Here is a 69,316-nt window from a genome sequence, read left to right as displayed (position 1 = left end):
CCACCTTCTCTGCTACACTTTTCTGCTCTGCCCGGGCCCTGGCTGAGCTCCGCCTGCTGCCCTGCTCCTGAGAGGGGCCGTCGCGCTCTCCAGGGCAGGCTCTAGGAGGAGGGGTGGTCAGGTCCGAGTAGCCCTTTGCACTTTGTCCCAGACTTGGAGAAATGGGTGGCGGGCTCGGGGCTGGGCAGGTGGGCTCCGTGCTGCCTCTGTGTCCCTGCTCCTTCCTTGCTCCTCAGATGGCCGTCGCCCGCCGCTGCCTCTTCCTGCTGCTCCTGTCCGCGGGCGTGGCTCTGCTGCTGCAGCCACCACTGGGTGCCCGGGGGGCCCCGCTGGAGCCAGTATACCCGGGGGACAACGCCACGCCGGAGCAGATGGCCCAGTACGCAGCTGAGCTCCGCAGATACATCAACATGTTGACCAGGCCCAGGTGTGTGCGAGAGAGGGCGAGAGACCCCAGCCCTAGACCCTTTCACGCTCTTGGGAAAACAGAGCGTCTCTACTGATCTGGCCTGGGCCCCTGTGCCGCGGGCAGGGTGGTGCCCAGGGGTAGGCACGAGGCAGGTGAGCTGCACCTCAGCACAGCGCTGGCCTCTCCCCTCCCAGGTATGGGAAAAGAGACAAAGAAGGCGCACTGGACTTCTCGGAGTGTGGCTCCCCCCACGCAGCTGCTCCCAGGTGGGCTTGGTTCTCTGTCCTGTGTGTCCAGCTGCCTGGGGCGGAAACGGGGGTGTGTGTCGGGGTGGGGAGAACAGGGGCCTAGGGCTGGCCTGAAGTGTCCCGAGGGCACGAGGACTACCCACTCATGCTGACATGCTCTGCCCTCTCCTCACAGGCAGCTCAGCCCGAGGGACTCGTAAAGCCACCTCCTGCCCCTCTGACTCCAGGGCAGTGCCGGCCCAGCTTGCCCTCCCGGACCCTTGGCTCTGGCCGCAGCTTGCTCCCTGCTCCCATGCAGGCTAAATAAAGCACATCAAAGTCATAGCCTCACTCTGTGTCTCTGGGGACCCCAGGTCGGGGCAGGAGCAGGCCAAATGCACAGGAAGAAAGGGGGAGGCAAGGGGGAGGAGAAGGGAAACAAGGGTGTATGAATGATCCAGAACGTCTGTTGGGTCATCAGAGCCATCCAGCTCACCCTCTCCACTTCACAGAGGGGCAAATTGTGGGCCAAGGGGAGGCAGGACTCCCCCAAGTTCATTCAGCAAGTCAGTGAAGCTTGAATCATCCCATTTCAGCATCCCTAGACCCTCCTGATCATTGGCTTGATGACAGCCCTGCCCCCAAATGCACCCCCATCAATGCTTTCCTATAGCCTAGGCAGTAGGTGAAGTGCTCATTTATACTAAAGTGTCCTTGGCACAGGGGCGGGCGCGACAGCCCAGCCCAGAGGAATGACGGGTTAAGACAGTCACCGGCTACAGCTGTGGCATTGGAGCTGCCCTCCTCTGGGCAGTCAGAGGTGTGTCACTGTGCGTGTTTGGTCCAAGGGCGCCCCCTCCTCACGGCACGGTGCCCAGCAGAAGCACGGCCGGAGGAGGGGGACAGTGGTGGGGAGGGGTCTGGAGATGGTGTCACGTGAGGTTGTTGGGAAAGGGAGCCTGTGTGTGCCAGGGACATTTAACCCTCTCTGTGACGGGGGAGAAACTGTTATCCTCACTCTACAGAGGAGGAAACCGAGGCTCAGAGAGGTCCAGCAGCTTGTCCAAGGTCCAGCAGCAGATGGCAATCCAATACAGGGGTACAGCATTGGCTTTAGAGTCAGATGAACCTGGGTTAGAATCCAGGATGGGCCATGTTCCCTGTGTGCTTCTGGGCCAGGACATAACCTGAATGATAGGGGTGTAGTGAGCGGGACGTGAAATAATGCATGTACAACATTTAGCATGGCCCTTAACCCAGAAAAGTGCTAGCAGACGGGAGCTTCTGCAGGGCAGACTTGCAGCCAACCAGCTGCTTCCATGAAGCATGGTGGACAGACGAGCAGAGGGATGACCAGTCTTCAAATATATGCAGCTCCAGCTTGCGGAACAGGGTGACGGTTAACTCCACGCGGCTCCAGGAGGGGCTCCGGAAGGCGGGCTTTCCTTGACTAGAAGTTTCATCTTTGAAGAACCAGAAAACTGGAAAGGACTTGCCCTGAGAGGTAGTGAACTCCTAGACATAAGAGCTATTCAAGCAGTCGCAGGAGGGGAGGCCGCAGGAGGAATTCGGCCTTCCAGGGAGGAGGCTGCATTGGCTGAGCGCTCCGGCCACCTCCGGGAGTCCAGTCTGTGGATCGCACACTCCAGCTCTGGGAGGGTGAGGACCCGGATCCTGCCCGGGGAGGCCTGCACTGACAAGGGGTTCCAGTGGCCCTTGCCAACCCTCGCCCTTCTCAGGCATCCTGAATAGGTGGGGATGGGCTGGTGTGTCTGCGACTGGGAGGGAGTGACCTTGTCTCTCTCATTTCCTGGCCTGGGAGCTCCTGTGGATAGGGGACAGTCATGGCAGGGGTAGGGGGAGAAGTGAGAGAATTCAAACCTTCTTGGTTCCTGGAACGGCTCCTTCTGCCTCCCCTACATGTCCTGCCTGACGAGATGGGGCTTGTGGGTTCGGTCGATGAGGGGGTCCACTCTTCTGGGCTCAGCACCTCACACTGACCCCATGGCAACGACACCACAATTGTGGTTCCCCTCAAGTCTTGGCTGTGTCTGGTGTGTGCAAACGACTTGAAAGTGGAACTAGGCCCTAAAAGGCAAAGGGCTGGAGAGGATGCTGCCACTGGGCAAGCACATGGCTCAGGCTGATTCTTACATCCAAGGGGGTGTCTGGGAGGGGGGCTGGTTTCAGCAGGAGAATAGAGCTTGAGTTTGGATGATGGAGCCTTAAGTCCCAGAATCTTCCCTGGCAGCTAAGGGGATGGGTTCTAGGTTGGGAGAGGTGTAGTTACTTCCCAGGAGCAGGAATCGGGACTCTGCTCAGGACATACCTGAGTGTGACAGTTGGATCAGGATGGGGCCCCTGCCCCTGCCCCCAGGGGAGACAGCTTCTCGGGGACAGGCCTGGCTGAGCTCCTGCCCTCTCCCTGCTCTGCTCACAGCCAGAGGGGCTGAGAGGGTCCCCGGGGGTGGGGCGAAGGCAGGACCTTAACACTCTGCACACTGGGGGGCTGCTTGTTCCTGTGCCAACCCTGACCTCCCAGGCTGGCACCAAAGCTGCCTGCTCGGAGCAGAAACTTGGGGGGGGGGTCTGGCTGAAGCTCCTCCTCCGAGGTTGCTGGGACCCACTTCTCTCACCTCTGCTCTCCCGCTTGTTTAGGGCCCCCCCGCCCCCTCCCCCGTAGTGGTGTAAGTGTCTGAGGTGGGGGAAGGCGGATGGGTCGCAGGGAGGAAGCAGGGAAGACCCCACAGCTGAGGTCTTTTTCCTTCTACTGTAGCAGCTCCAGGAACCCCTCTCTCCCCTCCAAGGCCAGGTCCCTTCTTGCCCAGGGCCCACAGAAGTCAAGGAAGCAACAGAGATTCCGTTTCTCTTTATTGTTCTCACCGGGGCCGGGCTGGGCAGGAGTTGGGCCCCTCTCAGAATATAAAGAGGGTCGGTGGGCAGGGAGACTTGAGTTGGCCTTCTGGAAGTCAAAGCCCAGCCTGGAGAAAGAAGTCCCCGGGGCCCTGGATTCCCCCCAGCCCTCAGGGCTTCCTTTCGCTCCCGCCCAACCTACCCCCAGTTCCGAGGACCCTGACTGGTGCCAGCCGAGCCCAGGCTCTCCTACCTGGGGCCCCGGGAGGAGGCTGCTGGTCGGGGTTTCGCGGCGTCCCGGGGTGGCGGGTTCGTGGTGTTCTATCGGGGGAGTTTCGTGGCGTTCGCTGGTGGAGTATTCTTGGGGTTGTTCGCGTCATTAGAGTTCTTGGCGTTCTTGGACTTCATGCTGGGGAACGCGTCTTTGCAGAGGCCATGCGGCTGCTCTGCGAGCCCGGTTCCGGGCTGCGATGCGCAGGGAGTGGGGTGGGGTAGGGTTGGGTAGCGGGGGCAGGTGGCGTCTGTTTCCTCCCCTCCCGCTCCCTTCCTCCCTGCCCACCTGCTGTTGAAGAGCTTCTCTATGTACTCGTTCAACTGGCCGAAGTTGGGCAGCCAACGGGCAGCCCTGGGCCTGAGACGCTGCAGCACTTGCACCTCCTCCCCCAACGGCCCCGTCAGGCCTCAGCAGCAGCAGCGCAGGCACAGCAGGGCGAGTGCGCACGCGCAGCGCAGAGCCGACGTCTGGAGCGGGCGGGGCAGAGAGAGGCGGGGCGGTCACGTGACTCCCAGCCCTCCGACGCGTGGCGGGGTGGGCAAGCTGGGGCGCCCGGGCGCTCACACCCAGGGACCCTCAGACTCTGGGACGTAGACAGGTACACTACTGCCATAAGGGACTTCCAGGTGCCCAGGCCGAATGGTGCACACCTGGCCATGCACAGTGATGGGCACAAAGCGCCAGGTAAACGGGGACCCTGGCGGTGGACTGGGAGGCACACCCTGAGATGAACACACCAGGACGCCGTAGAGCCATTGGTCAGCTCCTGAATCTCACTGACTTCCGTGACTCCTTCCTCACCCCACTCTGGCCTCTCCTGCCTCTTGGCTGTTCCTCAACAATGCCAGACATGCCGTTCACTCTGCCTGGAAGCCTTCTTCCAGACATCCGTACGACCAACTTCCTCGCCTCGCCTTCAGGAGTCAGCTCAAAATTCGCCTTCTAAATGGACCCTACTCTGACGCCCCTATTTAACACTGCAACTCATCCCTTCATCTGTTCTACTCCCCCCGCCCCCTCACCGCACCTTCTAACTTACTGTATTTTATGCTTATTTTTTCTTGTTTTCATCCCCAGCAGTAACCCCTCCACCGCTCCACCGATGTAAGCACCATGACAGCTGGGCTCTTTGCCTGTTTTGTTCACTGATGTATCACAAGCACCTAGAACGGTGCCTGACATTTAGTAGTTGCTCAATACTGCGTGTTAAATGAAAGACTAACACAGTTGCATACAGGAATGCTAGCCCAAGGATCCCCACGCACACCCAGCCGCGCACAGAGAATTTCGTGCTGGCAACCTACAGGCACACCCAGTGACTCACATACTTTGATGCCCATACACATGCTACACACCACCGGGGCCCCTGAGACGCTCAACCCTCTCGACCAAGAACGCCTCTCCTCCCCACCACCCAAAGCAGGGACAGGAAACGCTGGTAGCTGTCCTGGCCATCAGACTGGCAGAGGGGGCTGCCCTGGCCTCATTCATGACCTTAATGGCCTGAGGAGGGGCGCTTGGTGCCAGCCTCCGTCACAAGCTCCTGGAGAGCACAGCTGACAGGGCCCACCAGACATTACCATGGTGCTGGGCAGGTGCAGAGGGCATGGCAAAAGGGTCTCTGGTCAGGACCTCCCAGCCCCTTTATATTCCTCGGCATCCATGTCCCCTTTCCCTCTAAGTCTCCACCTCCTCCTTCTCCTGCCCCTGTGTCATAACCTGGGAGCTGGGAACAGGGAGAGGGTGGGGGCGGAAACACATGGGCCGCCAGCTGTCCTGACCAGAGCACAGTCCCTGCCAGAGGCCCAGAGGCGTGGGTGGCAGAGGCAGAGGCACTGAGGAGTCGGGTAACTTTTTTTTTTTGCGGTACGCGGGCCTCTCACTGTTGTGGCCTCTCCCGTTGCGGAGCACAGGCTCCGGACGGGCAGGCTCAGCGGCCATGGCTCACGGGCCCAGCCGCCCCGCAGCATGTGGGGTCTTCCCGGACTGGGACTCGAACCCGTGTCCCCTGCATCGGCAGGCGGACTCTTAACCACTGCGCCACCAGGGAAGCCCTCGGGTAACTTTTTGCTCCAAGCCTACAGATCCTAGGGAGGAACTGTCTCTGGGGTTGAGAAGGAGCTGTGCTTTTTCCCAGAGGCTATTTTCAGGGTTGGGAGGGGAGCTATGTTGAGAGACCAGGCGTTCCTTCCCACCCAGCTGGCTCCAGAGGGCCTCTTTTCCCTGAAGGGCTGCTGTGAGGCCTCAGAGCCCCTGCTCCTGGCTTCTAGGCCTCTGGCGTGGGGAGGGTGGGGGGGGTGAAGGTGAGGTTTCTGCCTTCAGGACCGCAGACCTCACTGCTTGTCCTGGGTATTTTCCCGGCCTGCCCTGCCACTCTGGAGCCCCTGATGGATGACCTGCAGAGCCTTCTGGAGGGTGGTGGGTGTTGGCTGCCTTCTTGAGGGATGAACTCAGGCCTTGGGCTGCCTCAGGTCACAGAGTTTTGGCTGTGTGGCCTGTCAGGGCCCCTGTAACTGCTCAACATTACTGCTTTTCTGGGGTAAGGTTGTGAAATGTAGGCTGATGCCCATCCCACTCCCCGAAGGGGCACAGTAGGAAGATCAGGGGCTTCTGGGTAGGAATCCTGACGTCACTACTTCCTGGCTATGTGACCTTGATTAAGGGACTTTATCTCCCCTGAGTCTCTGCAGCCTTGTCTGTGCAATGGAGCTGGTTACACCTAGAGCACAGAGCTGTTGTGAGGATTGAGTCGGATGATGTAGCTGAAGCCCTTGGACAGCTCCCGGCACAAATAAGTGATTAGCGTGTGTGAGCCCCTCAACTCCCAGATGCGCTCTTTCCCCACCCCCCACCCGCATTCACACTTCTCCCTCAGGGGAAGGGGTGAGAAACTCAATGTCAATGTCACAGAAGTTTATAGGATGGCTCAGTAGCCAAGTGAGACCAGGACTACATTTCCATGGAGCCGAGAATCTCCAGAAAAAGCAATGAGATTCCTATGATAAAATTCCATAGGACAAGGCGGGAGGAGAGATCTAGGGGCCAGTGTACCTCAAATCCCAACAAATAGGCTATTATTTATCCTACTTAGGCACAAGCCCAGCGCTGATGCCCCCATCCCCGAAAGAGCTCGAATATGTGTCCTCCTGCAGCTTTGGCTGTGAGAACCCAGGCTGCCCTTACAAACCCCTGGGCTCCTCCTCCGGCACCAAGGGCCCTCAATCCCTCACTCTTCCGGGCTCAGTTCATTCCAGGAACCATCAAGTTCTGAGGGATGGTGCTTGGCTCCCCTCCTTCCCGGCCCAGAATAAGAGAAAAAGCTCGATAGGGTGAGCAGGTTGCAGGAGGAGGGATAAAGGACTCAATATTATTATCAATAAGAGTAGCTCTATGAATATAGAGTTACATATTGATAACTGATCATCACTGCAGTTGCTCAGTGCTGGGTACCAGGAGAAGCATTCTGTTGCAGCATCTGTAATATTGATGACCGATGCAGGCACCGTTAACTCCTTTTCATCTGAGGAAGCAGGCTCAGAGAAGTTCTGAGACCTACCCTCTTGGATCTGGAGAAACAGGCCCATCTTCTTGGAAAGCTACCCCCAGCCAGTTACATGCCTCTCTGTCCTTCAGGCCTCGGGCCATCTGCAGTCCTGAGTCCCCCTCCATCACCTCCCACTCCCTTGGTCCATCAACTGCTCCTAACTCAAGCAAGACTTCTGGCCATGCTCTGCGCACCACCCCCGCCCCCAGTCTCCTTCCATCTGCTTGGCTCTGTTTCTCCCAGGGGCCTTTTCGAGTGAACTCTTCTCTGCCACTCAGGTCAAGACACAGGCATCAGCATCAGACTGACCTGGGCTCCAAGCTTACCATGCTGCCTGCTGGCTGTGCATCCCTGGTTAAGTCACTTTACTTCTCTGAGCACGGTGTCCTCAGCTATGGCGGGTACATTACAGCTAGGTCACAGGGTTATTGGGAGACAAAGCTGAGAGAAGGCTCCTTAGGCTTTCAGACCCAAATCTGCCTTGAATTCTGTGAGTTGCCCCTGGACCCTTCAGAGAAATTCCCTCTTTTGCTTAAGCTGTCTTGAGTTGGACTTTTACTTGCTACCAAACCAAAGCAAACTGAAAAACCTTTGATTAATAAGCCTCCCATTACTTCCTGGATAAAGCCCAATCTTCTTAGCATGATATCTAAAGTCCTTCACAATTTGACCTCAGCCTACTTAAAAAAAATAACTTTAAAAACAACTTTATAGAAAAATTTAAACACAAAACTCCGCCCATTTTAAGTGTACAATTGGATGAGTTTTGACAAATACGTAATCAACCCCACAGTTGAGATACAGAGCATTTTCATCACCCCAGCAAGTTCCCTCCTGCTGCTTTCCAGCTCATCTGGCCAGAACTGGGCATCCCCTCAGGCTGAGAATGTGGCCCAGGATGGAAGGTTCTGAAGGAAACAGTTGTCTGTGGTGACTTAGGAGAAAGTGTAGCTATCGTGTTAAGAAATTAAGTAGGTTATATATTGAGCCCTCATTAGTAGACTAAATATTAAAATGACAAGAATGCAAATAATATCATCTTAAATTGAGGCTGGGAAAAGAAATGCTGGTCTGGAAATTACTGGTATTTTGCCTTACAGGAAAAATAACAGTCAGCTTACTAATTCTAATTCTCACTCTGGTCTGGCCCAGGGGAGGCCTCCCTCAATAAGAGTGCATAGAACAGATGGTGCAGCCCCTGTGGGAAACAGTCTAGCCGTTCCTCAAAACGCTAAACATAGAATTACCATATGAACCAGCAATTCCATTCCTAGATGTGGACTCAAAAGAAATGAAAAACTATGTCCACACATAACAGTATTATCCATTATAACCAAAGAGTGGAAACAAACCAAGTATGTATCAACTGATAGATGGATAAACAAAATGTGGTACAGCCATGAAATGGAATGTTATTCAGCTATGACGGAATTATGTAGTAAAGAACTTAACCTTGCAAAGTCAATTGCTGGTTATCTAGGGCTGGGGTGGGGGGAATGGGAGGTGACTGCTAAAGGGCATGAAGTTTCTTTTGGGGGGGTGATAAAAATACTCTAAAATTGATCGTGGTTGGCAATTGCACAGCTCTGTGAATGTACCAGAAACTACTGAATTGTACAGAGTAAATGGGTGAATTTTATGGTATATGAATTATATCTCAATAAAACGTTTACCCCCCCAAAAAGAGTGTGAGTGGAATTGAAACTCCTAGAAAGGGGACTTTGCTGTGTTCACTGGTGTGTCCCAGTGCCTGAAACCCCTCCAGGAGGACAGGTGCTCAATAAATATTGTGTAATAAATATGCCAAGTGACCCCTGGAACTGAAGCAGGGCCCTGAGGACTCCCAGTCTGGAATTTTCCAGACCACTCCCCTTTGCAAAAACAAGAGCTGTTCTTAGAGCATCTGTACCTCCACTCTGCTTTGGGACTCAGCCAAAAGGCTTAGCCGGATTGAGTTGAGGCCTGTGGCCTAAGAGTGAGGGCAAGACAAAGAGGGTGGGAGGGACATCAAGAAGATTGACCTACTGCGTCCCAGGCATGGGATCAACCCCTCCAGCCTCCCATGGGTTAGCCCAAATACCCACATCATCAAAGAGATTACTTGGGGCGAAAGATTTGAGTCTGAGGCTCTCAGATCCATGGGCTGTGAGGAGAGAGCCAGGCCTGTTTCCTTTGGAAAGAGTCTCAGGCTTGGAGGAAAGGGTATTGGATGCTCCAACCAAGCTCAGACAGGAAGAAACAGGCTCAAGAATTGACTCCCACCATTTCTCTCTGAGACTCTCTGATCCCTCCCCAGATGCGTTGGCCCCATCTGGGAGGTGGCCTGGCCTGCTCTCCCTCATCCCCCTGGGAATGTGCAAGGAAGTGAAATTCACATCCTGATTCTTCATATTCTGTTACTCAGGCAAGATAGTTAACATGTGTTCACTCAACTAACGCCAGGCATCTGTTCTCCTCCAGGCATTGGGCAGTGTCCATGGGACAGGGAGTGAGTCAGGCACTGTTCCCTCTGCTGGAGTTCAGTCTAGCACAAGAGCCAGACGTGGGCATCACCTGCCAGAAGACCCCATAAACACCATCACAGCCGCTTGAGCAGAACAAGAGCCCCAGGAGTCCAGGGCAGGGCAGCGATGGGACCAGAGAGGCCTCACAGAAGAGGAATTGCCAGAATTGGGCCCCAGGGGGGATTTTGCTGGGCAGAGGAGCAGAAAACAGCTCATTCCAGACAGAAGGAACAGCACAAGCAAAGGCAAGGTGTGTGTGTGGCAGGGGGGGATGTGAGGGTGCAAGACTATCCAGGAGGCCACTGGAGTCAAACAGGTAGAGGGTTGGACAGGTACAATGAGGCAGGAACAGCAGGAAATGTGGCTGAAAAAAGTGGATTGAAATGCAAATGGCCAGAACGGGAAAGATAAAGAAACTGTGATACATCTCACAAAGGAAGAGTACCACTCAGCAAGAAAAGAGAACAAATGGCTGAGATGTCTAACAATACGGAGAAATGTGAAAAAGGTGATGCTGAGTGAAAGAAGTCAGACACAAAAAGAACACACTGTTTGATGCCATGTATATGAATGGCAAAACTAAAATAAAATAGGCAAAACTAATCAATGGAGATCAGATCAGAGAGCAGCATCAAACTACCACTGGCATTTTTCACAGAACTAGAACAAAAAATTTCACAATTTGTATGGAAACACAGGGTACCCCAAATGGCCAGAGCAATCTTGAGAAAGAGAAATGGAGCTGGAGGAGTCGGGCTCCTGGACTTCAGACTATACTGCAAAGCTACAGTGGTCAAGACAGTATGGTACTGGCACAGAAACAGAGGTATAGATCAATGGAACAGGAGGGAGAGCCCAGAGATAAATCCACGCACATATGGTCACCTTATCTTTGATAAAGGAGGCAAGAATGTACAATGGAGAAAAGACGGCCTCTTCAATGGGTGGTGCTGGGAAAACTGGACAGCTACATGTAGAAGAATGAAATTGCAACACTCCCTAACACCATACACAAAGGTGAACTCAGAATGGATTAAAGACCTAAATGTAAGGCCAGACACTGTCAAACTCTTGGAGGAAAACATAGGCAGAACACTCTATGGCATAAATCACAGCAAGATCCTTTTTGACCCACCTCCTGGAGAAATGGAAATAAAAACAAAAATAAACAAATGGGACCTAATGAAACGTAGAAGCTTTTGCACAGCAAAGGAAACCATGGACAAGATGAAAAGACAAACCTCAGAGTGGGAGAAAATATTTGCAGATGAAGCAAATGACAAGAGGTTTATCTCCAGAATTTACAGGCAGCTCATGCAGCTCAATGTCAAGGAAACAAACAACCCAATCCAGCAATGGGCAGAGGACCTAGATAGACATTTCTCCAAGGAGGATATGCAGATTGTCAATGAGCACATGGGGGAATGCTCAGCATCATTAATCGTTAGAGAGGTGCGAATCAAAACTACAATGTGATGTCATCTTGCACCGGTCGGAATGGCCATCGTCGAGGAAGCTGCAGACGGTGAGTGCTGGAGAGGGTGTGGAGAAAAGGGAATCTTCATACACTGTTGGTGGGAATTTAAAAAAAAAAAAAATTGTTTTTTTGAAGTTGATTTTTTTCATGTTTAATGTGGAAATGAAGATATCATGAAGTTTACATATCACAGTATTAGGCATTATTTAATATCAATTTTGATAGCTATAGTTACATCGTCTAAAAATTACATGACGATTGGTGGCACATTATATGCTTTTCAAAACTGCAGTAAAACAGAAATAGCGTGAATGCAAATACATATTGCCAAGGACCTAGGGATCACACTCAAATGACTGGATGGCAAACTTTACATGTTAGCAAGATAAAAAGAAATTGCTAAATCTTTTTTTCCCCCTGTATTGAAATAATGAGTCTTAGATGATAAAGTAACAAGATCCAAGATACCTTAAATCAAAATATTTACAAAAAGTTCAATAATGTTTTAGAGCAAACAAAAAACAAAAAGGTGAAATTAAAGAGATCATTCGTATTCTAAATTTAATTTTTTCTGTTGGTTCTTAGTTACAAGCATTTCAAAGACTCTTTAAATAATACTTTTAAACTCCTAGTTAAAATAAAATGAGGTGAGGTAATATTTAATTAAAGCAACAAGTTATACCAGTTATGTAAAAATATCTTCCTGTTAATTTCAGAGATATTTTGTACCATTCAACAAGGAAGAAACTTGAACAATTATCTCAAGATAATGCTGCGTCATCAGTGGAGCAGTGGCGATATGCAATCGTGAGAGACTCCTGAGGCCCATGCAGGGAGAGGGGGACGAGATGGAGGTGTTTTGACTGAAGTTTTTTTTTTTTTTTTTTCTTTTTGCGGTATGCGGGCCTCTCACTGTTGTGGCCTCTCCCGTTGCGGAGCACAGGCTCCGGACGCGCAGGCCCAGCGGCCATGGCTCACGGGCCCAGCCGCTCCGCGGCATATGGGATCCTCCCAGACCGGGGCACGAACCCGTATCCCCTGCATCGGCAGGCGGACTCTCAACCACTGTGCCACCAGGGAGGCCCTGAAGTTTTTTTTTTTACAACTTTATTGGAGTATAATTGCTTCACAATGGTGTATTAGTTTCTGCTTTATAACAAAGTGAATCAGTTATACATATACATCTGTTCCCATATCCCTTCCCTCTTGCGTCTCCCTGCCTCCCACCCTCCCTATCCCACCCCTCCAGGCGGTCACAAAGCACCGAGCTGATCTCCCTGTGCTATGAGGCTGCTTCCCACTAGCTATCTACCTTACGTTTGGTAGTGTATATATGTCCATACCTCTCTCTCGCTTTGTCACAGCTTGACTGAAGTTTTGCTGGCAGGGAACTCCCTCCTGTCCTGTGATCCCCAGACCCAGGAGGAGAAGGAGGACAGCTCCCTTATCGTGGTATCACAAACTAACAAATGCCTAGTGTGTCCCTTTCCCAGCTCCCCCCTCCAAAGCGGGGTGCCTCTAAGAGGCATGTTAACCTCACATCAGACCCAGGAGAAGCGGGAAGGAATTTGGCGTTGACTTAATAAAAGTGTCTGATGAATAAATGACAAGGACCTACTCTATAGGGAACTATGTTCAATATCTTGTAATAACCTATAATGGAAAAGAATATATATATAACTGAATCACTTTGCTGTACACCAGAAACTAACAGAACATTGTAAATCAACTGTACCTCGATTAAAGAAAAGAAAGAAAAAAATGTCTGCTGAAACATTATATACATATATATACTTAAAATTCATAAAAAGAAACATCTTTCATCATGCGGATGTTGATCAGCTGTTTTTGCATGTCCCTTTGTAAGGAGAGGATCGTCTCTCCCCTGAGTGAGGGGACGGAGCTGACTCCTCTTGAGGGCATCAGCTCTGCCCCTGCTCTCAGATGCTGTGCCAGGGACAGCGAGGACCAGAGACCCTGGAGCCCCCAGCTGGGTGTGGCCAGGGGCCAGTCATGGACCCCTCTGGGCCTCCGCGGCCTCAGACACCAAATGGAAGCCCCCTTCACAGGGTGGGCACTAGAGAGCACAGATGGGGCCATCAGTTCTTGGCGGCGTCTTCTCTTCCCTTGGGTCTGGGGGCACGTCCATCTGTTCTCCTCTGGGTTCCCTCAGCTCTTCCTGCTGCCCTGAGTCCATAGCTGCCTTCTGAGGCAAGAGGCCTTGGGGGTCGTCTCTGCATCCAGCTGCCCGGCAGTCCTCACCTGTCCACGTCCCAGCCCCAGTCTAATGACCAAGGGCCTCAGGCCACATCTCCTGCTGACGATCCCTTACATGCACCTGTTGCCAGCCTTGGCTGTACGTTGGAATCCCCTGGGGAGATTTTCAAACTTCTTTTGCATGGCCCCGCACCCAGAGCCTGCACCCGTGTTAACCAGTACCCTCTTGATAGCAAGCGCTGCGCTAGGCGCTGGAGTTACAGCGGTTAATAAGATACATTCACCATCTTCAAAGAAATTCACGGGTGTGGAAATAGGTATTTATTTAGTGGAATAATGAACATTTCAAGAAAGATCTATCAAGAGGTTACCTCTTGGAAATCCCTGTTGGCAAGAAGGTTTTTATCTCCTTCATGAGCAGAGCGGAAAGTGGTCTCCTGAGATACACAGATTGATGGAGTTGGAAGGGAATTTAGTTAACTAGTCCCTGTGCCCCAACCTCCCATTTTACAGATGAGGAAACCAAGGCCAAGAGGCTGAGTTTTCTGTGTGGGAGGAGGAAAGCGGTCTCCGAAAGCCAGAAGGCTCTTGCATTGTGGCATCCCCGGCAGGTGCTCTTGAGAGCTGCTAAGCTGTTCTCAATCCAGTATCTGATGCCAAGTGAATAAAAGATTTAGGGCGCATTAGTATAAGTATTTTAATCAAGTCTAGATAAATTCAAGATTAAGCTGTGATGGATAACAGCTAAGGATTAGCAAGAAAGTTTACAAATTGTTTCTAGGTGTTTATTTCTTTTAAGGCTGATGATTCTATGCATAATCTTAATCTAAGTCACATTTAAATGTTATTTAAGTTCAGCTGTTTTTGTGAGTTATCATATTTTTGTAAGTTGAAGAATAATTGATGGAAAACTAAGCAAATCTTTTTACTAACCAAACCTACTAAGCCTGGCTCTGCCACTAGCTTGTTGGGTGATCCTGGGCAAGTCATTGAACTTCTCTGGCCTTCAGTTTCTTCATTTATAAAATGAAGCTAATAATAGTAGCTATGAAGTGAGGTGCAGCATGTCTAGCAGAGCCTGAGGCCAGATAACCTGGGGTCAAATCCCAACTCTACCACTTAGCGTAATGCCTTTAGGTCAATTGCTTAACCTCTCTGCACTCAGTTTCTTCATCTGTAAAATGAGGTGGTAGTATTCCGAACCACCTCAACATGTAATTATGAGGATCAAAGAAATTAATACATGTGAAGAGACTGGAACTATGCCTGGCAGTGTGCTTACAAGTGGTGGCTCTGGTGGGGATGATGTTTAGAGCTCAGAGCATCAACCCACAATTGGAGGATAAAAATTTAAACTATGAGCAAGCTCTCTGAAAATCGAAGAATGCAAATCTAACCAGTGGGGTGAACTGTGACTAAGCAGATGCTCTAGACTCAGGGGAAAGAAAAGATCTCCTGCATTTCTCCTAACCCCAGCCTCATTTCACTCCTTCATCTTTGACCCTCCCCCATTCCTGCCCTGTCCAGGGTCTATAGGGGCACTCCAAGGCACTGTTGGCTTGTGGGAGTCTCCAGCAACAGACACTGGGTTTTTGGGTTGGCTAGCAGGACTTCCTCCCACTCCCAGGGTCTGCACTGCCTTTTGTGAGCTCGTCCCCACTCCAGTGATGAGCTACTTATTCCTGGGCCCCTTACATGGTGCCCACAGCAAAGCCCTTGGCACCTTGGTTGGGCACTGGAGGAAAAGGATAAGAGAGGTGGGTGGCACAGATAAGACTGGGCAAGATGCCACTAATGGGTGTGTGGGCAGCAGGAAGAGGACATGCTTTCTGTACCAGATACCTGGGGCTTCAGAAGCCCTGGGGTGGACCACCGCCTTCCCCAGGAGGACCTGAGGCCAGTTATGGGTACATCAGACAGCCAGAGACAGAGACTAACCACCCACCGCCCAGCTGGCACCTAGTGAGAGCCTACTCAGACCTACTCCCAGGAAGGAACCACATTTATGGGGCACTTTCTGTGTGCCCAGCACTGTGACAGCCACTCTATGTCCTCTCCCAAGGTGGAGGCTGTTATCCCTATTGTGCAGATGAGGAAATTGAGGCTCAGAGATGTTATGTAACTGGCCTAGGACACATACACCACGTGGCGGAGCCAGGATGTCAGCACAGAACTGTCTAGTTCCAGAACATCCCACCCCATGGGGTTGTGGCAGAGTAAAGCAAGGAGTCAGAGCAAAGTGCGAGTGTTGGGTCAGGGGCAGAGAGTGGGGAGGAGGGCCAGGAGGCTGCTTTCGGGAGAGGTTCTGCACCTCCAGACCAGCAGTCTAACGTGGGTGCAGGGCAGGTTGGTGTGTGTCTGGTGGTGGTGGTGGTGATGGTGGAGGACTTTTCAGGCTGTCTTGAGGTTGCGACGGGAGCAAGTGGCCAGGACACTTGGCCCTCCAGGGAGGGTTCGGTTTGGTCCTGGAGAGGAGGCAAAGCTACCTGTCTAGATGCCCTGTTGAGGCTGGGATTGAAGAGAGGGTAGGGGCACAGCTTTTTCTTTAGAAATTTGGTTTCCAAAGTGGGGAATGCACCTAGGGGGGCATCAGATGATCCGTTAGGGTGTGGTAAGAAAATATTGGAACTTCTATTCATAGTTTAAAAAATAATCATGAAAATTTTTTGGTGCGTGAATGATTTTTAATATACATATTAGTTCAATCATATAAATATAATATATAAACATAAATATACATACAGTGACGGTTCCAAACTTTATTTATTTATTTTTTTACTGAGAGCTACAGCCAATAGAAAAGGCTTCCAGAACAAGACTGGCGAGTTGCAGGGGTCGGGGAAAGAGATCGGAGTGGGTGGGTGTAGAAACAGAGACTGGGGATAGCTGTTGGCGGCCCCTGCTGGTCATCACCGGAAGTGCAACATCACTCAATACAGCACCCTTCAGAACACCCACTCCTAGTTTTCTTTCTTTCTGTGCCTTGAATCCCAAAGCCTTGGAATGAATATCCACCAGAGGAAAACCTTGATTTTAGGGGAAACAGAGACACTGCCTGCACCATTGTGACCTCTGGGGCGGGGGCAGGGAGGAAGACAGAGCTAAATACAGACCCCAGAGGGAGAGGACTCATTCCCCTCACTCCCCCCCCCCGCCCCCCGCCAAACTCCCCCACTTCCCCTTACTCCCCCCACTCCCCAATCCCGCCGCCAGAGGGAAGCCCCTAACTGCCATGGGATGCATGGTGGACCCCTCAAACCTGCTTCCCGCCCCAGCAACTCTATTTCCCACTAGTAGCACCCTCATTCCTTTGGGGCCCTGCTTAGAACACTTACTGCATCTCTTATGACATTCAGTTATACTGCCAGACAGTGATTTTTATGTCTGACACCACCCCTCCCCGACCTCCACCTTCAGGAATCACTGATGCTGGCACTGAAGCTGGTATCTGACTCACTATCACTGAAGCTGGCACCCTATCTGGAACAGAATAAGAGCATCCTACTCTGTATCAGGAAATGCTTCTCCCTTCTCTGTAACCTCATGGGGCTGTTGTGAGAATCGAACAATATATCAATTGTACGATCCTGAACAGATGTGAGGAGCTGGCATTCTATAAGGCCCTTATAAGAGAGATGCTTGTTGACTGACTAAGGGGGGGAGGCAGCTTGTAAGGGTAACGAATTGGGCTCCACCTTCCTAGAGGGCCAAAATCTGGGATCCCACCTTGTCCTGGTGATCTTGAGTGAAACCGAAAGTTTGCTGTGTGTTGCTATGGGGTAATAGTCACGTGACTGAGAAGAAGTAATTAATATTTTGGAGAGATTCAAGATCCTTCCACTTCCCAACCAAACGCAAATAGCCAAGTGATTCACTGCCCAGAGGTGGACAGGTGAGAGTGGACAGTAGCCTTCATAATGGGAAAGAAGGGACTTCTTCCTGAATTGAATTAGGAGGATCTTCTGGCTTGAAGGCAGAAGAGAGGGCTGGAAGCATCGTGCTCCAGCAAGCTCTTTGGTTGGAGACAGAAGCCTGCAATTCCAGTCCCTGCCATCTGGGGTCGCTAACCAACGTTCTTCTCCTTCCTCAGTAACAAGGGCAGAGAGCACCGAAAAACATCAGGGTTTTCAGTCGAGTTTGGCCTGGTTCTGTGCCTCTTCCCTTTACTGATACTCAACAAACCTATGCTCTCCGGAGCTCAGGGGTGAGCTGAGTCTCCTGGACCCGGGGATCAGTCCCATTCTTCCAGGATGGATTTCCAAGTCAAACCCACTTTTGAGATTTCCAAGCAAGTTTCCAGGATGCAGTTCATTTCTGATCTTAAGAGCCCTGCATGTTCTAGAGGGCAGCTGGAGGGGTTGGGGAATACCGCGGCCAGAGTAGTACTGCGGCTGGCCCCGAATGCTCTGCGCACTTAGCGAAGGGTGGTCTTGGGGCTGAGCCTCCTGTATTCCAAGGCCAGAACTAAGTGCAGGTCTAGGGTGGAGCCAGAAGCCGGGCGAAGGCGGGCAACTGGATTTAAGTCTTTCTTTATTTCTTGAGATGGCACTCTGAGGAAGGGTTACCTCGTTCTGTACTCCGTAGACAGAGGTGTGGACCAGCTCTCCGGTCCAGGCTTGAAATAGGGTCTCGACGTTTCCCCCCTTTGATTGCAAATTCGCCGAGAGGATCTGGGATCCAGGTAGCCACCACTGAATCCTTAAAAGTTGCCCCTGAGCCCGAGGCCCTACGGGGGTGCGTCTCTTGCTCTTTGGGGGTTTCCCTAAACTCCTCCTGCTCCCTTATCCAGTTGGGAAGCAGGATAATGAGGAAAGGTGAGGCACGCTTGGAACTGCAACGCGGGTCTAAGCAGAGAGAAGGGGGCGGGTAATCTTTCACCATCGCCCTTTTAAGGGATCGCTGGGCGCCGAGGGACTAGTGGATACAGGTCCCAGTCCTTGCTTCCCCGAGTAGGAGGCAAGTTGGGGAGGAGGGTGGGTCCTGGGCTGTGCAGTGTCTCCCAGACCACCACCTCCCGGCCTACCTACTAGCTGCTCGGAAAGGCTACTTTCCTCGGGGTGGTCCCAAGGCATCCATATCCCCCTCCCCTCCTCTCTCGGTCTCCGCCCCTTCGCGCAGAGGAGGCCTCGCCGCTTTAAGACCGGGGGTTGCGATTGACAAGCAATAAACGCGGAGCGCCGGGCTGCGCTGGAGCAACCCCGAGCTAGGGGCCTCTAGGGGCGCAGGTAGGCGCCCCCCAGCCCCCGAGCCAGCACCCACCCGAGGGCCCTCTTCGTCCTGGCACGGCACTTGGGGCCCTTTCTGTGCGTCCCACCTCCCCTGGCCTCTTCCCTCAGGCCAGTCCCCTCCCTCTCACCCTCCCGCCCCCACCTCCCTTTCTCGGGTGCTCCCAGAGAGAGACCAAACCCCGCTGCCCATTGACGCTGGCCCCCGCCCCCGCGGCGAGGGCTCCTAAGTGACGTCAGGCACAGAGCTGGTGAGCTGTGAGGGGCCCGGGCGTCCGGGCGGCTTCTCTGGGGGCTGTGCGGATTCTGGGGACTTCGGAGCCAGGCATTACGTAAGAACCGCGCTGTTAGCTCTTCCGGGGGTGGGGGCGCAAGACAGAGGTTGCGTTGGTCCCCTTGGCTCCCCCGCTACCTTGGGAGGCCAACACCTTAATCTTTCCTGGGAGGGGGTCCTGGGAAGGGGGTGTAATGCTTCTTCGCTTCCTAGGTTGTAGAGGGGGCGGGTCTGGGTCGGGGGCCAAGGCTAGGATCCGGAGATCTGGGAAGGGATCGGTGCCAGGAGCGAGGAGCCAGGGTCAGAAAGTTAGGTCAACTAAGGGGTGGGTGGGGGGGAGAGTGTGGACGGGGTGGGGGTGGGGGCGCAGTCATTCAGTGACCTCATCCCCTAGTCTCCGGCGGGCGTGCAAGCAAAGAGCCTACTCTGATGGCTCGCAACACACCCCCCTCCTCCCGGGTCCTAGCGCCCAGCGTTTTCGGGCTGGGCTCTTGGAGCGGGGGGGTGGGTGGGTGCGCTCTGATAGTCGGTGCTTGCAGACCCGCCCGGCCACAAGACCCAGTCTGTCTACCCCTCCCCACGACCTTTTGGTCTTCAAAGTGCCTTTGTCAGACCTTTCTCCTCTCCATCTCTTTGTACGGGTAGTGACGGAGCTTGGAGGAAACCTCCCCCTTTCTCGGTGGGCCCACATCATCTACCGACCCTGGGTAGTGTGGATAGCCTGGACGTAGGGGTGAGAGGGCGCCTGGGCCCAAGGTTTTGGAAGCTGAGGTGCGGGTTCCCAGATGCCTGGGCTCCGGACCTTGGCTCAGAGCCAGGCTGGCTTGCCTGGCACTGCTGTTCTCCTGTGGGCACAGCCGGGCCCCGCCCTCTCGGAGGCTTGGGTGGGGGTAGGGCAGAGCTAGCCGATGCCGTGGGAACCGACTCCCCAGAGGCAAAACCCAGGCAGGCTAGGCAAGACTTCTGGGGACAGGATCCTCCCTGCCTCTGCCCACCTTCCACCCTCTGGGGAAGGAGGATGTCTGGAGTTCTCTTTGCCAGCAACCGTCAGGGAGACTAGCGCCAGCCAGGAGAGGGCTGCAGGTTCCAGGTCCCTGGGACCTGGGAGGGGGCAGGAAGGGAGCCCTCCTCGATACTGTCTAGGAATAGACAGCAGGGTTTGGCGCCCGGAGCACTAGCTGGTACAGTGGATCCTGGGCATTGCTCCCAGCCTGGGTGCTAGCCTGACAGGGGGTGCCTTCCTCTCCCTGAAAGCTCCTTTCTTCCTTGTTCTCAGGGGCAGAGCCAGGAGGAAGGGGAGCCATCCTTCCACTTTTGTAATTTCTGCTACTTGAGCTCAGATGACCAGCTCAGGCCTGGGAAGGTGATAGGAGGAGAGAAGATTTTATTAAAATCAGGTAGTGGTCCCTCTAGGAACCTTTTGGTGGGGGAGGTGAAGTTGTGGCTCCCCCACCCCCAGGGCCCAGTAGCATTCAGTCCTAAAGTGGGCACTGCCAGCTGCTTCCCTGCACTCCCCCACCCCTGCTGTGAGCCACCGCCTCCTGTTGTCAAGGCAACCAGGAATTAGGGTTTTCTCCAGCAGCACAGGCCCAGGAAGGCAAAGTGAGGAAGAACGGTGGGTTACCCACCTGCACCCTCCCCTGGAGAATGGGGGATCCAACCCCAGCTTGGGGAGGACCTGGGTTGGGAACTGGGTCTGTAAACTCCATGGCTGGTTCTGCCCAGAACCCCTGCTCTCCTTGTCCCAGCTCCGGCTAAGAAGGGGCATGGGGAGAAAGAGGCCTTGGGGATGTATGACATCCTTTCTGTCAGACAGATGGACAAACGTTTGTGGAGCATTTACACTGCGCTAGGTCTGGGATCCAGAGGCAAAATAAAACTGATGTGGTTCTTGACCCATGGAGCTTAAAGTCAGGGAACACCCATCTTTCCTGCTTTTGCCTCAAACTGGACTTTTCCCCACCCTTTCTCTCTCTCTCTCAAAAAAAAAGAGACAGATGGTAGGCAGAAACAATTTTTTTTTGAGTCATAAACCCTGGGTTTTCATTGTAGCTCTCTTTATTAGCTTTGTGACCTTGGGCAAATCAACTAACCTCTCTGATCCTCTGTCTTCTCCTCCTTGGAGAAATGGGCATGTAATATATGCTCTTCCTGCCTCCCAGGACTGTGGGATCATTTAGTGTCAGGGCAATGCCGTCTCCCCTACCTCACTGGGTGATCCTGAGGGCGAGGCCCTTCCTAATTCCTTCCCTTGCTTTGCCCTCGTGCCTTCTCAACCTCCTCTCTCCCCTCCTCCAGGAGAGCCATTTCAGAGCCCTTGCTGATTTCACCATGCCAGTTGCCGCCACCAACTCCGAGTCTGGTAAGAAGGGAGTGGGGATGTCAGTTTATATCAGTGGTTCAGAGGGTGCCAGGCAGGGTGGGGAGCAGCAGCCAGGCACTCCCACAGCTCCCTGTAAGAACAAACTGCCCGCTGCTGCAGCTGCTCCACCCAGCTGCTCAGCCATTTCTTCGGCAACTTCTATCACCCTGCTGCACCTGCCCCAGGGTGGGGCTGGAGACACAGCACAACTCACCTCCATGGAGGTCAGGGGAATGCATGCTCTGGAGAAGTCCATGGTGCAGTGCCCACCAGATGGGTAGAGTGGACTGTCACGTGTTAAGATGGGAGTGTGTGTGTGCTGGGGCACAGGAAGCTGTGCGTGGAGAATGCCAGGTCAGGAAGCCTCGACTTAGTTCTATAGGAGGTTTTAGGGCAAGGGTGTGGGTCAACCCAGACAAGCTAGGAAGCCTCAGGAACAAGCTGCTTAAATTCTTGGAGCCTGCGTTTCTTCTTCTGTAAAGAGGTGTAAAGGCTATGACAGAGAAAGCACGTTACCATTAAGAATATTCCCAAGTATTATGCTGTGCTGCTGAGTTGTTACCTCATTAACCTGTGACCCTGAGTCAATCACCTCACCTTTAGGACCTAGGTTTCCTCATCTGGAAGATGAAGTGATGGGACAAGATCAGTGTCTTTAACTTGTATTGGTCCTGAATCCCATTGAGAATCTGATGAAAGCCGAGGGTCCTCATCATAGACAAAGTCTTCTATGCACAAAATCTGCATTCTACTCCAGGGGTTCAGGGACGCCCCCTTAAGTGCATTCAGAGACCCACGAGGTGAAGTGCCCTGTGCTAGAGGCCTTCTAAGGGCCCTAACAATTGTAAACCGCTCTTGTATTGCTCTGATTTCTCTGGATTTCCCCCTGCCTGCACGCCTCCCACCCATGTAGCCCCTTCCCTCTCTCTAGGCTCTGCTTCTGCCTCTGCAGTATGTTCCAGGCCCCCCAGTTTGGTTAGATGGAGTCGCCTGTCCCTCTCCTCTGACAAACTGAACTAGGAAAGTGAAGGCTGCTGTGAGTGGGCCAGAGCCTAAACTGTGACATCCTTGTCCCCCAGGAAAGGCCTGTTCTCCATGCAGTGGGGGGACTGTACCAATGTCCCCCAGCTTCTGCAGTCTTGGAGGGCTCAGTGCCTCCCCCTGCTGCTCCAGCCTGCCTGGGCCCCTCTGTAAGCTGCTTAGGGGTTAATTAAGCCCATCCCTGAGCCTGTGATTAAAGGCCTCTCAATCTGGGACTGTCCAGTAAACCCATTAATAGTGCCTGGCAGGGGTGTAGAGGGAGGGGAAGGCCCAGCAATTTAGTTTCCCTGCTGCAGGCCTCTTGATAGGCCCTGGTGGGGTGGGGGACAGGGCAGGGAGTGGAGCCCAGGGGTGGGGGTGTGAGGGCCTGCTTCCTCTGAGGACTCCTGGGGCACCTGCTCCCTTGGGTGTTGTGCCACGGGCTTTTGCCTTTCCATATTCAAAGGAAGAAGGATAGGAGCAAGCTGCTTAACCTCTTGGAGCCTGTGTTTCCTCCTCTGTAAAGAGGTGATGGGAGACTCAAAGCATAGGAGTCTTGTCTTTCCCTTAGGTGGCTCTCTGCGCCTGCCCTGGGGCTGGACTTGGCTCCTGGCCTCAAAAATCTAATGGTGGGTTCTGGCCCTTCTCATTTGGTGGTCTTTACACTTCCCATGGGCCTGATAGACAGCTGCGGCCCTGCCTCTAAGGTCAGGTTCACCCTCCCCGTCCCTTCTGCCTTCCCCCAGAGGTCCTTGCCTTGGGCTCTGCAGAGCGTGAAGCTAGCAGGGTCCTTCTACCCTTACCTACGTGTCAATATGGCCACTGTCGTTGTGGAGAGAGGGAGATGGTGTGGGTGTATTCCTCTTAAAGAGAGACCCCAACTCTATTTCTAGTAAGGCGGAGGAGGCCTTTTCCTGAGGGTTGGAGATACGTGGGTGTTGGCATGGGCTGAGAGTTCAGACAGCTTACCCCTGGACTCCAGTCCATCAGCTCTGCCCTCTCTTCCCCCTTCAGCTGGTTCCCTCCTTTCTTTGAATCAAGGCTAGGATGTGGGGCTTTCAGTTGGAGCTGTCCCTTTAAATCTCTGGGTTAGTGTCCTAGTGTGTAATCCTGCTTGCTGCCATGGCAACCAGGGGTGTGCTGTGACCTGGTGTCACTCCTCAGGGAATGGCAGTCTGGTGGCAGCAGCAGCGCCTAGTGGTGGCTTCATGGGTACAGGGTCTCAGAGGAATGAATGGTGGCTCTGGGCTGGGGTAACTTTCAAATCCCCCCCACCTCCTCCCCCCCGGACCCCCTGGTCTCTGCAGCGTGAATGCTCCCTCACCTTTTCCTTTCCCCAATCCCAAGATGCCTGACTTGCCCACGGGCACCACCCCCTTAAGCAAGGGGGAGCGCCACTGGGAGATGGGGAGGGAGAAGCTGCTGCTGAGATGTGGGGTCAGAGGGCTTGGGGCGCCCTTCCCTGCCCACAGTGGTGTCACCCCTTTCCCTCTTTCTTCTCCGCCTCACCGCTTCATGGCTAGCAGCTGGGGGAGGCATCTGGGGCTTGAGGTATTTGTCCCACGCCAAAGTGGTGCCACAGCCTCCTGGCGGAGGACCGAGAGTCGTTCTTGGTGGCTTCCTTAGATCTGGAGGGAGTCATTGTAAAGGAAACTGTGCTTGGAGAGGGGACTGAGAGGAGAGGTCGGAGGGCTCAAGAGGAGGTGGCGTGGGGTGTAAAAGAGGAGGGAGGGCGGGAACAAGATGGGGGCCAAGTCCCCACCCACCTTGGGTTTCTCACGGCTGGGCTGGGAGGGGAGGGTCTCTGAGCACCGCTCCCGTCCTGAAGGGGCTGCACGCTTAACCCCTTCCCCCTGCAAACCTTCTCTCAGCCGCCTCCTTCCCTTTTAGTGGTAGGTACTAAAACTGGGGGATCCTGCCACCCGTGGGACGAGGACCCTCCCACCGCCCCTTCCCCGCCTCTCTGTTACAGTCGGGGCTTTGGCCAATCAGCAAGGCGGTCAGACAGCTGAGCCTTGCTATTGGCTGACCCTGCAGCGGGCGCTCCCTGAGTCCCGCCTCCTCCAGCGCTGCCAGCCTCTGGCTGGGAAGGCGGCGGCGGCGTGGAGGCTACTCAGGGAGCCCTGGGCCGGGTCGGGGGCAGCCATGGCCGGCAGCCCGGGCTGCGGGGCCTCCTTGGAGGGTATATCCTTGGGATCCTCTGAGGAAGCCGAGCTCCGGAGGGAAGGTAGGGAAAGGCGGGGTGGCGAGGCTGGGGGCTGGTCCTGTGGGCTTCGGGGCATCTGGAGAGGGTCCCCAGGAGTGGGCTCTCTGGGAGCCTAAGGGTCTGGGGGCGCGGCCCTCCGGGAGCGCTGGCCTGGCTGAGGGCACCAACTACCCTGGCTCAGTCCTCCCGATGGCTGGCAGGCTGGGGAATCTGTGTGTGAGGATGACTGGAGAGGGAGGGTCCCAGGATATCCTGGCAGAGCGGGAAGGGTCCCTGCCCTGGCCTCTTTCTGAGCCCACTGAGGGCCTTGCAGGTGTCTGACCAATGCCAAGCCCAGGCCTAAGCAGAAGGGGTCTGGAGGGCAGGCGTGGGTGTCTTTTCTGGAGAAGGAGGGAAGGATGAGGGGGAAGAGGTTGGGAGGCCAAGAGTCCCTGGACAGCAGCCGCCAGCTCCAGTCTCAAAGCCTCCTGCTCCCCACCCCCATTCCGTCCTGGAGGAGGGGGGCACTGCCGAGAGCAGTGAGGGTTGCCAGGGACTGTACCCACCCCCCCTCCTCCTCCCCGGTTTGGGTGCTGTTATGCAGATGTAGGCGTGGGTAGCAGGGTGGCAGAGTAATGATACCCCCTGCCCATCTCTGCCCCCAGCTGGGCACACTCTGCTTCTCCCTTCCTTCCCCCAGAACCTGCCACAGCCAGGAGCTCCCACCTCTGCTGGTGAGGGAAGCCAGCCCCCACCTTAGACCTCAGCAGTGGCCCAGCTTCAGGTGTTCTCATGCCCTTGCTTATGTCCCATCCCAGGCTGAGGGTTTGCTGATCCCTGGGATGACTTGGTCTGCCCTCTGCCCTTGGGTGTCCACAACCATCCCAAGCCCCAGGGTGCCTGTTTCCCCAGCTCCTACCAGTGTTCTGGGCCTCAGCCTTGGCTTCCTATGATCTGTATTAACTTCTGGGTCATTGTCTTTCAAAGCTGAAGGGCCTGTAGATACCAACCAGTTTAATCCACCCATTTTACAGGAAGGAAAGACTGAGGCCTGTGAGGGACAGTGACTAGTGCAAAATCACTCTGAATTAGTGGCGCAGCTGGTACTGGATACTGGGTAGGCCCTGACCTCCTGCATGGCTGCCTGCTTGACTTGCACTCAGGGATGTGCTCCAAGCACCGTTTCTCTCATCCCTGAGCCCGCCAGGTGCAGGTGGCTGAGTCCTGTGGCTTCAGCCCAGCCAGAGGTTGAATGATGTGGTTCTCTGGTTTAGGGCAGAACCCGGAACCTGACACCTGCTTTCTTTTTTCCCCTCCCCCCACCTCAGAGTCCACTTCCTGGTGCCTAGAGCCTTCCACTTGCCCAGGCTAACATTACCTAGGGCCTAGAGAACAGGCCAAGGAAACTGCCCCTCCCCTCTTAGGGCCCCTGCCCCAGGCATTCAAGGAGTACCAGGAGTGCCAGGCAGGGAAGTATGTGCTGCCGGGGAGGGGCTGTCTTCTGTGGGATGTGGGGTCAGAAGGGCAGGGTTTCTGTGGTGTGTTTGGGTCCCCTGTGCTCAGCTGGCACTTGTGTGTCTCACTGCCTGCTCCTTCCCTCCAGCCATGCAGCAAGTCCTGGACAACCTGGGATCCCTCCCCAATGCCACAGGGGCAGCCGAACTGGACCTGATCTTCCTTCGAGGCATTATGGAAAGTCCTATAGTGAGATCCCTGGCCAAGGTAGAGTGCTCCAGGGAGGCTGGCACAAGCTCACTGTGCCTGGGGAGGCATAGTGTGTGGGGGGATGTTAGCCACAGGGGTGCTGGGAATGGGGCACGTGGCACCGGAGACCCCCAGAGTGGGGTAGGCATGGACATCCATGCCCAGGTGATGAATCTGAGACACTGCAGGTAGGGAGGCTGCCCCCATGCCTGACTGGTGAGTGTGTAGATGTGCCCACATGGATGGGTGTTTGGTGAGTGCCAACTTGTAGAGGGTATGATTGGTTGGGGGTGAGCATGCCTGTGCTTTGGAATCTCCAGAGTTCATCCTGCGTAGCTTTCTGTCTTTGGGCATTTTGTGCGGACATCTATCTAAGGTCACCTGCCACATATCAGGTGGGGGAGAGACTCACTAAAACAGAAAGTTATAAAGCACTTTGGTAACAGCAGTGATAGAGGCAGATGCGCTAGGCATTTGGGGAGTGTAAAGGACAGATGCCTGACCCAGCCCAGGGTGGGTAGGGAAGACTTCCTGGAGGAAGGGCCATTTGTGCTGAGTCTTGAAGTATGAGGAGGAGGGGCAGGGCATTCCATGCCATGGAATGTTGCTTGAGCAGAAACAGAGGTGAGAAAGAGCCAGAAGTGTACAGGAGCTGCAAGTGTCAGCGTGAAGATGGAGCTTTAGGTGTGAGACAGGGAATGTGAGATGTGGAGATGTTGGCAGCTGTTGGCAGCTGGTGAAGGGCCCTGGGGGCTATGCCTGGGGCTTGGGCATCGTCCTGTGATGTCCTGTGAGCAACTTGGAGCCTTTTGTGGGTTTTAAGCATGGGTGTGATGACGGCACACAGGTGTTTTAGGAGCATCGCTCTGGCAGCCACAGGGAGGATGGTTGGAGGGTCATGGCTGGAGTTGGAGAGACCAGCGTCGGGGGTGGCCCTGAACTAGACCTGTGGTAACAGGGCTTGAGGGAGGGGAGGATGAAAGAAATATTTAGGAAGTAAATTGGCAGTACTTGATATTTGGGTGTGGAAGGTGAGGGGTGCGGGTAGCCATGCACCTGGGATTCTGCACAGGGAAAGTGTGAGGCCGGTGCTGCCTTCACGTGAGATAAGAAGCAAGGATAGACTGGGGAGGGGGCGATCCTTTGCTGCGGAGGATGAGGAGGACTCCCAAGGCTGGGAGTCGCAGGGAATCATGCCAATGGCTCAGATTTCTCAGGGGAGGCGGACAGTCTTCTGCTGGCCATCAGGGATCAGGGGTTGAATGGAGCGGGGCAGAGGGGGGGATTTGGAAGTGAAGGTTCAACTAATTAATAACTGAAGGGGAGAGAGGGAACCCACCAAAGCCAGGGAGCAGGATCGACAGGGCTCCAGACTGTCAATCCCAGGGTGGGGGTGACTCAGGCCAGAGACACAGAGGGTGGCTTTGGTCCAGGGCTTGTGCTGGATGGGGGCTGTGGGAGGCTGAGATGCAGGGAGAGGTGAGAATGGTCCAGAGCATCACCACTGGGCCTGAGGTTGGAGGGGAGGGGAGAGTGGCCAGGAGCAGACAGAGGGGCAGGGAGAAAACGGAGGTGACGGCCTGGGGGCTCTCCGGATTTGGGGATAGAGTATATAGCTGGAAGAAACGAAGGCCGAGGTCAGAGAGAGGGTTGGGAAGTGAAAGATTTCCAAGGAGGACAGCTCTGGGGGTGGCATGACAATCTAGGATGTGGCTGCAGTGGACGGGAAGGTCATCGATGTTAAAGAAGTCGAGGAATTGGGACTTCCCTGGTGGTCCAGTGGCTAAGACTCTGTGCTCCCAATGCAGGGGGCCTGGGTTCGATCCCTGGTCAGGGAACTAGATCCTGCATGCTGCAACTAAGAGCCTGCAGGCCGCAACTAAAGATCCAGCATGCCGCAACTAAGACCCGGAGCAGCCAAATAAATAAATAAATATTTTTAAAAAAGAAGAGACATCTAGGAATGGAGGGCTCATGGGAGTGTCTACACAGGTGTTGGGTGGGGGAGGAGACTGGAGGCAGTCCCAGGGTCTCCAGTGAATGGTGGTGAGCGTAACCAGGAAGTTGGCAATGACAGTGATGGCGGGGAGGGGGAGGGCGGTACAATCAGGTGATGGGTCTTCCACAGGGTGAGGGTGGGGACTCTGTCACAGGACAGCTGTGGTCGGCCCTTACATGGGGCGTGGAAAGGGACCAGGCCCCCTTGCTACAGGGGATGCTGTGTCCCGGGGACACAGCCTGGTATGTTATCATCTGTGGAACGGCTGAAGACCAAGGGCAGTCGTTAATGATGGAGGACGAGAGGGTGAGAGGGTCGCTAGTGGGAGGTTCTGGGGAAGAGAAAACTGAGAAGATTGTAGGGGACTGGAGAAAGGCAAATTGCTTCTCATTCTGTGGTCAAGGATTGGATTCATGTGTTAAAAATCAAAACAAGGAATTATGCATGTTTCATACAGAGAGATTACGAGCTCCTTGAAGACAGGGATGTCTGCTTGATTTGCTACTGTATCCCCAGAGCCTGGAACAGTGCCTGGCACATAGTAGGTGCTCACTGAATATTTATTGAATGAGTGAATACAAGAGAGTGTGTAGAAAAAGCACATAACAGACCTTGAGGACCCACCTCCAGGATGTGAATGCCGGCCATGTTTGCTTTAGTTCTTGCTCTTTCTTTTTAAGAAATAAAAGCGTGATCCAGTGAATGCCTCTCCCCTTTTCCTCATTTCCACTGCTTCCCCTGCCCACAGGTGACCCCTGGCTTGAGTCGATGATGCCGTTCCCCTGAATGTGTGCCTGTCTTGCCTACACATGTATTTAGGTGTAAACAATGTGCCCCTGTTATATGTGGTTTTAAGCTTTGCGTAATGGAATGATAGCATAAGCAGCTATGGTTTTTGAGATTTCTAGTTCATATAGTAATATAGTTATGGACATGCGTAGAGATATAGATTCATTTGAAGTGTCGTGTGGTATTGCAATAGGTGAATAGAGCCCAGTGTGTTCATTTCCTGGTTCCCCTACCGAGAGACAGGCACACTGTTGCCGACTTGCCTCTGTAAAGCACAGAGTTGCCGTGAACATCCTCATATCCATCTGCTTCTGCACGTGGGTGAGAGTTTCTCTAGGGTGGACACTTGGCAGTGGAGTTGCTGAGTATGCACATTTGAACCTCAACATCTGTAACCTTCCAAAGCTGACTTCACAGTTGGATTTATTAAACCACATCATCTCTGAGTCACTCTAGCTATTGCTTCTATAGCGGGACAGCCAGTGAAGTAAGGAGGGGCTCTCGGGATGCAGAACCTCTGGGTTAGAAGATCCTGTAGCCAGCACCCTCCAAGGTGTGACCCCCCCCCACCCCCATAGCATTCCTCTCTGATGGCCTCGTGGAACCCATTTGACAGCTCTCCAAAGATGGGATTGCTGGCTGGATGGCTCTGTCTTTCACTTAGTCATTGTCATCCGTCCTCTATTCAACAAATATCTATGGCGTGCTCAGCGAGTCCCAGGCACAGAGCTAGGGCTGTGGCAATGAACTGTCAGAAAGTTCATTCTTCTCCTGAGGGAGCCTGAGTCTGTCATTTTCTCACTGAGCCCTGCAATGTCCCAGTCCTGGGACCCCTGCCTGATTGAGAAATTACCAATGTGCTGTGTCAGACCGTAAGTAAACTCCCTTCTCCAGAAGTGTTCTTGGGGTAAGCCGGCCAGCATTTCCTCCTAAGAAATTCCTAGAATGGTTCCAGTTGTGCATTAACACAACAGAAGGTAGTGTGGACATGTCTTCAATGCTGAGACCCCCGTAAGAGGCTCAGGGGCTAAGGGAACCCAGTGACTTCTCTCCATCTAGCTGTGAAACATACAGGAGGTGAATCTCCATAAAGGCCCATCTGAGCTCAGTAAAGATCTTTCCGATCCCTTTATGCGTGACCCTTTACAATGCAACTTTGCCAGTCCTCTCATCAAAAGGGAGAGTTTCTACTCTTCAGTCTGGGCTTGACTGTGTGACTTGCTTTGGACAACAGGACCTACTTCTTACTCTTTCTCACCTATTTTAGTGATTATGTATACACAGATCAATTTCGAACCTATTAGACAAAGTACTTTGATCAAAGGTCCAGCTGCAAAAGCTTGGTGGCCCAGAAACCCACAGGAGCGGAGTCCAGTTGGAACCCCCTGTGGTAGCTATTTGCCTCCTTCCCTTACCCTGATGACTCTCCTCTCCAGGGATGTGGCAGATGATGTGGGAGGGGCTACACTGGGTAGATCTGGGGCCAGGGAGGAGCAGGTCCCTGAGAGGACAAACCCAGAGAGTTACAGGTTCTGAAGGAAGTCAAATTTGGCAGGCAGATCACAAATCCAGAGGGTTGGCTACAGACAGCAGGTGGCAGCCCTGGCAGGTGAGTGACATCTGGGAGCTCTGACATGGACCCAGTAACAGGTGTTCCAACAATGGACAAGGCCACGGCGAGAAATCAGAGGCAGATGCCATTCAGAAATTTAGGTAAGCTGTTACCAGTGGGGACATCTGCCTGCTGGGAGGCCTGTGAACTAATCCACATGAGATGAAGAAGAAAAAGCACAGGGTTTGGAGTCAGAAAATTCACGGGCTAGCTGTGTGACTTTGGTAGGTCTGAGAACCTCTCTGAGCTTCAGTCATTTCCTCTGAGAAACGGGGATAACGATGCTTACCTCTCAGAGTTGTGGTCAGGATAGGGGGAGGTCATGGATGTGGAAGCATTTTTAAAGCATAAAGAGTTGTTATAATGCAGTCTTGGCCATTGGACTAGAGTTCATAGGGAAGACTCCAGTCCTGGGGCAAGGGGCAGGTGAGAGAGCTGGCAAAGCAAGGCAGGGCCTTACAAGAATGAGGGGCCAGGAGGGTCACTAAGATGGAAACTCTGACCAGGGGACATGTCAAACAGAGGCCACAGTGGTGGGGAGCCCAGCACATCAGTTAGCTTTTGCTGTGTAACAAACCACCCCACAGCACAGTGGGTTAAAACAACTTTGATTTATGTCTCATGATTTTGTGGATTGGTTGGGTGGTTTTTCTGGTCTGAGCTTGCTCAGTTGGGATGGGGTAGTCTAGGATAGCCTCAGTCACATGTCTGGTGTCTCAGCTGGGAGGACTGCAATGTTTAGGATGGTGTGGTCTCTCATCCTCTAGGAGGGTGGCCCAGGTTGCTTCACATGGTGGTCTCAGCAGCAGTGGAAGACCAGCCCCCAATCCCAGGCACTTTCCAAGCCTCTTGTTTTGCATCACATTTGCTATTGTCCCATTGTCCAAAGCAGATCACACGGCCAAATCCAGGTTGAAGAGTCCCTTTACTTTCTGGCTCACCACACTCTGGACTACTTTCAGATTTTGAACTACTTAAGTATGAGCCTGGGCTTCAAATGAGAATTCTGTCTCCTGATCAGAGAGGTTGGAGTGGGAAGGCAGAGGGAAGAAGATTTTCAAAGAAAGGCTGTGTGGCGTTTCTGCACCTGCAGTTTACATCCGGCTCTGCATCGGGAGCTGGCAGATCTGGGTTTAAGGGCCGGCTCTACCATTAGCCGAGTGTGAACCTGGCCCAAGTTTCCGGTCTATAAGGAGCTTGAGCCCCTGCTGTGCTGAGGGTGATTTTTTCAGAGCCGAATTAAGCAAATGGTTACCACAGAAATTCAAAACCACTCTCCTGGCTGTGGGGCCTTGTCCCTCTAATACTGTACTGTGTGTTGTACAGGAGCACACTTTCTAAAAACAGGCGCCCAGATAGTGACATCACAGCTGTGGGGACGCTCAGAAGCTTTGACAGGAGTCCCTGCTGTACACCCATGAGCTGTGAAAAGGAATTCATTTTACCCATTAGAGCCTCGGATGCTTTATTGGGAAAACGGCCTTGATACTATTAATCTCACAGGGTCATTGTGACATTTAAGTGGAATGTCTGTCAAATGTGTTATTTTACCATCAAACATGTATATACCCCCTGGCCCAGCAATTCTGCTCCTGGGAGAAACTCATATGTGCACCAGCAGACATAGACTGGAATGCTCATTGTAGTACTGTTTGGAATGGCAAAAACCTGAAATGACCCAGATGCCTTTCAGGGAGAGAGGAGATGAATCAGATATGGCATAGTCACACGATAGACTGTAATACAGCCATTAAGATGAATGAACTAGGACTTCCCTGGCGGTCCAGTGGTTAAGACTGCACGCTTCCACTGCAGGGGGCGCAGGCTCAATCCCTGGTCAGGAAACTAAGATCCCTCATGCTGTGTGGCACAGTCAAAAAAAAAAAAAAAAAAAAAAAAAAAGTGATATGGGAAAAAAGAATGAATCTTAGCAAAATAACATTAAATGAAAATTAATATTAAGTGATATGTGTTCACCTAATATGAAAAATAAGAGTAAATCTTTTCAAAAAAATAGTAAGTGAAACAATTTTTCACTTAGTACTAAGTGGAAAAAAAAAAATCAGGCCTCCAGGAATCATATATAGCACAATTCCCTTTTTTTAAAGGTTAAAATAACTAAAAACAATATTTATTTTAGGAATATACTGAATACATATAGATACAATAAAACTATGTAACATGAGAAGCCAGGGCATGATGAACACAGGGAATCAAGATGGTGGTTTCTGAGTGGGAGAGGTGGGTGGATGGGTGCGTGGGGCATGTGATTAGATGTAGGATATTGTCAAGATCCTCCTTTATGGTTTAAGTGGTGGGTACTTAGATCCTTGTCGTATTATTACAAAAGTACCTAATTTAATACCAACCAACTAAAAGGAAGCCATGCACAAACCAATGACGAGACTACATCATGAGCCAAGGATATGATTAATCCAGTTCTGAGTTCCTGAAGTCCCAGAAAAGGATGTTGCAAATTGTGACACATGTTGGGTGTTCTCAGTATTGGTCAATCAGCTGTTTGGGTTAGCCTGCTGGTAGTGTTTCTTTTGTATTTGAATGATTAAATGTTTAAAGTTTCCTCTGGCCCATGATGGTTGAGCTTGGAGAGCTGTGATCTTCCATCTGTGGGTAAGACATCCGGGGGGGCCACAGGCGGAGGAATGGATCAGCCTAGGGGGAGGGGTCATTAAGTCAAAGGTGGGAGGTAAAAGGCATGGGAGACACACTGGCTTCCTGCTTGTTTAGGTGAGGGCTTCTGGGGAAACTTGTCCTCCTCATCCATGAGCAGAAGATGCTAAAGCTAAAATGGGCAGCCTCTATGCTTCTCACGTAACCTGGGCCAGAGCTAGCTCCCATTAACCCGAAGGAGCCTGGCCAGGGTCACCATGGTGAGATGGTTGCAAGCCTGAGTGCCTTTGTTTATTCTTGAAACATTTCCTGGGGCCTTGGGCTCTCAGCATTGTCTAGACACTGGTAACGGAGTCAGGGATGCTCTGTGGGCTGTGCTGAGCTTAATGAGTGAAGATCGCATAGGGTTTGGTGGAACCTTCTGGGGCATGTCTCTGCCCTCTGGCTTCTGAGGATCATCAAGGTATAATGGGGCTCCGAGTACTACTCCTTTGCCCCTTCAATTGTCTGTTTCCCCAGCAGGGAACCCTCTGCCTAGCCAGACTGTAGGAGTCAGGCTGAAATGCTGCTCCCCCAGCAGAGGATGATTTAGCGACAGTGGGGCCAATATGCTTCCCTATGTGGGATGCTGTTTCCCTGGCCCGTTTGGGGAAGAGAAGACAGGAAAGGAGCGAGCCTTTATTGAGCACCTGCTGTGTGCCAGGCACTGTGTCCATCTCACCAAATCCTCAGAGTATCCTTATGAGATGTTATTAAAATCTCCTCATCTCATGGGCTTGAACAACTTTCTATTATGGAAATTTTCAGAAATGTTTCTTGAACCCCCATCATCCATTATCCTACTTCAACATTTAATAACTCATGAACAATCTTGTTTTATGCATACCTCCACCTCCTCCTCCTCTCTCTCCTGAATTATTCTGAAGGAAATCTCAGACATAATTTTATCTGTATTTCAATTTGTATAGATAAAAGATAAAGATTCTTAAAAAAAATTTCACACTATCATTATCACACACAGAAAATTAAGGACTAATTTTCTTATGGATTTTTATTAAATGGTATTGGGATACCTGGATAGTCATTTGGAAAGATATCAAAGTAGATCCATACCTCATACTGTACATGAAAATAAACTTCCAAGAAGATCAGAGATTGAGGAAACAAACCATACACATTCTAGAAGGAAACATAGATCTGTGTGTAAGGAATGCCTTTTTAAAAAACTATGCCTCAAAATTCAGATGCATAAAATGTTAATAAATTTAACTACATTAAATATATATTTTTTGCATTGACAAAAAAACATAAGCTGAGTCAAACGACAAATGACAAACTGCTGGTAAATATTTGCAAGAGATATTACAGATAAAGGGCTTATTTTCCTAATATAGAGAATGTTTAAAAAAGTGAGAAAAAGAAAGAAACAAGATCTGATGGAAAAATTGGCAGAAGACATGAACAGACAGTTCACAGAAAAAGATATACAGATGGCCTTTAAACATATGAAGAGCTGCTCAGTTTCACTCATAATAAGCAAAATGCAAATCAAACCCCACTGAGAGATGGTTTCTCATCCATGTGATTGGCAGACATTCAAAGGTTTGATCACACACTCTGGTGGCAAGGCTTCAGGAAAGTTTCTCATCTGATGCTGGTGGGATGGCAAAGTGGCACAAGCCCCACGGAGGGGAGTTTGTCAATATCTAACAAAACCACATGTGTATTTACTGCTTGACCCAGCAAGACTTGTAGGAATTTACATGAAAGATCTTCTCCACAGATATAGATCAGCTATGCCAAGGGTATTCACTGCAGTTTTATTTGTGATAGTAAGATATTAGAAACAACCTAAATACCCATGGAGATTGGTTGAATAAATTATGGTACTCCAGTCACACAATCAGGGAAATGTAGTGATTGAAAAATAACAACAATAAAGGAAGATCTCCACAGAGTGGCATAGAGTGATTTCCAGGGCATATTGTTAAATAAAAAACCAAACAACAAACCAAACCAATTAAACAAATAAAAGCCCCAAGGTATCAAAGAATGTATATAGTGTTCTACATTTTACGTAAGAAAGGGAAATATTTATTTATTTTTGTGGAAAAAAACCCAGATAGAATAAACCAGAAACTAATGAAGATGATTATCTTTAGAGTGTAGGTGTAAATAGGGTAGAAGGGATGAGGATGGAAATGAGACTTTTTTGAGTTTACTTTTTATATAGATTTAAAATTTGAGGGACTTCCCTTGTGGTGCAGTGGTAAAGAATCCGCCTGCCAGTACAGGGGACACGGGTTTGAGCCCTGGTCCGGGAAGATCCCACATGCCGCGGAGCAACTAAGCCCGTGTGCCACAACTACTGAGCCTGCACTCTAGAGCCCGCGAGCCACAACTAGTGAGCCCGCGCACCTAGAGCCCGTGCCCCACAACAAGAGAAGCCACCGCAATGGGAAGCCCACACACCGCAATGGAGAGTAGACCCTGCTCTCCACAACTAGAGAAAGCCCGCGCACAGCAACGAAGACGCAGCGCAGCCAGAAATAAATAAATAAATAGAATTAAATTCTTTAAAAAATTTTGAACCATGCAAATGTTGTACATATTAAAAAAGATTAAATTAAAAAGAATGAAAAAAGCACACCCTGAAATTAAGTGCAGATAAGTGAATTTGTCCATCTATCAAATTGTTAGCATAATCCTACAGAAAAAGGAATTAATTTAAGTAACATTTTTCTTGCAATATTCTGACTGTACGCCCTAAGTGGGATATATACTAAGGCTGTACTATTTAATATAGTAGCCACTAGCCACACGTGGGTATTTATTTAAATATTTAAGTTAAACTTAAAATAAACTAAAATGCTGATATATGATTAAAAATTGTGTTCCTTAGTTGTCCTAGTTACATTTCTCAATAGCCACGTGCGGCTAGAAGCTACCACAGTAGACAGCCCAGATATAGAACATTTCCATTAATGCTGTAAGTTCTTTTAGACTATTGTGAGGACAAAAAGAATGCAGATAAATCTTGATTTTTACTTAGTAGTTTTTTTTTTTTACGGTACGCGGGCCTCTCACTGTTGCGGCCTCTCCCGTTGCGGAGCACAGGCTCCGGACGTGCAGGCTCAGCGGCCATGGCTCACGGGCCCTGCCGCTCCATGGCACGTGGGATCCTCCCGGACCGGGGCATGAACCCGCGTCCCCTGCATCGGCAGGTGGACTCTCAACCACTGCGCCACCAGGGAAGCCCCACTTAGTAGTTTTGTGATAGGTAGTAGCAGTAGTTTAGCAAATCTGAAACTTGTTTGAATATTGAAGGACAGAACAAATAATTAAAATATATTAATGTTCTTGGGGAAAAGTTCTCACCAAAGGAGAAGGGAGATACAAATATGGGATGGGAGAAGATAAGGAAAGTATTGTAGAGTTTGGTTTTAATTAGAACTGTCAGAATCAACTAACGTCTACTGAAGTAATGACACCCCAGAATCAATGAGCACTGAGTGCCCAGATCTTGGTTTCTAAATACCATTTCCCACCCAAAGGAATCAGGGTTCCTTGGGGAAGTTGCTGATTCCAGAACCAGGGTAGGGAAAGTACAAGGTGAGCTCATGGTGGAAGGAAGAGGTGCTCAAGGACAGATGGGAACGTGTCAAAAGGATGCTTGGGGCTCCCCTGGACACATGTGGGATAAATTGAGACAATGAAGGTAGTGATGGTGACGGATTAGAACACAGTGAGTAAAAAACTCCATAGTCCATAGATATGGGGAGAGAGAGAGAGAGAGAGAGAGAGAGAGAGAGAGAGGGAGAGAGGGAGGGAGGGAGGGAGGAGGAGTGGGAGGGAAAAGGGAAGAGCTGTTATAATAGAATGCCAACTAAGACATGTAGAAGGAATAATGGGATTAGAAAATGACTATTTTGCAACCCCTCTATATAATAATAATTGATTCAGGCAAAGGCCATAAATGGATACTAAATCCATTAGTGAATGATTGTTGGGGAACAGAATAGTCACACAGTCTAAAGGTGTGGGAAAACCACAAGATCACTTATATAGAACCCTTGCCGCAATGATTAGCCTGAGTCTAAAGGTGAGGAAGCAATCAGATAAATCCAGTTCTGGGGCACTCTACAAACTACTGGCCTGGGCCCTTTAAAAATGCCCTGAAAGGGCTTCCCTGGTGGTGCAGTGGTTGAGAGTCCGCCTGCCGATGCAGGGGACACAGGTTCGTGCCCCGGTCCACGAAGATTCCACATGCCGCGGAGCGGCTGGACCCGTGAGCCACAGCCGCTGAGCCTGCGTGTCCGGAGCCTGTGCTCCGCAACAGGAGAGGCCACAACAGTGAGAGGCCCGCGTACCGCAAAAAAAAAAAAAAAAAAAAAAAAAAAAAAATTGCCCTGAAAGACTTAAGAGTTACTGGAGTCTGTTCTAGATTAAAGGAGAATAAAAAAATGTGACAACCAAATTTAACATGTGATCTTGGTTAGATTGTAGATCAGAAAAACAAAGCTGTAAAGAATATTTTTGAGACAATAGTGAACATGGACATGGACTATGAGATAATATTATATCAGTGTGTCAGTGCTGAATTTCTTGCATGTGATAATGGCACTGTAGTTTATATAGCAGATCTCCTGTTTGTTCTTAGGAGATTCATGCCGAAGTTCTTTGAGGCGAAGTACTTTTTGTCTGCAACTATCTTTCAGATGATTCAGAGGGAAAAAAAAGTCTCCATGTATATCCCTGAAATGGGACTCCTTTCTTCCCACTTAACATAATGTAACTCTCCCCGCTGGGCTCGTCACTGGCAAAGGCTTCCTTTTCCCTTTTCAAAGCACCTTGTCATGGAGCCCATGCTCAGTGTCATGGAGCCCATGCTCAGTAGAGCACCGAGGAGGTGCAGGGCCTTCTCCTGGTACCATGTACTGATACTTGTCCCCTTCTTCACTGGGAGCACAGGGCTCAAGGCTTGGAGACCCAAGTTAGAGTCCCTGTGGCCTTGGGCAAGCTACTCCACTTCCCTGGCTTCCTTAATCTGGGCTACAGGGTGTCCAAGACCCCACCCAACCATGATGTTGGGTAGAAGAAGCTGTCCTTGAACTCAGATGCTTATAGGGTTCTGGATGCTGGGGACAGTGTGATGATTTTAATGGTCCTCTGTGGCAAGAGATGGAAATGAAATTTTATCCTTGGGATTCTCTCTTCCCTAAACTGAGTCCCAATCACTGTTCTGGGGGAGAAAGGAGAAAGCAAGGCACCTGTGTGCACGTGTGAGTGTGCTTGTGTCTGAGTGAGTGAGGCTCTGAGACTGATACCAGGAGCAGTGCTGTGGATGGGGTCTAAAGTCAGCATTTGGGGGTGGGAAGATGCCTGGGAGCTGGTGGGGGGGGCACTGTGTGGTACCCCAGGGCTCTTGGGGAAGCGTCAAGTTTCACCTGTTCCGCCGCCACCCCCAGGCCCATGAGCGACTGGAGGAGACGAAGCTGGAGGCCGTGCGGGACAACAACCTGGAGCTGGTGCAGGAGATCCTGCGGGACCTGGCGCAGCTGGCCGAGCAGAGCAGCACGGCGGCTGAGCTGGTCCGCATCCTCCAGGAGCCCCACTTCCAGGTTTGGTCCTCTCCCAGGCTGCTCGGGGGGCGCCGGCAGGAAGTTAGAACTGGGATGGGAAGGGAGCTCGGGGCACTGCCCCATGGTCCCTCCTCTTCCCCCCACCTCCCCAGTCCCTCCTGGAGACGCACGACTCTGTGGCCTCAAAGACCTATGAGACACCGCCCCCCAGCCCTGGCCTGGACCCCACGTTCATCAACCAGCCCGTGCCTCCTGATGCGGTGCGCATGGTGGGCATCCGCAAGACGGCTGGAGAGCATCTGGTGAGCACGCTGGGCAGCGCCAGCGGTGGAATCTCGGGAGGGGGGATTGAGAGTAACCGGCGGGGACCAAGTCTGGTCAGGAGAGGGCTGAAGATGAAGACGGGATCAGCTCTGCCCAGGGTCAGGCGCCAGCACACCCGGGAGACCGCAGACATTGTGACTCTCTCCATTCTGCCCACTTTCAGTCCACTGGTGCCCCTGTAAGTAAAGAATTTGGGCAGAAGGTGGCAGAGAAGTTCGCTGTGAGGGTGGAGGTGGAAGGGTAGAATGGAGGGGCTCTTAAGAGACCCATCGGAAGATTCTGACTTGGAGCCGTTGGCGCCTCATCATACCCGCCCTCCGTCCCCCAGGGTGTGACATTCCGCGTGGAGGGTGGCGAGTTGGTGATCGCACGCATTCTGCACGGGGGCATGGTGGCTCAGCAAGGCCTACTACACGTGGGCGACATCATCAAGGAGGTGAACGGGCAGCCGGTGGGCAGCGACCCCCGCGCGCTGCAGGAGCTCCTGCGCAACGCCAGCGGCAGCGTTATCCTCAAGATCCTGCCCAGCTACCAGGAGCCCCATCTGCCCCGCCAGGTGGGCCCCTCCACCAAGCCCCTCACCCAGCACAAGGCCCAAGGGGTGGCTGAGCTTCCTGGCAGCCAGGGTCACAGGCCTCCTGGTGGGAGCCCCTCCTCACCAACCAGTGTACTCAAAGCAAGACGCATCTGGCGAATGCGGTCACGCGTTTGCCCTAGTCTTGGGCACTCATGCGCATGTGTAAGGGATGTGCGCGCATCTAAAGCCCGGAGTACCTGAGTGTACAAATGAATTCCTGCATTGTGTGCAGCTCTCCATGTGCCTACATGTAGGCACGGGTGCCCAGAACTGGGTTATCATGTGCTCTATACAGCTGCCTTCAGGTTGGTGGATTGTGGAGGTCTCGCCTCTCTGCTCACCTCTCCTGATGGCTGTCTAGCCTTTTGCCAGAGCCCTCTCCTCCGAGGGAGGGTGTAGGGGGACGGAGGGATCTTACATTAGGTGCCAGGGTCGTGTTCCTTACCAGGTGATCCCACCTTCTTGGTGGGTAGGGCCAGGGCCCCAGGCCTGAGCAGATCCCCTATCCTTCTGAGTCCTTTTGTTCTGGATGCAAAGGGAGGCTGGTACCAGGGAGGTGGACCAGGCAGGCCTGCGGCATCATGCCTTTAGAAGGGCAGTGCCAGGGTCTCTTTCATCTTTGTGAGGGGAGGGGGCAGGAGGTGAACTGTGTGACACTCCCACCCCCCACCCTCGGGGTAGGGGTGGCAACAGGAATGGGCATCGCCCCCTCCAGCCTTCTCCTGCTTCTTCCCTTGACCCTTTGCCAAATCCCTGGCCCAGGTATTTGTGAAATGCCACTTTGACTATGACCCAGCCAGAGACAGCCTTATCCCCTGCAAGGAAGCTGGCCTGCGCTTCAATGCTGGGGACCTGCTTCAGATTGTAAACCAGGATGACGCCAACTGGTGGCAGGTGAGCCCTGGGCACCCGTGCTGTCTCTCCAGGTATGGTGTCGGGGGGCGGTGAGGGCTTACTCAGGCACATCTTTGTCCCACGGTCGTTTCAGGCGTGCCACGTAGAAGGGGGCAGCGCTGGGCTCATCCCCAGTCAGCTACTGGAGGAGAAGCGGAAAGCCTTTGTCAAGCGGGACCTGGAGCTGACACCCACCTCAGGTACAGTCCTGCCCCCAGACCGCTAATCTGGGACCTGATGTGGCCCTGCCTGGCCTCACTTGCTCATCTCCTTATGGCCAGGGACCCTGTGCGGCAGCATTTCAGGAAAGAAAAAGAAGCGAATGATGTATTTGACCACCAAGAATGCAGGTGGGCGTTGGGGGCCCCCGTCCCCCGTCCTCCTCCAGTGCTCCCTCCCTCCCCCACCGATGACTTGTGCATCTGCTGGTGCTGATGCCGCCCGTCCTGTCCCTAAGCCCCGCCCTGTTTTTCCCTCCTGCCCTTGGCCCCAGCCCTCTTATCCTTGGCCTCCCTGAGAGCCCAGCCCCACCCCCTTCACCTGATGAGCAGTGACATCTCCCTGTGTCCAGAGTTTGACCGCCACGAGTTGCTCATTTATGAGGAGGTGGCCCGCATGCCCCCCTTCCGCCGGAAAACCCTGGTGCTGATCGGGGCTCAGGGTGTGGGCCGGCGCAGCCTGAAGAACAAACTCATCATGTGGGATCCGGATCGCTATGGCACCACAGTGCCCTGTGAGTGGGGGCTGGGTCCTGCCGGTGGGAAGCAGGGAGCAGGGGCTGCCCTGGGGGCCAAGGCTGGGTCCACTGAATGGGCATCTGCGTAGGCCCCAGGTTAAGTGATACCTTTGGGTGTGAGGTGTGTGGTGCGCGCCCTCTGTGGGTGGATGTGGGAACTGCAGGCTGGGGAGGGCGAGGAACCATTGGCCACGTGGGTGGTGCTAGCCTTACCTTTCCTTCTCTCACGTTTCACTTGCTAAAAGCCCAGCTGGGAACCCATGTGAAACAGGGCTGTGAGCTGTGTGTGGCCTTGTAGAAAAGAGGGCTTCTGGTGACAGAACCAGAGACAGGAACCTGAGTGCTGACCCCAGGTCTGCTTGGCCTTGCTGTGTGGCTTTGGGCTGCCTATTGCCCTCTCTGGGCTTCAGCCCTGCATCTGTGAGCACTGGGTTACAATAGTGATTTCTGAAGGTCCCCTCAATATGGACGTCTCGAGTCTGTGGCTGCCAATGGTGAGGGCGAGGGCAAGGTGTGCGGGAAGGCAGCAGGGCTGCTTGGTGCAGGTAGAGCACGAGCACGTGTGTCTGAGGTGGTGTGGCCTGCCTGTGCCCATTCGGCCCTTCCTTCCCCCTAGACACGTCCCGGAGGCCCAAGGACTCAGAACGGGAAGGCCAGGGTTACAGCTTTGTGTCCCGTGCGGAGATGGAGGCTGACATCCGTGCTGGGCGATACCTGGAACATGGTGAATACGAGGGCAACCTGTATGGCACACGTATCGACTCCATCCGGGGTGTGGTCGCTGCCGGCCGGGTGTGTGTGCTGGATGTCAACCCCCAGGTACTGCCTGGCCCGCTCCTTCCCAGCCTGCTCAATACCTCTCTGGGTACTCTGCTTGCCACCCAGTATTACCCCATATATTTCCAAGTACCCCCCTATAACCCCTCAACTACTGCTAGGGACCCAGCCCACCTAAAACCTCTTTCTCAGCCTCCTGGACTCCCAGTCACCCCATCCCTAGCCACCTGCCAGCTATTTTGCCATTCATCCCCAGGACTCATGTCCCAGAGTCCCAGGTCCCCATTCTCATCTATTCCCAGGTACCTGTTCTCACCCCCATCACCCCAGATGTACATGGGGATATACTCCTGACCCTCCTCTTCTGCAGGCAGTGAAGGTCCTGAGAACAGCTGAGTTTGTCCCTTATGTGGTGTTCATCGAGGCCCCTGACTTTGAGACCCTGCGAGCCATGAACCGGACGGCGCTGGAGAGTGGGGTGTCCACCAAGCAGCTCACGGTGAGGGCCTCTAAGGTGTGGTGGGAGGGGCCTCGTGGCTGATTGGGGTGGTGTGGGAGGGCCAGCCAGAGCCGAGGAAGGGAAGAAGGTGGTGTCGGGAAGGGGAGAGGCGCCCACCTGAGGTACCACTGAGGTAAGACTTGCAAATCTGGGAATGGAGGTCTGAGCAAGGAAGTGAAGTGTAGAGTCAGGGACACAGCTGGCCCGGGGCACGGGAGCTTCTGCCAGGCCCCCTGCTTGGTCCACTCTGTGGGAACAGGGCTCCAGGGGAGCCCAGAGGGCCGGTGGGAGATCTGTGGGCAGAGGTGGGCTGTTTACATCTGGGGGTAAGGCTGAAGGGAGGGAGGAGGCCGGAGGCTGGAAGGCTGCCTGGAGGGACCAGTTAGCATCAGGGAGGAGGCAGTGCAGGGAGGAGAGGCTTCAAGGCAGGTGTTGCAGGACTCCAGGGCACCCCTCTCCCCCCAGGGACCCCTTGGAACAGCCTTCCCCGGCAGGTGTAGGGTTTGCAGAGCTCTGAACTCAGGGGTCCCTCTGCTGGCCACTTGTGGTACTGCAGCTCTCAGGCCCCGGTCAGCTGCTCAGACCCAGGAGAAAGGTCCGGGGCTGGGCTCCCCACTGCTGCAGCCTGCTCTGGCCACAAACAGGGCCTACTGGAGCCCCTGGGACACAGCTGGGTCAGTCCTAGAGACCCTGCCTCGGCTTATATAAGTCAGTATTCAAGTTCCCTTCCCACCCTTGCCGGTCCAGCTTGGGCTGTGTCTGGAGAGGGGGTTGCCTCGGGCCCTTGTGGGTGGCCCTAGGACCAGGCGTGGCAATTGCCTTTCAGGCTGTCTAGGTAAGGGGGCCTAGTCAGACTGAAGGGAGCGCTGGCTTTGGAGTCAGGCAGACCCCGTTCAGCCATTGGCTGGCTGTGTGGCCTCTTTGTACGTCAGTTTCCCCTGTTGTAAATGAGAATAATTAGTCCTGCTTGCAGAGCTGTAGTGAAGATTACGCTGGTTGCCAAGTGTTTAGTGCAGTGCTTGGCACTTCCTAAAGGTTATTTCCTTCCTCCCTTCCCCCCACCCATCTGTCTGTCCACGGTTACATGAGAGCTGCCTTGGGGCATGCAGGGAGGGGCTGCTGCTTCCCCAGCCAGGGGGTCTGTGCCTGCCATGGTTGGTACTTTGTGCTTTGGGGAGGGGGCTGGATGGGGCAGGCTCTGGGTCCCCCTGATACTGTGGGTGCCAGGGGGATACTGATGGGCGGGAGGTCCCCTTGTGCTGGCAGGAGGCAGACCTGAGACGGACAGTGGAGGAGAGCAGCCGCATCCAGAGGGGCTACGGGCATTACTTCGACCTCAGTCTGGTCAACAGCAACCTGGAGAGGACCTTCCGTGAACTCCAGGCCGCCTTGGAGAAGCTGCGCACGGAGCCCCAGTGGGTGCCCGTCAGCTGGGTGTACTGAACCTCTTCTCCTGGACCTCGGCCCTCTGGGTTGTGACCCAGAACCCTGAATCCGTCCCCTTCCCAACCGTGAGCCCCAGCCATGATCCTCAGCTCCCGTTCCCGGCGCTCTGGCTCTCCCTGGGTCATGGCCCTAAGTCTGGCTTCAGCACAGGAGGCGTGCACTGCCAGGGAGGTGGGTGTTCGTGGGGCACCTCTGTGCCCAGGTGCTACCCACTCCCGACGTTCATTGGCCACCAGATGTCCCTCGCTGAGGGCCAAGCCGTGCCCCGGAGTGTCGGAGTCGCCTCCATAATGCTCAGTCCAGAGAAGAGAAAAGCTGCTTTGGGACCACGTGGTCAGTAGGTACACTGTCCCCACCCCTCTCGCCAGTCAGTTTTTCTCCTCTGGACTGGCCACCCTGACCCCACTCCTGGGCTGCTCCTACTTCTCGCCACTGCAGCCTAGGGGCAGGCCTTAGGCTGGTTCCCTGTGGCCAGGGGGGTACGTGGCCCCCTGGCAGTTAGGCAGGCCCAGGTGGCCTGGTGCCATCCCGAAGGCTGGAGGAGCCGAAGCACCAGCCAGTTACCGCAGCCAGGGAGCAGCGCAGTTCTCTGCCCCCTCGGAACGGGGCTGGCTCCCTGTCCTTCCTTCATGCACAGCTTTTCACTGCCGAAGTCTCTCCACAGACTTCTCCAATGTGCTCCTGACAGGCCAGCTCAGCTCCCCGCAGGGCAAGGGCGGCAGGGGGCTGCGGGCTCAACCCAGGCAGGGATGGGCTGGAGGCCGAGCCCTGTGACGAGGAGCCTGACTGGAGAGCTCCCAGCCCTCTGTGGCCCATGGTGGGGACGCGTCTGGGCTCCCTGTCCGTGGTCATTGTCCATTTTGGTCTCTGTGGCCGGGTCCAGGTGCCCACTCACATGAAGGTGGCCTGGGGGCTGAGGAAGGGGGAGGGCTGGGCCACGGGGCATGGCCTTGGAGGATGTTTGCGCCCCAGCAGACTCCCCGCACAGCTCTTGGGGGCGCCATCCACACTGTAGTCTCCACAGCTTACGGTTCCGCAGGCTGCGGTGCCTGGTCTGTGTTTCTGCCACTGGTGTGTGTGTGTCAGGCTTAGTTTTTGGAGAGGGGAAGCAAAGGGTCGTTGAGCTTTGGAGGTCACTCTTTGGGGCCCCATTTTTGGGCTCCCCATCAGCCCCCCATTTCTTATGAGACCCTTATCCCAGATTCCAGAGGCTCGGCCCTCCCCAGATGTCTTCCTCCACTCTCCTGTTGTCCCCGACCCTAAATGCCACCCTCCAGTCCTTGAGGAGGGCAGCTGTGTAAAATAGGAGAATCCCTTTTTTAAAAAGTATGCTGTCCTTGACTTCCCCAGGCATCTCACCCCTCATCCTTCTCTGTGACCCTTCCTGGGGTGAACCTGTCCTTGTAGGGGACCCCCCCGTGACCCCACCCCCAGCCTTTGTGCTCCCCCGTTCTGTCTAATCAGTCTTTGCTGCAGTGTCAGCCAAGCTGGCCCCTGAACCACTGTGTGCCCATTTCCTAGGGAAGGGGAGGGAGAAGAAACAGAATATTTATTACAAAGTCAGAAATATATTTATTGTATTAGGGATCTCATTTGCATTTGCCTAGGATATGCAAATGAGATGTAAAGGTCAAGTCTACTGCCATCTCATTTGCATAGCTCTGCATCCACTATGCAGTCAACTTTAGGTTCCTCTTTTCCCTTTGGTCAATGTTCTTTTAACTTATCCTCAATTCAGCTCTCTCCTGCTTCACCCTCACCCTCAACCCAAGGGGACTGGGAGTGGGAGGAAAATGGGGTGTTCTCGCGCTGGCCCAGGGCCATGGGGTTCTTTGTTCATACCCACCTCACCCGGGAGACTTGGGAATAGAGGCAGCTACCCCCTCCCCCTTGGTTAACCTACAAAGTGCTCTGATGAGAAGACCATTCTCTTTGATGGGAGGTGGGGCTGGGCACCTTGCTGAAGAGTTGGTACGTGGTCCTTGAGGGTGAAGCTCCAGTTACTGTTCTGGCACCTTCACTTCTGGTGATGTCTGTGGGTTGGGCCCCATCTTTCCCATCTCTATTCCTCTCTGAACAGCATTCTACCTCCCCTGCCTTAGCCGTACTCCGGGGACCCGCACTGGGTTGGAATGGGTGTGTGTGCCCACCGCGTTAGCCCTCGGGCACCATCCTCCCTCTTCCCACTGTGGACGCTTGTATTGAGGAGCCTCAGGATAATAGCACCCTGTCCCCCGTCCACACTCAGTCCCAGCCCAGCTGTCCTTCCCCCGTCCCCTCTCTCAGCCGTCCAGTTCTTGAGCTTTCTCTCTGATTGGCTTTCTTTTCCTTTGATTAAATGTGAAAGCAAAGCTTCTGGGCTCTGTTTGTCTTTCACTGGGGTCGGGTGGATGGCTTTGGGAAAGGTTGAGAGTGGGGAGCACAGCACAGATGATTCTGGAATGGAAGCTGGAGTGACATGTCTTGCGTTCTGTGATGTCTTCTGAAATTTCCCGTCTCGCCACTCCACACTCCCCACCCCCAGAAGATGCTCTTGCTAAATGCTTGTATCGCGGAGTCTGTGAGCATCCACGGGGGCCAGGGGACTCAGGGACCCCATGGCTAATCCACTCAGCTTCACCTGGAACTTGCTGTGTGGCCTTAGGCAGGTTCCTCTGCTTCTCTGGCCCTCAAGTTCGTCCTCTGTAAAGTGTCATGGCCTCTCCCAGGACTAATGCTAGGATTGATTCTAGCTGCTTAACAACAAGGGCCATAGAGAGCTGGTTGAAATGTCACCCCGATGTCACTCTGGGTGTGTGGTTGAGGGGTCAGCCTTCCTTCCCACCTGAGTTCCTCAGGGGAGCCCAGAATGCTCACTGAGGATTCTCAAGAGGGGGTTTTGACTGTTCCCTTCTCCCTGCGATGACCAGGTGTGGAACTGACCCCCTTCCTTTGACTTTCCCCCCAAGCATCCGTTCACACAGGGACGAGGGTGGGGCTAACTTGACTGGTGATTTGGAGGCAGCCATAGGGGTTTATATCACCCACCTGACAGCCCTGATGAGAATTTAGACCTGAATATTAAACACCCCAATTCTGAAATGTCCCTTGACCATTCCCAGAACATAGAATGTTTTTCTGGCCAACTTTTTCTTCTTGGGTCCCCCTGCTTCCCTCCATGTTTCTGGACCCTCTCCTGCTTTTTTCTCTCATTTCTGGACAACTTTCTCCCCATCTCCTGGGGCACCCCCGGAAACTCAATATTTCTTTACTATACCTAGCAACTCCACACTTGTAATTCTGTTCTAATCCAGTGGTTCTCAACCCTGATCTCACATTAAAATTGCCTGTGGGGTTAAAAAATACAGTTGCCTGGACCCCAATCCAGAGCAATTAAATCCAAAGTTCAGGAAAGGTTAAGAGCTTAGCAACTGAACAACTGAATAACATCTCAGCAACTGAACAACTTTATTATTCATTTCTTTCTCACAACACAACTGATGGAGATTGGGTGGCACTCCTTGCAGTGATTCAGGGATCCAGTCTCCCTAGTCACTGGGCCCTGGATTACTGCAAGTGAAGCTGGGAAATGTAGTCTTTCTTGGTGCTCCAGAAGAGGAAACAGGATCTAACCAGGACACGGGTTTGAGCCCTGGTCCGGGAAGATCCCACATGCCGTGGAGCAGCTAAGCCTGTGTGCCACAACCACTGAGCCTGCGCTCTAGAGCCCGCAAGCCACAACTTCTGAGCCCATGTGCCACAACTACTGAAGCCCGTGCTCTGCAACAAGAGAAGCCACTGCAAAGAGAAGCCCACGCACCGCAACCAAGAGCAGCCCAGCTCACTGCAAGAAGAGAAAGCCTGTGTGCAGCAATGGAGACCCAACTCAGCCAAAAAAACCCACATTAAATAAATAAATAAATAAATTAAATAAATAAATAAATAAAGGCTCCCCAGATGATTCTAATGTGTAGCCAAGTTTGCCAACCACTGCCCATCTATTTTGGACATAACTTTGCGGTGTGGGGAATTTCCTTTTAGTCCCAAACTGGCATCAGTTTTTCCTAACAAAGACAGTTAAATTTCTAAAAGGAATTCTGCCAGTTTTTTTTTTTTTTTAAATCCTTTTTCCCTCTTGGCACAGTAGCATGTGGTTAGTAGGGCAGAAAGGATTCTTACCACACTATGGTTGGGAAGACTGGCCTAGAGGGGCAAGGGCTTTGTCTAATGTCACACAGAAAGTTGTTGGCAGAGCTGGAACCAGGCTCTTGGACTCTTGGCTCCCAGCCAGGCTTCCCTGCCATGCTGCCTTCTAGAGATGGAGAGGGATTGATTAGAAATGAGGGTAGGGTTGTGCCTGGGGAAGGAGGCACTGTTGGAGGAGAAACATGGGCCAAGAAAGGGAACCATGAGGGATCGTGTGGGCTCCCTTGCCATCCCCAGATTCAGCTCCTCAAGAGACCCAGGGGGTTGAGGGCATCACCTTTAGACCTAAGCTCACTGGCCCGGCTCCGTCTGGGCTGGGTTTGGTGGGGACCACAGAGTTCTGGGAGAGACAAGTGCAGGCCTTGCCAGCTGGTAAGGAGGGCTGTCTAGCTTGTTCCATTGATCTGTTTATCTAGCCTAATTGCCATGATCAGAGTTCTAATTCTTTAGAAACTCCTGTTTTACTATCTAGTAAGGAAAGTTTCCAATTACTCTCTTTTTTTATTTATTATTTTTTAAATACATTTATTTATTTATATTTTTGGCTGCATTGGGTCTTCGTTGCTGTGCACGGGCTTTCTCTAGTTGTGGTGAGCAGGGGTTACTGTTCGTTGAGATGCGCGGGTTTCTCATTGTCGTGGCTTCTCTTGTTGCGGAGCAGCAGTTCCAGGAGCGAGGGTCTCAGTAGTTGTGGCACGCGGGCTCAGTAGTTGTGGCTCTCGGGCTCTAGAGAACAGGCTCAGTAGTCGTGGCGCACTGGCTTAGTTGCTCCGCGGCATGTGGGATCAGACCAGAGCTCGAACCTGTGTCCCCTGCATTGGCAGGCGGATTCTCAACCACTGCACCACCAGGGAAGTCCCTGTGGCTGTAACTTTTGCAGTTCGAGGTGTGACAGCAAAGCTGGCACAAATGTTTTTCCTTCTTCACAGTCTCCTGGATAGATTTGTTCTTACACCGTTCGATTTTTTTCTTTCCTTTTTTTTTTTTTTTTTTTTTTTTTGTTTTTTGGCCGTGTGGCTTGTGGGATCTTAGTTCCCTGACCAGGGATGGAACGGGGCCCTCCGCAGCGAAAGCTCGGAGTTCTAACCATTGGACCACCAGGGAATTCCCTTTCTTTCCTTTTGAAGTTGAGCACTTTCACCTTTTCCCTTAAAGGAAGCACGTTACAGCTTCTCTGTGGCAGATCCGAATTGCCAGCATCACTTCTCTGGTGCTTTGGGGCGATTTTGAGTGAAATAAAAGTTACTTGAGTACAAAGCACTGTGGTAGCAAGACAGTTGATCTAACTTAGAGGGCTACTAAGTGACTGTCAGGTGAAATATGCCGGACAAAGGGATGATGCGTGTCCTGGGCAGGTGAGAGGTTCCATCACTCTACTCAGAATGGCACGCAATTTGGGGACTTTCCTGGTGGCGCAGCGGTGAAGAATCCGCCTGCCAATGCAGGGGACACGGGTTTGAGCCCTGGTCCGGGAAGTTCCCACATGCTGCGGAGCAACTAAGCCCGTGTGCCACAACTACTGAAGCCCGTGTGCCTAGAGCCCGCGCACTGCCACGAAGAGTAGCCCTCGCTCTCCATAACGAAAGAAAGCACGGGCACAGCAATGAAGACCCAACTCAGCCAAGATTAAATAAATTTATTTTTTTTTTAATGGCACACAATTTGAAACTTATAAGTTGTGTATTTCTGGAGTTTTCCATTTAATATTTTTGGACAGCGGTTGCCCGTGGGTAACTGAAAGCGCTGATAAGCGGGGACTACTGTATTCATTCAACAGTTATCTACTGAGCACCTTGGAACAAGGCGGAGTCCCTACATCCAGAGGCCCAGAGTCTACGGGAGCAGATAGGAAGAGGGTCCTGATCAGGACCCTGTAATGAGAAGCTGTTACAGCAGCACCAAGAAATGGCTCCTCAGTCAGTCCGTGGGAGCATCAGAAAGCATTTCCAAGAGGTGCTGATGCCGGAACGAATTCTCAAACATACGGGGATGTTTGCTAAGTGGATGAATAAATGCTTGTTGCACACTGAAAAGGAATGTGTATTTTGGTAATATTTTTGATATTGAATTTCTTTTTCTACTCCAGAATCCTGGCTATGAGTGTGTGTGCACATATGTGAGGGGAGGTGGTGGTCGTGGGGTTTTTGCTTAAGGCACAGATCACCTAATTTCCCACTACCTTCCGTTTACAAATTTCCAAGTTAGTAAGGGAGCATCCCTCCCCTTAGTCTGTCATGCTACCTTGGCTTAGGGCCAGACAAGATACTCAGACTTGCCGGATTAGAATACTGCCCCTATTTTTGCCTACTGGGGGGCTAAGGTGTGTCCTCATATACTGTACTTAATGCAGAAAATAAAGCTGTGTTCTCCAAAGGGGGACACAAGACTGGGAGGAAACGAGAATATAATACGCCAACCTCTGAAATGTTATGCTGCCTTTAGTTCCTGTTTCTTCTCTGCTACACGGACTCCTGGGCCAGTGGGTCCATAGCGTCTGTTCCCTTGTACACATTAAGACTCCCAAACCCTATTTTCAACTGCTCATGAGACATATCTCCACCTTGATGGACTTCTTAGAGATTTTCCAAGACCCAAATCCACAGTCGCACGTGCCTGCTGTTCACTTTCTATGTGACTCTCCAAGAACCCCATGGACCCCCTCGGGTCACTGTGGTCATTGTTTATGTGGCTCCCCGCCCTCCATAACCAGGAGTCCCTAGAGGGCAGAGGCCAAGCTTTCTTGTCCTTTGGCACAAGGCTTAGTACAATTATATCAACCAAAACCCATTTCTTTGAACAAATGAATACTATCAGCTGACATCTGTTGACATTTTCTTCCCTTAAAAAATTATGAGTTGGACAATGACCTCTGAATTCCTGAACAGGAAAGGGCTTTATAAGATGCAGTGTTATGTCATTTTACATGGAGGAAGTGGACCCTATGTGTGTAAGTTTTGAACCCTGAAACCGGTTAGGAACAGAGGCTTCATTCTCTTTATCACCACTAGCTTAGTCAAATGTCAGCATAAATTCATGATGAAGGATCTAGAAACAACTTAAAGTATGAGCTTTCTGGGACAACACAAAAGGATAAAGGTAAATTTGGCCCAAATTAGACAAACTTTAAACACACACACAAACACTCCCAGCTACAGCCCCACACCTGGGAGGGGCCCCATCAACTAGAGGGATGTTTCGATCTACTTCTTAATTTCAGTGATGACTGTAAGCGTTCTGAATAACAGATTGATAGAATTTTCAGGACTCTTGGCATGAGCGAGTTAGAAAATTATTTTAGGCTAAGGAATCAAGGAGAAAAGCTATTGGGAAGTGAGACCGAGCCTGAGGAAGAGTGTACGGAGAGTCACCAGAAGATGGAGCTGACGATTAAGAGAGCTCATTGAGGGCTTCCCTGGTGGTGCAGTGGTTGAGAGTCCGCCTGCCGATGCAGGGGACGCGGGTTCGTGTCCCAGTCCGGGAGGATCCCACGTGCCGTGGAGCGGCTGGGCCCGTGAGCCATGGCTGCTGAGCCTGTGTGTCCGGAGCCTGTGCTCCGCAACGGGAGAGGCCACAGCAGTGAGAGGCCCGCGTACCGCAAAAAAAAAAAAAAAAAAAGAAAAGAGAGTTCATTGAACCCGCTTAACCAAGGACATCTTTCAGTTGGTGGGAGTCCAGCTCATGGGAGCAGCCAAATATCCTCGAAAAAGGCCATGTTGGAGCCACAGTGCACTGTGGGAACCAGATGTGCCAGGTGTGAGGCATGAGTGTGCACCTCTGACCACCATCCCCACCTAAGGAGGAGAAAGTGCAGCATCTGGATGTTTATATTTGTATCCTCTCTTACTTCATGCTTGCAGGTCTTGGCACAGTGCCTGACAATTTCATAAATTATCTAAGTGTTTAAGGCTGTTTCCACCCATTTTTTTCAGGGCTTGGTTTTCCTTCCAGAAACAGATCTTCCTCTCTCTGCAGTTTCTCATAAACCTGCCTTTATACTGTGTAGTATTGGTACCCAAGTGTTGGTCTGTGGACCATTTCATCTGTAGCAAGTGAGAAAATTAAGTACAAGAGGATAGTTTATAATTAAGCTGACTAGATCTAATTTTAAGGATTACCCTTTATTCTGATGGGGTGACTGTGAATTTTATTTTGTCACATGCCAGTGTAAGAAACACCCCATTATTTTTCTAACTTGAATAAAATCTTTCCCTGAGTGCCTGCTCACCAGAGTGGAAAGAAATGATGTCTCAATCCTGTTTTGGAGGGCTTCTTCCCTTCCGTAGAGTTACATAAAAATCTAAGGGCCTTACATGGTGCCTGGAAAATGGGAGTCAGGGTTTTAGTGCAGACAGAGTGAACAAGGTACCTTGTGCTCTTAAACAATGAGATCCTATGTGAAACATTTTTTATTGCATTGCTGGGCTTGTGGGAAGGGAAATCTCAAAGAGGTCACAAAACAAAAGAAAACATCCCTCTTAGGCATGGTGAGTGGACAGGAAAGGTGGAGTTGTCCTAAAGGCAAATGCCAGTATTAGCATCTTATTTGGTAAGTTAAACATAAAGCCAGGGTCAAGGCAAGATAACCTGAGATTCTGGTAAGTTAGGGACCTGGTTCCAAGTTGGTATCTTTATCCTGGACCTGTCCTGACAGATGCAAATGCAAATCGTTTCTGGAGGAAGGTATCCTCAGTTTCAGCCCCCAGATTTTCCATAGATTCATCCAAACATGAGCTCACAACAAGAGATCACAAAATTCAGAGAAACAGACCACCATGAGCAATAGTCAACATAAACAACAACATATTTATATGTCCAAGGACTTCTGATATTAGGCACAAAATGTAAACTAACCATGTGCGTGTAAATGTTTAATGAAATAAAAGATGGCATTACAAAAATTAACAAGCAGCAAGACACTAGAATGGACAGTTAGTTTTGAAGGAGAACCATCCAGAACTTATAGAAATAAAAATACAATGATTAAAACAAAAACTAATTGGAGGGGGTTAACAGCAAATCAAACACAACTGAAAAGAGATGAATGAACCAGAAAGTTGCTTCCCTAAGTATGGTCCTTGGATTAGCAGCATCATCAGCCTGGGAGCTTGCTAGAAATGCAGCTCTCAGGCCCCATCCAGAGCTACTGCATCACATTGGCAGTTTAACAAGATTCCTTGGTAATTAATAGGTATTTTCAAGTTTAAGAAGTACTAAACTAGAAGATAGAGCTGAAGAAATTATATAGAATGAAGAACAGAGATAAGGAGAAGGGAAATATGAAAGAGAAAGTAAGAGATATGGCCGTTATAAAGATAAGGTCTAAAAAAATTTTATCCTGGTCAATGGAGACATTAAAAAGAATGGAGTAGGGCTTCCCTGGTGGCGCAGTGGTTGAGAGTCCGCCTGCCGATGCAGGGGACATGGGTTCGTGCCCTGGTCCGGGAAGATCCTACATGCCACGGATGGGCTGGGCCCGTGAACCATGGCCGCTGAGCCTGCGTGTCTGGAGCCTGAGCTCCACAACGGGAGAGGCCACAGCAGTGAGAGGCCCGTGTACCGCAAAAAAAGAAAGAATGGAGTATAGATAAATATTTAAGAGAATTTTCCAGAACTGATGAAAGGCATGAATCCACAATCTACAGATGTAAGGATTTACACCAAACAAGAAAAATTTACTCATGGTCAGGAGTAAAACTGCAGAACACCAGTACAAGCAGAAAGCAGTCTGAGAAAAAAGATCACATCACTCAGTCTGACAGCCGACTTCTCAACAACAACACTTATAGCTAGAAGACAAAACGATAGTATTTCCAAAACGCTGAGAGAGAATGGCTGTAAACCTAGAATTGTATACCCAGCAAAAAACTCTTTCAAGAATTTTGATGCAGTAGAGCTTTTCAGATAAAACCTGACAGAGTTTACCACTCACATGACTTTTTAAAAAGAAAATCTGAAATGTAAGAATCTAAGTAAACATTGTCTGTGTAAAATAGCAATTAACAATAATGTCTAGTTTGTACCTTCCTTAAAAGAAAATTCTAGGCCCAGATGCCTTCACTGACGAAGTCTACCAAACATATGAAAAAGAAATATTACCAACTCTACACAAACTCTTCCAGAAAATTGAAGAGCGGGGATCACTTCTCAGCTTACCCTGATACCAAAACCAGGCGGAGAATTTAACAAGAAAAGAAAACTACATACCAGTACTGACCAAGTCAAGTTAACCCCAGGTTGGCTTAATGTTAGAAAATCAAAGAATAGAGTCATATTTGCAGACTAAAAAAGAAAAAAACATATAATCATCTCAATAGTTGTTGAAAAATCATTGATAAAATCAACATCAATTTCTGATTTAAAAAAGCTCAGTGAACTAGGACTAGAAGGGAAATTTCTCAACCTGGTAAAGGGTCTCTATGAAAAACATATATATATATATATTCTTTTTCAGTTTCTTTTCCATTCTAGGTTATCACAAGATACTGAATATAGTTCCTTGTGCTATATGGTAGGTCCTTGTTGGTTATCTCTTTTCTATGTAGTAGTGCGTATCTGTTAATCCCAAACTCCTAATTTATCCCTTCCCCACTCTTCCCCCTTTGTAACCAAAAGATTGTAGAAAATCTCTCTTCAGTAGGCCTCAGTGGATTAGGATCATAACATCCAATTCTTTGCCTAGGGGTCGATTAGGGACGGACTATCTTAAAACATTCATTTTCCCATCGACACTCTCTTTGGTGTTACAATATTTCTTTAAAAGAAACTAATGGGAGGATAAAGGGTAGTTTATTATTATAGCTAATATCCCAATTTGGCAAAACAGAACTTTAGCAATGCTGATGTTCCCCTAATTTTTACCTCTCAGCAAGTTCCCAGGCTGGAAACCCTTGCTCTTGGGATGGGTGAGCAGCGGCTTATCGCAATTCTTTTGTTCAAGGTCCTCTCATAGGTACACAAGATCACAGAGCTGAAGATGTGGGTGTACAAATATAAAACCAAGGTGTTTCGAGATGGGGGACTGCAGAGTGGCAGCTGGCGAGGGAGTAGACGTCTTCCCCTGCCCAGGAGGTTGGAGCTGGGCCAGCACTCTGGCAGCACTGGGAGTTAGGACGGTGTGCCAGGGTCTATGAAGGATGCTTGAGTATCTAATAAATCCATGGAAACCTGGAATCCAGTGGATGCCAATCCTAGGCTGCCTTGGAGAGAGCCCTGCTTCACAAAAGACATAGATCTCTTTAGCAGGCACGTGGTCTGAAATCAGGCAAGGGGTGGGACTGGGATGACCCAGCTGAGCACTCCTGGTCCCCCAAAAGCTCTGGCTGTTGTAGGTGACAGGCTGAGAGGACAGGAAGTTTCTTTCCCTTCTGAGAAGCCCCTGTTCTCACCAGTCTCCAGCTGAGAGATTTCTCATGGGGGAAGCCTGCTTTGGAGGAGCTTCTGGGGTCTCTGAGACCACCTGAAACTTGCTAATTCCTACTTCCCCCAACTTCTGGGCACACACTGTGCCCAGATCCTGGGCAGAGTCCCTAGAGCTCAGACTCGGGTCTCCCTTCCCACTCAGAGAAGGTAAAAAGTGCTCACTACTTCACCCCCCGGGGAACTGGCTGCCACCTTCTGGTGAGTTTCCCTTGCATCTTCAGACCGGCTCCACCTTGCCCAGCCCCCTAGGCCCTCACTCAATAGGCATTATGGGTGGTTTCTCCTCCCACACCCACTGGGACGTGTGCAGAGGCTCGTGAGGACTTTGAGAAATGCTGACTGATAGGCCCTGGTGGGGGTGAAACTGGTACTGCCATTTCTCAAAGCTGTTTAGCAATGGGTATGAGTAACTTCAGAACTGTTCACACCCTCTGACCTGGCACTTCTACATATGCACATCCTTCTGAAAGAAATCTCCAGATGCAGGCAAAGCTATGTGCCTAGATTCACCATGCTGTTATTTATAACAAAAATAGAAACAAATTAAATATCTAGTGAGAGAGAACTGAAATAAACTGAAGCATACCAATCTGAAATACTATGCTGTTGGTCAACATTTAGTTTATAAAAGGTTTGTAAAAACATTATGCAAAAACATGTTTATAATAATTAAGTGGGAAAAGCAGGATATAAAGTTGTGTGTACAAAATAATTTGTAGAAGCACATCAGCAAGTGATGTGGAGAAAAAAGACTGGAAAGAAATACAACAAATTGCAGTAATTTTGTCTTTGGGTAGCAGTGAGATGATGGGTGATATGTTTTCTTCCTTTTATCCCCCCATCTTTCTAGGTTTTGTATATTGAGCAGCTCCCGGTTCGTTTTTCAAAAACCCAGTAGTTCTGTTATTCTACCTTCCCTCCGCCCACTCCAGGGGACCAAACTCCAGGTCACCGTCAGGTTCCCCTTAGGGTCCTGCCCTGTCCCCTCCCTCCTCCCTTTTAGACACCTACCTCCACCTGCACCCTGTGTTTTCCTACCCCCCCCCCCCCAGCTCTCAGAACCTACAGGTAGCCAACCGTTTCTTGACAAGGAAGGAGCCGTGCTTTTTTCCATCCTCCTTCCAAAGCCTGGAATGCATGGCTAGGTAGGGAGATCAGAAAGACAACCGCTCCCCGCCAGTCCTGGGCTCACCCCTTCCAATGTGCGCTCATCCCTTCCAATGTGCACTTGACCTGGGACTGGACTCGGGCAGGTCCAGGAAAGCCCCCAGCTGGGTCATGGTGTCATGGGCAGAGCAGGCCCTATAGGGGGCAGTGGGGAGACTCCACACACCAAATGTAGACTCTCTAAACTGGAGGGGCCTGAGAGCTCAACCAGCCCACTGGTGCTCAAACTCAAGAGTTAGAATCACCAGTGCACTTTTTAGAAATGCAGAGTCCCGGGCCCTGCCTCAGAGATGGTTTTTGTAGTTCTTTTTTTTTCTTTTTTAAATTATTTTTGGCCTCGTTGCTGCGCGCGGGCTTTCTCTAGTTGTGGCGAGTGGGGGCTACTCTTTGGTGCGGTGCATGGGCTTCTCATCGCGGTGGCTTCTCTTGTTGCAGAGCACGGGCTCTAGGTGCGTGGGCTTCAGTAGTTGTGGTGCACGGGCTTAGTTGCTCCGCGGCATGTGGGATCTTCCCGGACCAGGGATCTAACCTGTGTCCCCTGTGTTGGCAGGCAGATTCTTAACCACTGCGCCACCAGGGAAGTTCCGTTTTGGTAGTTCTTGATGGGGCCCAGGAATTATCTTTTTAACCAGCTTCCTGAAGGACTGGGATGCAGGAGGTTCACAGCCTGGCTTTGAGAAATCAGAATCTGGTCTAACCCAGCAGTCTCCCTCCTCCTCACCAGATTATGCAGGAGAACTTGACCTTGAGTCTGAGGATGGAAGGAAGGGAAGAGAAGGCAGGGTCTGGAGGGGGAGTTAGGAGCGGCCTGTGACCGGGCACCCAGGCCCAGGGGAGTTCCCGTAGCAGATACAAACTCGGACCAGACCCCCTGAGCCCTGCCTGGCCCCTTGAGGGTCCAGCGGCTGCACGCTTTGCCCAGGAATGTGACCATCTTGGGGAGGTCCCCGTCTCCAGCTGGAACCGTGAAGCCACCACTCCAGGCTCCAGTGCTGATGAAGCCTTCCGGGTCAGCTGGGGCATGCAGGAGGAAAGCTTGGGGAGGGTGGAGGAGAGCCCTGGACTCTGGCAGGAGGACTCTGAAGCCGTAGCAGAAAACTTATCCAAATTAGCGCAAATTCAGCCCTTCCAGAGATTCACGGAGGGCGTTAGGCGGCTAGACCGAGATGAACTTAGAAAAGTCGGGCTCGTCCCCAGACACGGGGAGGGGAGGGCCTGGGGTCATGTCTCCCTCAGGGGTCTGCCACGAGGCTTCGTCTTCCTTTGAAGTCTGTAAAGACAACAGTAGGGGTTGAAAAGCAGAGCCCGGCTGCGGGGGCCTCCAGGTAGCTGCTGGGTCCAGCCCAGCCTTTTCTGCACATTCTGGGCCTGTCCATCTGGGGGGCACAGGACTAACCACTCCTTTTTCCCAGAACTCCCAGGCTTTGATTCATTTCCACCCCCCCCGCCCCGCCCCCAGGCCCCACTCCCTGGGAGATCAGCCTCATGGCCTCGGGCCCGGTTCTGGCTGCAGATGTGGGAATCCTGCCAGCTCAGAACTCTTTAAGCTGTCACTCTCACCATGCTATTCAAGAATTTTCTGGATCAGAAGAAATGAGGATGTGAGGTCAGGAGCCCTGGCTTCCCGGGTGAAATGGTCTAAGCTCTGGTTATGGTGGGGAAGGTAGGCGGATGCTGAGGGCAGAGACCTCCCCCACTTCCTTGCATTGTCTGAGTGGAGCCAGGCTAGCGGCTCCAGACCCCCAGAGCCTTCTGTCCACACCTGGCTCAGGCACCGGATCTCCACATTGGGGCTGGCAGGAGGCCCAGTGGGCCCTGAAAGGTCAATCACAGCATACTCTGGGACGCCGCTCTTCCCCAGTGGCTGAAACACAGACTCAGTCAGAACGGCCTGTTCTTGGCAGCGGGGATGGTCCGCAAGCCAGAGCAGGAGGAGGGAAAGGCAGGGGCTGGATTTTGCAAAGTCAGAGTGCTTGCGGCCAATTCACTATGTCTCAGTGTGGCCTTGGGCGAGCCACCTAACTTTTCTGAGGCCCAAGCTGTAAAACGGGGATGGAAAGTTTGCCCTTAGGGTTATAATAAATATTTCTGATAATGTTTTATCATTCAACAACTGGGAACTCCTGGAATGATTAATTTGGTTCCATGATTATTATTTCTATCCTTGAAGTAGGAAGAACGTGCAGGCTGCAGGTTCTCTGTAATAGGCCCGGAGAGAGCAAAGTTGGACACCTCAAAGGTTCACCAAATAACAAACAGCACAGGAAGAATTCTTTAGGGATCATGGGTCTGAACAATCCCTCCCTGATCAGATGAGAAAACCGAGGCCCAGGGAAGAGAGGTGGGTAGTCCAGAGCGAGTGTGGAAGCCCGTCTCCTGGCCTGGGCTCAGCTGCCCGTGTGGTCCTCAGGTCAGAATGCCGGGCCCCTCCATCGCCTGCTCCCTTGCCCAGCAGCTGAGCAGAGCGGAGGCTGGAGCTGGCCAAGGCCCCCAGCCATGTGTCCTAACAGCAGAGCTGCCCTGAGGTGGCCCGACCAGCAAACCCCTGGCCTGATAGGCACCGAAGCCAAGGAAAGAAGCTCCGATTTTCTGGATAACTACGAGGTGTCTCATCTCACTCGTTCCTGACCACAGTCTCGTGAGATGGGGGAGCCGAGGCTCAGAGCGGTGATGTAACTTGCCAGAAGTCACACAGCTGGTGAGCGGCTGAGCTGGGCCTCGTATTCGTGATTCTTTGGTCTCAGACTCTTTCCTACGCTCTGCTGCCTTCCTGGTAGGGCGTCCTGCACACTTCTCTTTGTGGCAGTGTCCCTTGTCTACTAACTGGGCGCCTGCTTCTATCAATACCCTACGTGTGGGAGATGGGGGCAGAGGTAGATGTTTGAGCCACCTCTGGTGACACCTTCAGTTTTACGGGGGACAAGGTAAGAGTCAGAACAGCATTCCTCAGGTGAGATGTGACTGGAGGGATGAGGGCCTGAAGGAATAAGGGAGGGGGAGGGAGAATTCACAAAGGCTGTCACTCACAGCCCTCGTGCGTCCCAGCCCTGCCTGTGGGGAGGACATGGCAGAGCTGGGGTTGGACCAGAGAACTCCTGACATCAGGTCCATTTCCCATCAATCCCATACTGACAGCTTTGTGATTTGGTCGAAACCCAGCCACTGCTGACCACTGACCACCGACCGCCAACAGCTGCAGAAGGGTCACCTTCTCAAGGGTGACAGAATTTGAGGAAAGAACCTCAGGGGGCAGAGAGCAAACCACACATGTAGGCTGTGGCCAGGACCACTACCCTCTGTCCAGGGGGGTGTCTGCCTCTCTCAACGGTCCCTCTGCCCACGCAGTGGACCCTGGGCTGTACCAGCGAGCGTGGAGGCATTTTCTGGGTTGTTGACTGACTATACGAGATCTATATGAGAGCCTCTACTTCTAGGCACTAGAAAAACGGGAGCAAGGCACGGAGCTTCTCTCTCCGAGCCCAGCACCTCTTCCGGAGTTGGGGTAGGGGTGAGCCCCAGGATGCCGAACCAGGACGAGGGCCCTGGCCGTGGCTGTGGCAGCCCCTCCATCTGTCTCCATGACCTTTCCCTCACTCCCGTCCACCCCTTTGGTCTTGCTGGGCTTTCTGAGATAACAACAGCTGCTTCCTAAGTGAAGGAAGGCCCAGTACCCCATCCCACTGCAGCCCCTCCCTAGGGGCATCGGGCCTGAGTGTTTTGTCCCTGCTGGCGCCAGGAAAGAAGGCAAAGGCAGCCCCCCTTTCCTGCTCCAGTGTTTAAGGGAATCAGGGTGGAGGCACCTCAGTAAACAGCTGAGGAAGGAGAGGCTAGGGGCGGGGGTGCTGGCAAGGCAGATGAGGCTTCGGTTTCCTAAGCAGTGACTCTCTCCGTAGGAGTGCTGGTGTGGGAAGAGGGTCTCTCTTTGCAGGGGCCAGGGAAGGGCCCAGCAGCAGGTAGACTCAGAGGGCAGCTTCCTCTCTCCAGGATGATGGGCACAGGGACCCCCATTCTTTCTGTCCCCCGGTCTCCAGAGCACCACCCTCAGCCCGAGTGTCAAGGTAACTACACCACCTTGGTCTCAGAGCCAGCGAAAGCTCAGAGAAGCGTGTCTTGGGAAGAGGAGAGACGGGAGTCGAGAGCTCTGGATCCTGCTCTCTATCTGGGCCACAGCCTGCTGTGTGACCTTGGGCAAGACTTTTTCCCTTGCTGGGCCTCAGCTCTCTCTTCTGCAAAAGCAGACTAGAGTCTATTGGGAGTCACACTCTGGTGTGCTATCAGAATCCCCCAGGGCAGCGTTTACATTTCAGGTTCCTGGCCCCCACCCCACCCGATGTCGAGTAGAGTGTATTTCTAATAGCCCCCCCACACACACACACCGCAAGGTGTTCCGTAAGGGATTTTGCACCAAATTTAGAGGAAGGCTGGACTAGATGATATCAAAGCCCCCCTGTGGAGCCAGCTCCAAAGTTCTCTGAGTCTAAAAGGGGGGATGGGGAGAGGTCCTTGGGCCTGGAGCAGAGACCCGCTGGCACCAGGTGGGAAGTCTGGGTGAGGAGGGCAGCCTGAGGGCTGATCTCGGGGCTCACACAGATTCCCTGGATGTGGGAAGCAAGTCCTGCCTTGAGGTCAGCTGTGGAGGACCAGGCAGGAGAGACGGAGGGGCAGGGCCTGGGAGTCCTGACTTCTGGACCCAGAGGGATCTGAGCTTGGGCTTGCCTCCTTCCTTACCAAGTGGGAGAGATGGACCTTCTCCTTCCTCTGTGTCTCCGTGGTCAGTTCAGCTGAAAGAGACCAGAAGTGTTAAGGGAACTATTGACTGAAACCGCCCACCCTGGCCAGGCCTGTTACTAACCACTTGCATGAGTTATCTTAAACAGGAGGTCCTGGTAAGGAATGCGGAACTAACAAGCTACCACCAACTGGAAGAATTCGGGAAAGGTCAAAAGGAGAGAGGAGACTCCAGTCCGTATGTCCCACCAACCTCCCAGAATCCTTCTCGCTGGAATCCATCTTGGGTAAGTGATGCGTGGGCCACCAAGAAGGACCCTGAGTCAGAATGATTGGCCAGAGACAACCCGGAAACTAACCCCATTACCATAAAACCCGAGACTGCGAGCCACGTGGAAGAGCAGTTCTCCTGGATTCCCTTACCCTCCTGCCCTCCACCCGGGCGCCCCTTCCCAATGAAGTCTCTTGCTTTGTCAGCATGTGTGTCTCCTCAGACAATTCGTTTCCGAGTGTTAGACAAGAGCCCGCTCTCGGGCCCTGGAAGGGGTCCCCTTCCTGCAACAGAAGGAGCACCTTGAAGCCAGGAGTAGCCGGGGTAGCCTGCAGCTGCTCCCACATAGGTGGACTGGGTTCCTTGCACCTGGGGCTTCCCAGAGGGAGCTGGCAAGCAGATTGGGCCGAGAACCCCAGCACCTCGGCAGTGACCTGGACTTTTGAGATTGGTTCATGGAAATCCCCTCGCGTGGACCAGAAACTGGCTAGGGAAGTGATCCTGTATGCCAAGGTCATTGCTTCTTAAATCTCAGTGTGTGTACAGGGCCTTGGGAAATTCTACTCAAATGCAGATTCTAATTCAGTAGGCTGAGGTTGGGGCCTGAGAGTCTGAGTTGCTAACAGGCTACCAGGGGATGTTGCTGTTGCCAGCTGGGGACCACAATTGGAGAGGCAAGGTGCTAAGAGGCTCTGAGGTTGTGATGGGAACGTTCTCACCCTGTGTGCTCCTCCCGACTCCTCTGAGGGGGCCTAGGGACGTGGGTAAAGCTGACATTTCTTCCTGGGGGCCACACAGAGGGGAGTCACGTAGCAGGCCCAGCGTTCCCCACCATGGCCACCAGCGCTGGGACAACATTGCCAATTTGCAAAGTTGGCTTCCTGGTTCTACCGCTTTCCAGCTATACAAACACAGGGCAAGTTGCTTAACCACTCTGTGCCTCAGTTTCTTGCCCTGTACATTGCGGGTATTTGTAAGTGTTGAGTAAGTAGTTCCTAACTCGACAGTATTGAGGAGATTAAAGGAGATAAAAACAACATAAGCCACATCACTGTGCCGGGCACAAGGCAGCTCCCATTACTGTTATTTCGGTTAAACCCTCTTAATCTGTGCCATCCACCACGGGAGCTACACACGGCCATTGAGCACCAGAAATGTGACTACTCTGAATTACACTGTGGTTGAAGGACTCAACTGGAAAAAAAATGAATGTAGAATGTGTGTCATTAGTATCTTATTTTTAAAATAAATTTATTCATTTATTTATTTATTTTTGGCTGCGTTGGGTCTTCATTGCTGCGTGCGGGCTTTCTCTAGTTGCAGTGCGCGGGGGCTACTCTTGGTTGCAGTGTGCAGGCTTCTCATTGTGGTGGCTTCTCTTGTTGCGGAGCATGGGCTCTAGGCACACGGGCTTCAGTAGTTGTGGCACATGGGCTCAGTAGTTGTGGCTTGCAGGCTCTAGAGCGCAGGCTCAGTAGTTGTGGCACACGGGCTTAGTTGCTCCGTGGCATGTGGGATCTTCCCGGACCAGGGCTCGAACCCGTGTTCCCTGCATTGGCAGGTGGATTCTTAACCACTGCACCACCAGGGAAGTCCTCATTAGTATCTTTTTATTTATTTATTTATTTATTTATTTATTTATTTATTATTTGTGTGTGTGTGTGTGGTATGCGGGCCTCTCACTGTTGTGGCCTCTCCCGTTGCAGAGCACAGGCTCCGGACGCGCAGGCTCAGTGGCCATGGCTCATGGGCCCAGCTGCTCCGCGGCACGTGGGATCTTCCCGGACCGGGGCACGAACCTGTGTCCCCTGCATCGGCAGGCGGACTCTCAACCACTGCGCCACCAGGGAAGCCCCTCATTAGTATCTTTATATTGATTCCCTGTTGAAATGATAATGTTTTGGATCTATCATGTTAAATAAAGCGTATCATTAGAATTAACTTCACTAGTTTCTTCTTTTTCTCATGTGACTGTTAGGGAATTTTAAATCACACGTGTGGCTTCTATTCTCTTTCTGTTGGGCATATATCTGAGGAAGCTGAGGCTCAGGGAAGTTAGATGACTTGCCCAAGGTCACACAGCTACAAAGTGGCAGAGCTGGAATTTGAAGCCAAGCCTTGAAAGGAGCTGAGCACCTCTAGAGACCCAGCGGCAGGTGCGGGGCCACAACGCACAGCCCGCTCAAGTTCAAGTGCTCAGGCCTGCACTTCCCCTGTAGTCAGTCCTCGTACAAGAAGCAGAGCCTACAGAGACTGGACATGGATTCACTGGGATCAACAGGGAGAGAAGTGGCTGATGAGCTTGGTCGGACAGACCAGAGCAAGATGAGAGACCCCAGTCTCTTGCTCCCCCGTTTGAATCGCTTGTGCTTAGTATGGATGGCCCTGCGGGTCCCTCAGAAAAAAGGAGCAGGACTCCTCATGCCCACGTCTCGGATGCATACACCGAGGCCCGCGAGGTCTCTCTGGGGCGGTGGGGGGACTGTGGGTCTCAGCGAGGCCCCTGGCTGACAGCCTCTCAACCCTCCCATCTACACTACTCACCTTTCTTCCTCCACTGGAGCGCGTAGCTGCCGAGGGCGGCCAGGCCTGTGGCCAGCAGAACGGCCAGCAGCACCAGGACTGGGGCCAACATGCGGGTCATCGGGATGGACACCCTGCGGACGAGATGGAAGGAGCCTGGTGGCTGTCATCAGATGTCGGCAGCACACTGGGCATTCTTATTCTGAGTCCCAGTCATATCCCTCATCTCTCCCAAGGAGGTCAGAGGGTACCAGGGACCACAACATCTGGTTAGTCCCAATGGAAGGGACCTCAGCCCCCATCGCCAGCCCCAGAAGGCACTTTCAGCTGGGTCTGAACCTGTGAGTAGTTACCTGGCCACCAGCAATGGAGGGCAGCTATATATAAAGACCCAAGAGCCAGTCCTTCAGGCTGGGCCTCCAGTTGGGTAAGAAAGCATCACATTGCTTGGTTCCACAGTTTCCTGCTTAGCACAGGGCCCAGTGTAAAGTGCACAAACAAGAGCTACTGAACTGGGGTGGCTGTCCCTGAAGCCGGGCAGGGAGCGAGGTGGGGACTGGGGCCATGGCGGACCCTTCACCTTGGGTGGGCCTGCATGTCCAAGGCAAAAGGGCTGCTGGCCCCCATAATGTAGGTCGTTCACTGCTCCAGGGCCCTGCTGGGTAGGGGGTGGGATGGGGGCTGAATCTGCCCTCTCTGCATGTCTGCGGCCACGACAAGAAGCTGTGTTCTCCCAGAGGAAGGAGTATTGTGTTCTTATTCACTCAGGGGCACCTTACGGTTTAGTGATGACCTGAAAAGTTGGCCTTGGTTGGAGCTGCTCACCTGGGATTGGAGCTGCTTCTGATGGTGTCGTCTGTTGAGGTAGAGTCCAGCCGTGTGGCTTGGCGGGAGATCCCTGCAGGAGGAGAGGTTGCTGGGTGAGGAGAGGTCCCTGCATTTGGAAGGGTTGCTGCATACGGAGAGGTCCTTGCATATGGAGAGGTCCCTGCATACGGAGAGGTTGCTGGGTGAGAAGAGGTCCTTGCAAATGGAGAGGTTGCTGGGTGAGGAGAGGTCCCTGCATACGGAGAGGTTGCTGCGTGCTTGGATGGGGAGGTCCCTGTGAATGGAGAGGCCTCTGCCCCTGTCTTCCCCAGCTTCGCTGTGGTGACTGTCAGGTGGAGACCATCAGAAGCTACAAGTCCAAAAGCAATGCCTCAGCACCTTCCCTGATCCTTGATTCCCAGCATCCCCAGACCTCTGACCCTCGACCCCTGAACCCTAATCTCCCCAGGACCAATTTCTCAGAACTTCCCCAGCTACACCTCAAACAGAGGCCTTGAGGAAGCCATTTTGAGCAAGCAGGTCATATCTCAGGAACACACCAAACCTGTGCGTGGCTCTCAGCTCCCCCCGCATTTGAGCTGCAGCCTGTCCTTTATTGTGGGGAAGTGCCATCCTCCAGCCCCCACCTCCATGACCCTGAACCCCTCCCAGGGAAGGAGGGACATTTGTTACCTGGAAAGACGAGCAAAGAAACCGAGAAAGTCTTATCGAAGCCCACTCTTTTGACCCCACACCAGTACTGCCCCACGTCCTTCAGGGTGAGGTTCCTCAGGATGACCTCCAACCTGAGCTGCTGGGGGTTGTCGTGGACGGACACCCTGCCTTCCTGGCCGTATTCTCCAGAGTAGATAGTCCCAGAGCAGCGGGAGATCAAGAGCCCGCTCTCCCTGCACCAGTATTTCCTGTACTTCTTCAGCTCTTCCCCGTAGGCGCACTGCAGGGACACGGTGTCACCTTCAATGCCGCTGATCTCCTTCGGGCCCACCAGGGCTTCATAACCTGAAACCACAGCAGGGGTGAAGGTTGGAATTCCCCGATTCAAGTACCAGGATCAAGACCAGAAGGCTTTCCTCAGTCACTCCCTTCTTGGGGCAGCCCTGGTAGGAGCTGGTACTCCACTCTGCCACCGAGGAATCTTGGGACAGGACTGTTGCTGTTTCCCTAAACCTGGCATATTGAAGGCTGGTGATGGGGAAGATCTAGATTCATACAGCCCAGAGTTTGAATCCCAGCACTGCCACTTAGTAGCTGTGTGGCCCTGGGGAAATTGCTTGACCCCTCTGAGTTTTCTCACCTATAGATGATGACAATGTCCTATTTCACTGAATTAAGATGCTATCATATGTAAGAGCCACCATAATTTTATAAAACATTAAGAAAATAACACTGTCATTTGAACAACTGACATCAGTTATAAGATGCATCCTATTTTTTTATGTTAAAAGGTTAAAAAACGAAAGAAAGAAAAAAAAGAAAAGCAGGCTTGTGAATTGATGAAACAGGATAATTTATCTCTTGGGGCTGTTGTGAGTGGTACAGCAGAGGTTCAAGAAATATTTGCTGAGTTTAATGTGCCAACATTAAATAAGGGGTGTCTTGTCTGTCCCCAGGCTGGCACAGAGTCAGGAAATGAAGACAAAAGAGGTAAAGGCACTCTCACAGCCACTTGGACATGAAGGGTCTGGAGCCCACAGGTCTGGGGGAAGACCTGGCTCTGGGTTCCAGAAACAGCAAGTGCCCGCACCCTCTGAGGGCTGAAGACGAACGGGGAGGGGTAAAGCCTGGAAGGATCAGGCAGCTGGGCTGGGTCACCCCCACAAGGAAATGTAGGTTCAGGAGGTCCCTCTCTTGCAGACCCAACGGGCAATAAGAATAAGCAATAAGGACATTGGGGATAAGCCCCACCATCTCTCCATCCCCAACCCCATCTCACCTGGGAGCACGAGGCAGCCCCACAGCAGGACGAGGGGTCGCATGGTGAGCGCTGGCCAAGCGGGAGTGCACGCCGGGAGCTGGGAATTCCTCTCCGGGCCACGCGGGACTTTAACTTCCTCCAGAGGCGAGATCGAGAGAAGGAAGGGAGGGGAGGGGCCGTGTGGCTCCCCCAGCCGGGGGGCGGCGCCTCTGCTGTTCCCTTCAGTACTTACCCTTGGTTCACGGCGACCCGCACCCGAAAACCCACCGAGCGCTTCTCCCAAACCCATGCCCTTTCAGGGGGTCTTAACCATGCCCCCGGCCGCGCACCCCAGAGGGCCTGTGTGTAGAATTCAAGGAGTCCATGAATCTGGGCTGGAAAATAGTACATCGTGACTTTTCACTAACCTTTACGTAACATTTATTTATCTTTCCTTATATGATGCATAGTGTTCGCAGTGCCGTGACTGTCACCAATTAAAAATCACAGACACTAGCAGTTCAAGTTGTCACCGATAGCTTGAAATACTGTGTACGCACCTCACTACTTGGAAAATCATTAGTTATTAGATCTGCCACTGGAGTTGTTATTTAAAGTGCTAATTTTAAAAAGAACATTTATTACAGTATTACACAATTATATTTTGATAACCACTTCATTTATTATTGGTTTTCTTTTAAGCATGTGTATATTATTTTATATGTTTAAAAAGACCATTATTCTGAGGCGTGGTGCATAAGCTTCACCAGACTGCCAAGTGGTCGATGGTACAGAAGTTAGGGGGTCCACAGGCAGCGCCCACTGCTTCTCCTCCCCATCGCCTCCCGGAGGGCGCAGTACCGCCCTGGGCCACGGGGCGGCGGTGCAGGCGGAGGGTGAGGGAAGCTGTCCGGCTGGGCTGAGCCGGGTCCCTGGAGCCACCAGCAGGCCGAGCACAAAGGCTGGGGAGCCGCGCTGAGCTGTCTTTTGCCTTTTAAAAAGTTAATTAGCGGCTTCCCACCGCTGAACTGAATCCTTCTTGAAAGGAACAGAACAAGCACGCACACTAGAGGGAGCCCTGACATACCATTTTTCCAAAATAGCTCTGTTGTTTGTTTTTTCTGATTGCAAAGATCACACAGGTTGCAAGCAAAATTTTACACGGTGCAGATATGTTAAAAAAAATGCTAACGTTTCCTGTTATTCTGATCCTCTCTTAGAAAACCACTGTTAATACTTTGGCATATATACTTCCATATGTACAGGTGGAATTTTTACCCACTTGCTGGGCTAATATTTGAAGCATTAACTCAGTGGTTCTGGGAGCGGAGATTGTGTGTGTGTGTGTGTGTGTGTGTGTGTGTGTGTGTGTGTGTGTGTGTGTGAGTGATGTGGGAGATATGTTTGAATTTCACAATGTTGGCGGCTTGGGGGGCGCTGCTGGCATTCAATTGGCAGGGACAGGGGTTCACATGGGTGAAAACTCTTATTCTCTCAGACTACAAAAGGTAATCACAGTTTTTTTTTTTTAATTAATTTAGGCTGCGTTGGGTCTTCGTTGCTGCGCACGGGTTCTCTAGTTGTGGCGAGCGGGGGCTACTCTTCGTTGTGGCCCACGGGGTTCTCCTTGCAGTGGCTTCTCTTGCTGTGGAGCACAGGCTCCAGGCACGTGGGCTTCAGTAGTTGTGGCACATGGGCTCAGTAGTTGTGGCACATGGGCTTAGTTGCTCCACGACATGTGGGATCTTCCCGGACGAGGGCTCAAACCTGTGTTCCCTGCATTGGCAGGCGGATTCTTAACCACTGCACCACCAGGGAAGTCCCGGTAATCACAGTTTTAAAAACACAGATTAAAATAATGTTTATTCTAATGTTTAATAATATATCTCTGCTCTTTTATTTTTTGGTTCTTATATAGAGTAATTTCTGATCTTCTTGCTTTCTTAAATCCTAACTTATTTGTTATAAGCAGGGGCAAGCATCTGACACTTTATTGTGTTTTCTAGTGTCATGAGGCCTCAGCATCGACACTTTGAGTATGTGTTATTTGGTTACAAATCGTTTTCCTTCGATTTTTTTCCCCCTCTATTACAGCTCAGGCACTATATTGTGATTTTTAAAAATTAAGTATGTGAGAAGGCATATTATTGATGATTGCCA

At 52.0% G+C, this 69,316-nt stretch overlaps 3 protein-coding genes across 5 annotated transcripts; 2 read left to right on the top strand and 1 right to left on the bottom strand.

Moving 5' to 3' along the window:
- Nucleotides 1–236: 236 nt before the first annotated feature.
- PPY (pancreatic polypeptide) lies at nt 237–857 on the top strand (the record flags this gene model as incomplete). The annotated part of the gene is made up of 3 exons (XM_082605441.1): nt 237–427; nt 604–675; nt 833–857. The coding sequence occupies 3 exons, from the start codon at nt 237–239 to the stop codon at nt 855–857; spliced, it is 288 nt and encodes a 95-aa protein (XP_082461567.1).
- Nucleotides 858–24,494: 23,637 nt separating this feature from the next.
- Nucleotides 24,495–46,587, top strand: MPP2 (MAGUK p55 scaffold protein 2). The gene is made up of 12 exons (XM_082602979.1): nt 24,495–24,613; nt 26,175–26,293; nt 38,775–38,927; nt 39,041–39,190; nt 39,541–39,768; nt 40,552–40,683; nt 40,778–40,883; nt 40,965–41,033; nt 41,255–41,416; nt 42,036–42,238; nt 42,567–42,695; nt 43,962–46,587. Exons 1-12 carry the CDS (start codon nt 24,532–24,534, stop codon nt 44,136–44,138), a joined length of 1,710 nt encoding a protein of 569 aa, XP_082459105.1. The 5' UTR covers nt 24,495–24,531; the 3' UTR covers nt 44,139–46,587.
- A 9,754-nt stretch (nt 46,588–56,341) lies between these two features.
- On the bottom strand, nt 56,342–67,265 carry CD300LG (CD300 molecule like family member g). 3 transcript variants are annotated; one of them, XM_082604379.1, is made up of 7 exons: nt 67,196–67,265; nt 65,935–66,261; nt 65,260–65,422; nt 64,456–64,568; nt 61,641–61,693; nt 58,675–58,776; nt 56,342–58,182 (listed from the first exon to the last, which is right to left on the bottom strand). In XM_082604379.1, the coding sequence occupies exons 1-7, from the start codon at nt 67,236–67,238 to the stop codon at nt 58,069–58,071; spliced, it is 915 nt and encodes a 304-aa protein (XP_082460505.1). In that variant the 5' UTR covers nt 67,239–67,265; the 3' UTR covers nt 56,342–58,068. The 3 variants fall into 3 exon arrangements, with proteins under 3 accessions (XP_082460505.1, XP_082460506.1, XP_082460507.1); XM_082604380.1 differs by having other exon boundaries at nt 65,260–65,332; XM_082604381.1 differs by lacking the exon at nt 58,675–58,776.
- Nucleotides 67,266–69,316: the final 2,051 nt, after the last annotated feature.

This window comes from Mesoplodon mirus (assembly GCF_964341445.2).
Source record: "Mesoplodon mirus genome assembly, chromosome: 18".
NCBI lineage: Eukaryota > Metazoa > Chordata > Mammalia > Artiodactyla > Ziphiidae > Mesoplodon > Mesoplodon mirus.
Note: the sequence above shows the minus strand (reverse complement) of the source record. Positions and strands in the feature narration are given on the sequence as shown.

Bases quoted from the DNA above. Each gene is read 5' to 3' on its own strand.
- MPP2 (XM_082602979.1), top strand. From the start codon at position 24,532: ATGGCCGGCAGCCCGGGCTGCGGGGCCTCCTTGGAGGGTATATCCTTG. The intron at 39,191-39,540 runs GTGAGCACGCTG...TCCGTCCCCCAG, and splicing joins AGACGGCTGGAGAGCATCTG to GGTGTGACATTCCGCGTGGA. The intron at 41,034-41,254 runs GTGGGCGTTGGG...CCCTGTGTCCAG, and splicing joins TTTGACCACCAAGAATGCAG to AGTTTGACCGCCACGAGTTG.
- CD300LG (XM_082604379.1), bottom strand. From the start codon at position 67,238: ATGCGACCCCTCGTCCTGCTGTGGGGCTGCCTCGTGCTCCCAG. The intron at 66,262-67,195 runs GTGAGATGGGGT...CTGTGGTTTCAG, and splicing joins GGGCTGCCTCGTGCTCCCAG to GTTATGAAGCCCTGGTGGGC. The intron at 61,694-64,455 runs GTGAGTAGTGTA...GGTCTCTTTCAG, and splicing joins GCTCCAGTGGAGGAAGAAAG to CTGAACTGACCACGGAGACA.